The 50,887-nt window shown below is 40.3% G+C and overlaps 2 protein-coding genes across 2 annotated transcripts; both read right to left on the reverse strand.

Moving 5' to 3' along the window:
* Window positions 1-343: 343 nt before the first annotated feature.
* On the reverse strand, window positions 344-7,043 carry LOC133899534 (glucosidase 2 subunit beta-like). Its single transcript, XM_062340527.1, has 16 exons — window positions 6,812-7,043; window positions 6,603-6,716; window positions 6,268-6,363; window positions 5,834-6,073; window positions 5,540-5,718; window positions 4,883-4,957; window positions 4,696-4,788; window positions 3,288-3,648; window positions 3,101-3,205; window positions 2,914-3,015; window positions 2,309-2,366; window positions 2,128-2,196; window positions 1,117-1,204; window positions 979-1,040; window positions 843-894; window positions 344-758 (listed from the first exon to the last, which is right to left on the reverse strand). Exons 1-16 carry the CDS (start codon window positions 6,903-6,905, stop codon window positions 699-701), a joined length of 1,848 nt encoding a protein of 615 aa, XP_062196511.1. The 5' UTR covers window positions 6,906-7,043; the 3' UTR covers window positions 344-698.
* An 18,339-nt stretch (window positions 7,044-25,382) lies between these two features.
* On the reverse strand, window positions 25,383-26,363 carry LOC133909856 (uncharacterized). The gene is made up of 2 exons (XM_062352402.1): window positions 26,129-26,363; window positions 25,383-26,049 (listed from the first exon to the last, which is right to left on the reverse strand). The coding sequence occupies exons 1-2, from the start codon at window positions 26,205-26,207 to the stop codon at window positions 25,814-25,816; spliced, it is 315 nt and encodes a 104-aa protein (XP_062208386.1). The 5' UTR covers window positions 26,208-26,363; the 3' UTR covers window positions 25,383-25,813.
* Window positions 26,364-50,887: the final 24,524 nt, after the last annotated feature.

Raw genomic sequence — 50,887 nt, forward strand, 5'->3', positions numbered from 1 at the left:
CCATCACGCCGCGGGCGTGCTCAGATCAGCTTTTTCGCTTCCAAACCCCCACCCACCCAATCACTGCCCGCCACTACCACCACCGGCGCCACCACTCCCCCGGGCCCCGACCACCCATGGCCATGAGTTCTAATAGGAGAACAGAGAAGAGGTGAGGGGAATCGGACCACTAAACAGGCTAAAAATGGAAACATCCCACCTAGAAACGGGATTTCAACGATACAGACATGAGGCCTAAACCATTTTCGGCCCCATTTTCGAATTAATTTTCTCATTTTCATCCCATTTTCAGGTAAGATCTAAAAATCCCAAAACAGTCAAAAAAATATAAAAAAACAGATCGGAACGGGACAAGTCCCTTTTCATCTCTAACAACAGTCTAGCATCTTTACCTAAATAGCTAGATAAATTGTCAAACAAAAAAGAAGAGCTCAGTTGCAGCTGCCTCTACCAACAAATCTGGATGAGGCGGAATATTGCAACATCCTACCATTCAGATCCCCAAAAAAAAAAAAAAAAAAAAAAACCTAGCCAAGTTAACGTTGCCTAGGTGGCGATCTGAACCATTTAAGAACTCCAGCTTTGTCCTTTTCTGTTCATAACTTCATACGCCTTCTCAACCTCTCTTATGGTTATGAACTAACTGTGAGGGTTATGCTTCCTGATGATATTTTATTATGCCATCAGACCAGAATAGTCTAGAGCTCATCATGGTCGGGCTGGTTTGAAGACATGGCATCAAGTTTGTTTTGTAGCTCCTGTAACATCAGGCACAAGTCCATAAGGTTCAAATCTCTTTAGAAAAAAAAGAAAAACGAGTTTGTTAAAGAACGAGAAAGAACCTTCAGCTTCTCTTCAGAGCAAAGTGCGGGAGTTGACAACACAGCGGCATACCTGAAATAGTAACAAGGAATATAAGATGGCGTGGTACGCATTTCTAGTAAAGATGGAAATTATATATCATAGAGATCTACATACTCGCATCTGCTCGGCTCATCGACATCATTAAGCTCATTACTCAACCCACATCTAAGCCTAATCTGCACAAGAATGTAAATAGTAAAAAGCGTTAGAATTTACGACCTGCAAACAGAAAGGAAATGTGAATTAAGGTACCTTTAGGCTTCGGTCAGGACCATTCCAGCATCTGTCCCCGTTCGAAAATCGCATTACTCTATAGGTTTCTTCAAATTTGTCCCAGCGCCTGATGGCAGAAAATTCATTTTATGGCAAAAATATATGAAAAAAAGGTGATCAAGCAAATCATTCTGCAGCTCCTCTATAATCCAGCATCTAAATACTCTAGAAACTTACATTTAAAGCTAAACACCAGTAAACAGGAGCAACATATGCTATATAGACACCAAAAAAGGGGGAAAACGAACGCTCTCCTGATGTTAACTATTCCCCAAATGGGTTTCCCTAAAGAACAGTATCTCTATAATTCAGTATTTAGATATTCTAGAAACTGGCTGACATTCAGAGCTAAAGTAAAAAAGAGCAACATGTTTAGACAGTTAGACACAACTAGCTATTCCTGAAAGGGCATTCCCTAAAGAACATTTCTGCATTAACAATTTGAATGGACATAATCATGTATGATAGCACCATAAAAAGTCATAAATCTGCAAAGGACCCATAAACCTACATAGTAGGACAACTATTTGTTGCATTTCTAGATGATCAATGACCAATGACTATGATCAAACTCACCCATTTTAAGGTAAAGAACAGTTCAAGCCTTTGAGTTCTATGCAATTAACAAACTATTGCACTGAAAATGCAAGTACAATAGTGCACTAGCAATGAACAAAAGTGTGTGCTCTCCAGAACATAATCATTGATGTATGCGGTTCATTTTTCCTAAAGAACAGCACTACCCTTCATTTGAAGGTATTTTAACCATTGACAAGGACACCCTGCTAGGAAGCCAATAGCATTGGAGAATAAAAATGTTTGCACATGGATAGCCATAACATATCACTATGAGTCTTTTCAGTTAAAAAGTATGTTCATCCATTTTTAGAAAGAACACAACAAAATAGCTACATAACGAAGTTTAATTAATGGGTTACGGATAGAAACACTAAGAATTTAGCAGATCTGATAGGAGTATAACAAACATACCCCAGGTTAGTGGAACTGTGTCCTTCAGCTTGTGAAGCTTTCTTGTATGGGCAGACCTTGTAAAGATACCTATCCATAACGATCACAATTCACAAATAAAAACAAAAAAAGAGATAATAAGATAAATCATAGGAAGTTCCAAAACAGAAAGAGCGAAACATGAGAGATTGGGTATACATACTTGCCCTCCTTGGTCTCAAAGCACTGATCGTAAAAGTAATAGAACTCCTTCTCGTTACCTAACAAGAATGTTTCAATAAATTTCAATTCCATAGACATCTATACTCTATAGAGGAAATGTATTAATTACACTAATAAAAAAGATGAAGCCAACATATAGAACAGCTACTAACTCGTAGTACTGGACAATATATTGTTCTGCAGAACTGAGGGTTCATAGGTAAATATGTGCTGAAGGTATTTGGGTATTACAATGGAAAATTCTGTAACTTGAGGTCTCTCAGTTCATAAAAAAGCCAAAAAATATATTCGATAGAAATTTAGAGAGGGATGTTCATTATTTCTATCTTCAAGGCACTTCCCTGCAAAAAGCTTCTCTAAGAGTTGCTTTTAGCCGTTTTGAGTTTTGATGACAACTTTTCCACCAGAACTTCAACAAATGTGCCAGTCTACTCAGAAACATGATAGTAGGGTTGCTTTTGCTAAAGGAACACCACTCTTGACAATCAGAAGCAACTTTTGGGGCAAGAACAAACTAAAACAATTCATTATGCAGCTGCCTGGAGCACCCAATCACATAGTGAGAAAGCTTCAAATGACACTTACCAAAATCGTGTTTTAGCTTCTCGGTTAGTGTGGATATCTTAGACTGAATTTTTGAAAGCTTTGAGCTCGCATCATCATACTCCTTTCGAACACCAGAAGCCTCTAAAAAAGTATATGTGCAAGTGTTATAGCATCCCCTCATGATCATGAAGGATCAGCCGATCAGAAACCAGCATATACAAATTACCTGATAAATCCACAGGGGTCTTGAAAAAGTTGAATTTTTGGAAAACATTTTGTACAGTTTGCTGAATCTTGTCCAGCCATGATGATTGTCCTGATGCAGTTACATCTGAAACAACAAAACATTATATATAAACCAAAACCATATCAAAAAGACAGGAATAGTAGTAGGGTTATATAAAACACCCTACCTGAATGGTGATCACCTTCCCGATCATCATCAGATTTATAAGATTCAACATGTTCGTCATGAATCTCATGATCATCAACATATTCATCTTCTGATTCATTGTCATACTCTTCATCATCAAATTTGTGCCTGTCATCCTCAACTTCTGAACGATAACCAGCATAATTTTCTTCTGCAGGTTCTGGTATTTCTAATTCATCTTCAAGTGCTTCTTCCGCAGGTTCCGGTATTTCATACTCATCATCATGCCCCTGCTTATCCTCTTTACTAACCTCATTTGCATTTTCTCCAGTCCAACGAGAAGCTACCAGACGACCTAACTCCTCCCTTGATAAACCCTCAGGATTGTCAGAACTAGGATCCTGCAATTTACCAACACGATGCTTCATACCTTGTGGTGGAATCCCAAAACAACAATAAACCTTATAGCTCAAGTGCATCCTACTGTGTATTTTAAAAAGTTTTTTTGTTACTATGTCTTAACCTGTATCTTGCTAGTATAAGTAATAGGAATAATGTCACTATGAAGTTTAACTCCTTGACCGAGTGCAACTGTAGAACAATGATGATGCGCAAAGACTTAGAATTGCTGGCACAGATATAGCTTCACAAATATCAGTATCTAGCGAACACATAACGACACATTTGGAGAGCTAATCAACTGGACTGACCAACAGAACGCATTCTATTGACTGATTGATCATTTGGTGTGGCAATTTCTGTAAAATGATTTTGATGGCCATTCTAGGCCGAATTTTGCTAAGACTTGAGGCCCATTTCAGTTGATGCATCTTGATCACTGAACCCTCAGATGCAACAGACTAGTTATTCCTGATTCCACTCAATCACTAGCTTGCTGCATGAGACAGCAGAAAACCACCCAAGTAGAAACCAGGCTTAGGGCTGAGATTGGATTGCGGTGGGCTTCTACAATATCGACAGGCTTTGTTTGTTCGCCTACTGTCCCAAAAGAAAATTCAAAGGTTGTATGGAAGACTCATTTTTTTGTCCCATATTCAACTCGCTTAGCGCCTTTGCTGCACCAACTGGTTCCATTTATTACATGGACTGTTATGATACCCTTAGACTTGAAATCATCATGATTTCCTAGAAAGAATCGCTACAAAGAATAGCTAAACGTCATTTTAGACATAGACTGGTTGCAGCAACTTGTCACTAAGTAGATTGATTACAATGACTACATATCATGAAAAGGATGCATATGAGTCCATGAGAATGTTGGTATATGAGTTATAAGATATAGGAAATGCACTGTGTTTTTTTATACAGGTTCAACTCCTAGAAGGGTGAAGGCTACCAAACTGATCTCTATTGTTGCTCTTAAGACTGAAACATCGATTAAACAAGGGCAATGACATGAGCGATCTGCATAGTGGTTAACACACAACCTGCTCTTTGGTAGGTGCTGCAGACTCCTTCGGCGGTGATCCATCTACAGTTCCAACTTCAATGCTATTATCATCTTGGCTTCCAGAACCATGCTGACATATAAGCCCAATACATATAATTGGTCAATTTCCAAAGACATGCTAGCAATTAGACTTTTGTTCTTGTAATACCAAATCTCAACTATACCTGCTCAACAGATGTCTCACTTTCCGGTGCATGATTATCATGGTTGGTGGCATGTCCATCATGTTGTTCAGTAACCTATGTTCAACATATTTAACAAAGTAATATAAAATATCTATTATATTGCAGTTGAACTAAACAAGCTGCCCAGTAAACACCTACATCTGAGTATTACAATTTACTACAATATCTGTTCGCCAATATTAACCATGTCTATGTTCCGTAGTTACAGGGCATCCTTGTGAACCATGATTCCACAAAATGCTTCTGAGCAGGTTTAGTGGAACCTCCAGTCTCCAGGGCACATGGGGAGCTTCAAAATGACCCAGCACTTTAAGGTGTTATCATTGTAGTGGAATGCTGGATGACCAGGGAAATTATAAAAACTACAACAAGCATTGATTTCTTCATTACTATGTGAATGCTTTAATAACTTAATGCATTACACTCCTTCGAAGAATGGTTCAACTCTCCCAAGTATAATAAGTACAATACAAAATTCATATCAGACATGCTCGACACGCTAACACCCAACTTAAGGCAATTTCAGATATTTATTATCACAGATAAGGATGATGTATTCTTCAAACTAAGATAAAAGTACTTAAGAAATGAAAAGATCGATAGGAAGTCATCGAAAATGTAGAATGAAATGCCAACCTTGCTTTCATCTTCTTGGACATGCCCATCAGTTTCCTTAGAATCTACTCCCTGAGAAGCATCTGGTGCTTTCTTCTCATCAGCGGCTTGCTTTTCAGCTTCATCTTTTAGTCTCTTTTCTTCCTTCTCTTTTCTTAAGCGCACTTCTTCCTCTGCCTTCTCTATTAATCTCTTTTGCTCTGCATAAACGGAAAGCCATACGTCAACGTCATAACTATCCATAAAACGTTAGTGTTTGTCTGACACATCACTCTTTGGCAAATGACTCAAGACCAGTAGTTACAAAGAGTGCACCTTTGAGCTTGTCAACAAGCCCTTGGAGTAATTTCTCTTCACCCTTCAATTTTGCTAACTCCGCTTCATCTTTAGCTAATGCCTCTTTTGCCCTTTCAACTTCCTGTTTCCGAATAATGGCACCACTTTTGTAGGTAGCCACTTTCTTCTTCAAATTCTCCCTTGCCGCCTTGCCAGCCTCCCAGCAAGTATTCTTACAGGTGACATTGCTATCGTATTCATCACTCCCATCACAGCAATCTAGAAGGCAGGAAAGAACACATACAGAGAATTAGAATACCGCAGTGGGATTTTACCAAAACATTGCAGCATGCATTACAACAGCTCCAACGAGTTTCTCGGTCTCTACTCTCTAGCCTTGTATGTGCATTTTTACTTCAAACAAAACAACTAAGCAATAAAACGACAAATGCCTGCAATTATGATCCTCTTACCGCAAATACCGTCATTCACTCGAGATGAGAAGATCGTGATTGGAGTATGGCCTGCATTCTTGCAGTAGAATTTCCCCTCCGGGCACGCCGATGTCCCTGCATGCATAATTTCAACTGTTTAATTGCTCTCCACAATTCCAACACTAGCTCATAAAACCAGTGACCTAACAGAGAAAAAGATCACAGCTTTAGCATAATCACTTCTACATCCTAGATCCTTAAACTCCCACAATTTAAACTAACGACAAGAACCCCCACAGTTATCCCAGTGAAATCAAACCCATGAAAAAAAGGACTTCTTTTGAGGCAAGAAGAAGAGGAGGAGAAGACGGTACCAGGCTCGTCGGTACCGTCGGGGCAGTCGCAGAAGTCATCGTTGAGCTTGTCCCTGGTGAACCTGCCCGATCCGTCCCTGCACTTGATCACGCCGCCCCTGTAGTACGCCTCGTCTACACCACCAACAGCGCTGAATCAAAAAACCGCATCTAGCGAACGCAACAGGGAGAGGAGAAGAGAGCAGGCGTGGACAGATCCGGTGGGGAACCTTGCGGGGGGATGCCGAGGGTGTCGAGGGGTGGCATGGACGCCGCCGCCGCCGCCGCCCAGAGGACGAAGGCGGCGAGGAGGAGGAGCCTCATGGCTACGCGGTCAGGAGGAGCAGATCGGCGGCGGCTCGCGAAAGGTTCGTGTTCAGGCCAGGCCGCCTCCGCCTCCCAGGGAAACGGGAAGGAGTAGGAGGAGCGTGCCCGAGGCCCCGAGTCGAGTTACGGTACACCGTCCGTAGAATACAAGAAGTGCATGCTCCATACGTATTCGGGTATGTATTTTTGGAGTATAGCCTGGTTCGATTAAACGTCCTAATTCGAATATGAATATGGCTGACCTCATTGATGAATTCAAGTCGACCATCAACACTAGAGGATGTATTGAAGTAAAAAAACACTGGAGGATGTTTTTCTAGCATTACCGTGTTCTGAATTGCTACTTTCGCCATAAATATTAGATACTTTGTGATGCGCGTTCGGTAATATGATAAGTTGATTAGTGAAGTTTTGATGTTGATGATCAAAAACTTCGAACAGATCAAATCGAGAACACTCGTAACCACTGCATCACTACTCCGTGGTTATCAACCGTGTCAAGATGCGATTGATCTCGCCAATAAGACTTTTTCTGTAAATGAATCGAGAACATAAGTAAGAACAGGTAGATGCAATTCAATATTACTAATTACCAATAAAGTACTCGAGTTAGGGTTCTACAAACCAAACAAGCGGCGATATTGTATAAAATAGAATAATCTAAGTAAAATTGAGCCTAAACTACGATGGCTACTGTGTATATATAGGGGGACATGAGGAGTTCGATCTAGGATTATGCAGCCATGGAAAGAGACGTACATAACCTGGACTCCGACCCTGACACGATTATAAGACCCAACTAGATCTAAAACGATGGCGCAACACCTTATTCTTTCGACTCTGACTACACTATAAGGAATATTTAGTCAACCTCATTTCCATTGGAAATGGCTTATCGTAAGGTTTTCAGAATGTCCAAGATTGCCTAAAATGAACTTCGTATGAGAGAGTTATATCCGTTTTACTGACATGTTATCCTGAGACTCGATCACGACTAGAGCTCAGCCTCGAGTTCGAGTAGACTTGACCTTCGGGGGTGACGTCCGAGTAAGGTTGCGGTGCTTCTTCCACGTTTCTAAGCAATTAAATATTATAAGAATTTAGTAGTAATTCATCTAAGGAAGCATCAACAACAATGAACGAGTTTACCTAGTGGTCTAATTGTCGTGCACGTGCTCTTGTAATTGGATTTTGTATGATTTGAAAATTATTGACGGCATTGATTGTATCCGAAGGAGCCATAGGCTCATCATCCTCCCCCTTTTGAATTGGAGTCATCATCGATTCAAGCTCTTCTTCTTCTCCTAAATAGTACTTTAAATTTTAAATGTTAAATGTGTGACTAACACTAAAATTTACATGTAGATCCAATTTATATGCATTATCATTGATTTTCTCAATTATCTTAAATAGTCCATCAGGTCTAGACATCAATTTTGACTTCATTAGTTCTGAAAACCTATCATTCCTCAAATGCAACCAAACTAAATCATATGGTTTAAATTTTATTTCCTTCTTACCTTTACTTCCAGCAATCCTATATTTTTCAGTCATACTCTCTATATATTTTTTAATTATTTCAAGCAACTTAAGAATAATTCACCACGTTTCTTAGCATCTAAACTAAGTCTTTCAAAAGTAAGCAAAAATAGTAAATCAATAAAAGTACGGTGATTAAAATTATACACTACCTGAAACGGACTTACTTTGATTGTGCGGTGTACCGACCCATTGTAAGCAAACTCAATATACGGTAAACACTCTTCCCACATTCTCAAATTTTTCTTTAGAACACCCCGTAACATGGTCGATAAGGTACGGTTGACGACCTCTATACGGAACGGATTGTCTCCATTGCCCTCAGCCTGTCGATCGGCCCGGGTGACCATCGGTTTGGGAATGACACGTAGTAGAAAACAATAGCTTTGTTTCCAGTTTATTCCAAAGTGATCTTCAAAAGTGACCCAAAAACTTTGTATCACGATCTGAGACGATAGTATTAGGTATTCCATGTAGTCGAACGATTTCACTGAAAAATAAATCAGCTATGTTTGTAACATCATCGCTCTTGTGACAAGTTAAAAATATGTCATTTTAGAAAAATGATCCACAATTACAAATATGCTATCCCCCCTCTTTGTCTCTCCCCCTCTTTGTCATAGGCAATCATAAAATAAAATTCATAGAAATATCATCTCAAGGTGCACTAGGAACAGGAAGAGGCATATAAAGACCATGCGGATTTAAGCGAGACTTAGCTTTATTGCAAGAGATGCAACATGACACGTAGCGCTTGACGTCACGTCTCATCTTTGGCCAAAAGAAATGAGCGGCCATCACATCTTCAGTCTTCTTTGCTCTAAAATGTGCCATCAATCCTACTCCATGTGCTTCCTGCAACAACAAAAGACAAACGAAGCTAGCTGAAATGCATAGCTTGTTAGCACGATAGAGGAATCCGTTATTCAGCACATGTTTATTCCATATTTTTCTTTCTTTACAATATTCAATAACTTTTTTAAAATCAAAATCAGCAGCATATAATTTTTTAATAGTATCTAAACCAAAAATCTTATGATCAAGTTGAGATAACATGATATAACGTCTAGAAAACGAATCAGCAATCACATTGTCCTTTCCTTTCTTATGTTTTATGACATATGGAAAAGACTCAATAAATTCTACCCATTTAGCATGTCTTCTATTCAGTTTAGCTTGACTTCTAATATGTTTCAACGATTCATAATCAGAATGTATAACAAATTATTTGGACCATAGATAATATTGCCAAGTTTCAAGCACACGAACTAAAGCGTACAATTCTTTATCATAAGTAGAGTAATTTAAACTTGACCCACTTAATTTCTCGCTGAAATAAACAACATGTTTACATTCTTAAATTAACACACCTCCAATTTCAATCCCACTAGCATCACATTCTAGTTCAAAGGTCTTACCAAAATCAGAGAGTTGGAGCAATAGAGCATATGTAAGCTTCTCTTTCAACAATTTGAATGCTTGTTCTTGTGCAGGCCCCTATTTAAAAACTACTCAATTCTTTGACAACTCGTTTAATGGAGCAGCAATGGTGCTGAAATCCTGCACAAAATGTCGATAGAAACCTACAAGATCATGAAAGCTTCGCACTTATGTAACAATCTTAGGAGTTGACCAGCTCTTTATGGCTTCAATTTTTGTTTCATCCACCTCTATTCCCTGTGGAGTAACAACATAGCCAATAAAAAAGATTCGATCCATGCAAAAGGTGCACTTTTCGAGGTTATCAAACAGACGTGCATCTCTCAAAGCGTGAAAAACAGCACGTAAGTGATCAAAGTGTAGTTCATCTGACTTGCTGTAAATCAAGATATCATCAAAGTAAACCACCACAAATCTCCTAATAAAAGCACGTAAAACTTCGTTCATCAATCGTATGAAAGTATTAGGTACATTAGTTAACTCAAAAGGTATTACTAACCACTTATACAAACCAAACTTAGTTTTAAATGCAGTCTTTCATTCATCTCTAAGTTTCATTCTAATATGGTCGTATCCACTTCACAAGTCAATTTTAGTGAAAATTATAGAATCACTCAACTCGTCAAGCATATCATTTAACCTAGGGATAGGGTGATGATATCTTATAGTAATATTATTGATGGCTCTACAATCAACACACATACGCCAACTACTGTCTTTCTTAGGAACCAAAAGAACGGGAACAACACAAGGACTAATACTTTCTCGTGCATACCCGCGGTCCAAAAGATCTTGGACTTATCACTGAATTTCCTTAGTCTCTTCCGGGTTGGTCCTATATGCAGCACGGTTTGGCAAAATTGCTTCTGAAATCAAATCAATTTGATATTCAATCCCTTGAATAAGTGGTAATCTCGGGGTACCTCAGCCGAAAATACATCCACAAACTAAAGCATATTTGCATATCAAAGCATAACATGATAGCTCATTATCAGAAATTTTAGTAATGTCAGATTTAGTAGCAAACATAACACACCCTTTTAGTCTAATTTCATCGGACTTGGAAGTTGTTGTTGTTTTCTCCTTTTTGGGTGGAAAAACTTTTTCCACTACTTGCTGATTTTCAGATTCATTCTCAAACTATTTTCTCTTATTTTTAGCTATCTTTTATTCACATTTCACAGTTTCAGCAGAGTTTAAAGGTAGAAAAGTTATTTTCTTTCTTTTTATGCATAAGAGTGTACTTATTACTTTTACCATGATGTGTTGCATCAGTATCAAACTCCCATGGTCATCCTAACAAAAGTGAACATGCTTGCATGGGTAATCAACACAATCATGGTATTAACCAATAGAAAAATGCACCCTAGCTGTTTGCATTACCTTCACCTTATCACTGTTGTTGAACAATCATCACCGATTGATGATGATGTGGAACTCAATTTGGATACTGAGCCTTTGACATAGGAGGTTCTAGAAGGTGCAAAAGTCTCTCATGGTGACATGATGGAATCACTAATTGTTGCTAATGTTTGAGACATGGTTCCTAATGATTTAGTTGGAGTTAGCATCAGAGCCGACTGGGTGGACATAGGTGTTTTCGATGACAACAAGACGTACGAGGACGAGAGAGTTATTCACTCAGATGATGACTGACCGGTGGCGCAGTTGTCCGCTAGAGAGATTGCTACCTTAAGGAAGCTAGTTAAAGGACGTGATCCCCTTGTGCCTAATTTCAGGGACCTTAGTAAGGCGTATAGAGCAGTGGCTGATGCGGAGTACGAAAGGAATTGTGCCTCACTTGTTGATTCAGCCAATATCATTAGTAAGGGGATGATCTTCCCAACTATGGAAGCGTTGAAGCTATGTATGCAGGAATATGCAGTTTTGCACCACCGACCCTATCGTGTTGTTCACTCGCACGAGAAAAGGCGGTACGTAATCAAATGCAGAAATGTTGTCAGTGGACCGTACGGGCGTGCAAGACTAGAATGGATCAATGGAAGATTACTAGCGTTGTGTAGCCTCACACTTGTGGTACCACTAAGCCTGAGATAAAGCACTAACAATTGACATCGAAGTTCATTGCCAACCGGTTAGTCAATACGATCAAGCATATGCCTACGATGCCTGTGTGCGCCTTCATTGAGATGGTTGCAATTATTTGGAACTATTGCATTAAGTATGGCAAAGCGTGTCGCTAGAAGTAGCGTGCCCTGAAGATGTGCTATGGGGATTGGGCTTAAGTATACGAGCGTTTCCTGGCCATGTTGCATGCAATGAAAGCGAGGAATCCTAGGATGCATTTCGAGTATGTGCTAAAACCAAGTACCGTGCGGAAGGGTGATGAGAGGCAGATATTCTTCAGGGCATTTTGGATGTTTGGACAATGCATAGAAGCTTTCAAGTATTATCGGGACGTCTTCTCCATGATGGGACTTTTCCAACAGGGAAGTATGAGGGCATGCTACTTATTGCTATTAGGGTATATGCAGATCATTAGTTGGTTCATCTGGCAATCGATCTAGTTGAGAAAGGGAGAACTTCTAGTTGGGGGTGGTTCCTGATGCTTGCCAGGAGAGTGGTTGTGGGACCTTCCCATGTAGTTTGTATAATATTTGATATGCATGTTGGCATTTTGAATACGATCAGAGAGGACATAGGGGGCATGGACAAGTGCATCATCTATGGTGCACGAGACACTTGGCACAAAATTTTATAGGGCATGATAACATTAGAGGTAATTTCAAGCTATTCGAGGAGGTGTGTCGACAAATGGAGCCACACCTATTCGAAGAAGCTAATGTAGAAGACAAATGAGCAGGGGAAATAATTCCTTAATGGTTTGATGCCTAGTGAAAAAATGTGCACGATACGGAGGCCGACGCCACGGGTTCATGATAAGCAACATGGTCGAGATCTTCAATAGTTTGCTTAAGGGTGTCCGTTCGTTGTTTGTTACCGCAATTGCCTCGTACACTTTCTACAAGTGTGCCATGTGGTTCGTAGACTGGATCCATCATGCTAAGGCTCTAACGGTGAGAAACAAGATGTGGGCACCAGGGGTTGCTAGCGACCTTGCCAAGGCAAAGAAGAGCGTGAATGCTCAAAAGATGAGTTGTTTTGATATGAACACATCGATATATGAGGTTATTGAGGGAAGGAGAATGACTGTAGGAGGAGAGCATCGCGGTGCACAAAAGCACAAGGTGGTTATCACCATGAATACTTGCACATGTGGTGTACTGACCTTATTGCCTATGCCATGTTCCCCACATGATCATAGCTTGTCGAGATTGTGGTGTTGATGTGGAGGCGTCGGTTTGAATGGCGCGCTACTACAGTGTAGGGTTGTTATTGTGTATTTGAACTCCTCAATTTGAACTGTTTCTTGACGAAGATCAATGGGAACCATATTTTTGTCCTTGGTACATGACGGATAAAGCCCTACTGTGAAAGAAGAAAGGTCCGAGGAAGAGGGTCCAAAATGAGATGGGTGGGGACGTACTTCCTAATAAATATGTCCCCAAGTAATTGAAATACAACGCCACATTTTGGCACGATGTACCTTCCCCGACGACCAAACCTTCTATGCCGAATAGATCAGTGGTGTCGTTCTATGGTGAAATGACGCCAGACATTGTGGCACCGCCTTGAAGAAGAACAACATCACACGTAATGGCACCGTGGTCTATTCCAGGCTGAGGCTGCCATCCCACATGTATTTCATTTAATTTACTACACAACCATTTTTATTCGGACTATGATAGTTAACTATGTTTCATCAAGACCAATTCATAGTTCTCATCATGGCATTCGACCATAAATAAATGGTTCGAGGATAATACACACTTGTTTCACATCAAGTTACATCATTAAGTTACACGAATTGAAATAATACATCGAGTGTGAAATAACACTTAACAAATCATATTTGACCAGAAGTTTCATCTAATAGCATGTACATGCTAGTCCTTGTCGCTATCAACTAGCACCTTATCATCACCATCATCGGGTATAGGCTTGAAAACGGAGCGGATAATTTCCGCTATGTATACGGAAATTTGGATACAAAAGGTCCTATCCAGATACGGATACGGATAATTTTTGATCGGATACGGATAATTCTGGATTGGATACGGATATGGATATTTCTTATCTGGATAAGGATACAGATACAGATATTTCTTATATGGATAAGGAAAATGCTATTTGGGTCAGATAAGGATACGAGTATAGATATCCGGTCATTTTTAAAAATGGATGATATCTGTTTTCACCCGGCCCATCACCAACAGCCCACCAGTCCACCACGACCCACTTAGACCTTAACCCTAACCTTATCCCATACAACATATAGGTTGTCAGTTGCCTTGTCTCTGTCCGTCACTCGCCCACTACGCTGCCTTATCCACGCGCTGTTGCCACCTCGTTCATCGCCCACCTCCCCTTTCGCCGCCGGTTACCCACTGCGTCGCCCCGTTCGTGCGCTGCCGCCACCTCGTCCACCGTCGGGCTCTCACCGCTCTACCCTGTCCGCGCACCGTCGCCACCTCATTCATCGCTGGACACCCACTGTGCCGCCCCGTCCACGCGCTACCGCCAACCCATCCGCCATTGGGCGCCAACCCATCCGCCACCGGGCGCCCACCACGCCGCCCTGTCCGCTTGTCGTCGCCACCTTGTCTGAGTCACTGTAAATTTGTGTGCCTCTCTATCCACTAGATTGTTGGTTATTTGCTGCTGATCTAAAATACCTTTGATTGTTTCACTAAGGCCATGGAAGCTAGCAACATTGCAAGCACAACGGCGACATCCCCAGCTTTACCTCTGATTGTTTCACCACAATAACCCTCGGACACTCCTCCTCCTATTACAGAACTTCAAGCTGCAGGTGCCACTAATGGTGGGGAGGCAACATGCAAGTATGGATTTGATGAGAGATGCTGAGAACAAGGCACCTCTTTGCAAGAGAAGCAAGAAATGCACATCTGATATCTGGAACCACTTCATACAGTTTGATAAGAAGAAGACAACAGAAGATGGCACTGAGATTGTGGAAAAATAGGCCAAATGCAAACAGTGCACTTACCAGTCTCGGCATGAGAGCCATAGAGGCACATCCGTTTTCAAATCTCACTTGAATAGCAAACATTGAATCTTGACTAGGCAGCAAAAACTCAATTTGAAGAAGGAAGAGGTTAACAGCTCCATTGCTTCGGTTGAGACTTATAGGTATGAAGAGGCTGCTAGTTTGAAGAAATTTTATTTTGCAATTACTATGCATGAATATACCTTTAATATAGTCGAACATGAGTACTTTGTGGATTTTAAGTCTTTGCGCTCTACTTTTCCGATTAAAAGTCACATTATGGTGAGGAAAGATATATTAAACATCTTTGTAGAGGAAAAGAAAAAATTGTATGAGTATTTAAAATGATCAATTGTCAGCTTAGTACAACCATGGATATGTGGACATCCAACCAAAACAAAGGCTATATGTGTATCACAGTGCATTAGATAGATGACAATTGGTGCATGCAAAAGAGAATTGTTAAGTTCATGCATGTAGGAGGTCATCATGATGAAAAGAAGTTGTGCTCAGGATTTTATGATAGCATGATTAACTGGAATCTTGATAGGAGATTTTTTGCAGTTACTTTGGACAATGCCTCAGCAAATGATAAATGTGTTCATGGGGTAGTAACCAAGCTTAGTAAGATATCTCTCTTAATCTGTGATGTGCTCTTTTTTCATGTGAGATGTTTCAATCACATTTTAAATCTTGTTGCTCAAGATGGTTTGAAACAAATTGCATCAGTTATTTCTAATATCAAAAATACAATTACAATTGTGAAGAATTCTCCATTACAATTTAAGGAGTTTAAGAAGTGTGCATCAGAATTTGACTTGGATATCTTAAAGGGTCTCACCTTGGATGTTCCAACTAGGTGAAACTCCATGTATCTCATGTTAAGGAGTGCTATTTGTTATCAAGAAGCTTTTGGTAGGCTTTTCCTTAGGCAAGAAAAGAAGTATGAGAAATATAAACCAACTAAGGCAAATTGGCCTAGTGCACATCAATTTATGCATGCTTAAAGCCATTTTGTGATGCTACTGAGATCTTCTCTGGAACTTCATATCCAACTGCAAATCTGTTCTTCAAAAAGTTTTGTCAAATTAAGCTTGCAATTGTAGAATGGTGTGTCAATTCTAATGGAGTAATTAAGGCTGTGGCAGTTTCCATGCAAATTAAATATAATAAGTATCAGGAGAAGTCCAACATGGCACTATCTGTAGCAAGCTTTCTAGATCCTAGATACAAGATAAAGTTGGTAGAATATTTTGCAGAAAAGATCTACCCCACAAATGCTACACAAGAGTTTGATAAGTTTATTAGTGTTGTAAACCAATTGTTCAAGCTTATGCCTCCACTTCAAATGCAACTTCAACGAGAACAGCTAGTGCTACCGTGCAATCTCAACTAGATGTTCTGGATGAGTTAGATGATGATAATGATATCGATATTGAGAACTTCTTGCATAACAGTAGTGAGTCAAGCAAGGGTACCAAATCTGAGTTGGAAGTGTATATGGAGCAACCGTTAGTGAAGTGGACCGCAAAAGACCGAACATTTGACATTTTGTCATGGTGGAAGCTCAAACAAGCTAAACTCCCTATTCTCTCCTGACTTGCTCATGATGTATTAGCTATTCAAGTGTTGATGGTTGCTTCGGAGTTAGCATTCAGTGATGGTGGACGGGTTGTTGACCCATTTCGCACCCGTCTAGACCCTGAGATTGTGCAAGCTTTAATTTGTACTAAAGATTGGACTGCAACATCTGGAAAAGGTAACATATTAGTTTTGCTTGAATGGTTTGTCTATTATGTGAGAGAATATCTATAGCTAATTAATCTTTTACTAATTCTCAGGTGGAACCATTGCATCTGTGATGACCGAGTTGGACATGGAGGGTCTTGAGCGGCGTTTCGCAAGCTTGATGGAAACATTTTGCTTTTTTCTTATCTAACTATAATACCCAATCATACAGAAACTTATCTAGGATATACATATTTCAATATGTATTGCTTTGAGATCTTGCTTTTAAGTTATAAGTTTTGCACCTGTATGACTGCATCTGTATGTTATGCACGACAATCCTGCCCTTTTGCTTCACAAAGATAAAAGGAAAGAACCTTAAACAAAAGGAATGTTTTGGGTAGCTTTGCAGAAATGTGTTGCTTGCTTTCAGTTATTTTCTAGGAATCCTTGTCTTTGCAGATTGTAGGGCCGCTAAAAGAGAATACAATTGCGGATGATATGGGGGAGGAGGAGGACATGATGGAGTCGGACAATGAAATAGAGGAATGATATCGATTGTGGAGCAGCAAGTCAACAACTATCTAAATTAGGAAATGTAATGGACTATGTATTTTATGAGCTTGTGATGAACTATGTATTTTATGACTTGATGAACTATGTACTATGTATTTTATGAGCTTGTGATGGAGCAATTTATGTTGTCAACTTGTGACAAACTATGGGTTTCTATTATGTGTGAAGTTACACTATATTGTTATTTTTGTTGTTTTTATATGCATAATTTATTTTCTTTATGTGTGAAGTTATACTACATTGTTATTTTTGTTGTTTTTGTACACACAATTTAAGGGGTCTTTATCATTTAACAGATATCTGGATTTGTATCTGTATTCGATTCGTATCTGCACCGTATTTGATTCCAATATTATCTGTATTTGTTTCCATATTCATTTTCGTTTCCGATTAAAAATAAGGATAAGGATACTGTATGACCATTATCCATCCGTATCCGAGCCGTTTTCACCCCTAATCGGGTACAACTATAGTCAGATTTACAACAAGTCACTTCATCATCTCCAGTTGCACCTCTTTAGCCACCTCCTCTTGAGCTTTACATCTCCTATCATACCAATCCATAGCCTCTTTGTATGACTTGAACTTCAGTTTTTGGCCTTCTCTTTCCGTCACTCATTGCTCATTCCCTTTACACGGCGGTGGTTATTTGTCACGATTCTTCCTCCACCACAGCATCGCTTCCTTCATACCTAATTTATCCCCTCTAATAATCTGACTTCAAACATCACACAATGGAGATGGCACATTATACCTACTCCTTATCTCGTTCTCAATATTTTGAGTTCTCCTCTTCTTAGCTAAAGGTTCGAGCCCGTGTATACACTCCAATAGTTCACATCAACCTTTGTAGGCTCCCAATTGCACCTCCATGTCTTCTGCAACATAGTTTCTACAAGTTAGACTTTCAAATAACCAACACAAATGATTCCACAATTCGGTAACTCACCCAGTCATCACCGACCATGTTACCACAAAAGTATCTATATCCAAGGTCATATGGAACTACACCCTTCTGACTCGGGATCCCACACTAACACTTTATCGGTGGGTTATCGTCGCATGGCATCTTGTCATATGACATGTATTCTACTACTTCTTCCTCCTCCGACCAATACGACTCCAGACCATATATGAACTCTTAGAAGTTGCAAACAACCCAACCATCCTGCAACCATGTCCAAATTAACATACAAATAGTACAAAATCATCATTATGATTCACATGTTTCACAACTTACATGGTCCTATCTTGAGTAACGGAATAAATGAGTATATGTCAAACCCACAAGCGGACACTACGGTTGTGCACGGACACCACAATGGAACAAGGGGGTTACTCACACGCCTAGCACTAGCTTCCTCCTTCTCCTCCTCTGTCATTTTTGGTGGGTTAGGTGGAGGCGGCACCCAGTGCTTGAACTAACGGTACAGAGTTATGTGATGATACAGGTCATACATATCTGGGCCATCAATCCACTGGAAGAAGAAGCATCTCATGTCATCCTGTCAAATTGTGAAAAATATATTAACAACCATATAGTTTCATTATTACTATAAAAAGGTTACTATGTACTTACCTGATTGTCCGCACAAGTGTAGTAAGCACTCCACATTCGCAGTTCAGAATGGGAATAATGGGAGGCACCATGGCATCGCAATCTTTGACGGTAGGATAGTGTTTATTATCCCTTGGCCTAGGCACTCTACAACTCAATGACATCTTAACCCTGTAGATTCCACCCTGAATTGTTAAGATGTAATTGATATGCATAAATCTAACTAAATGAAAATCTACATATATAAGTGCACCAAGGTCCATTGAGTAAATACTTGATAGACATATGTTAAACTACCTTAAGCACTACATATATAATTTTCCATAACTCGCATCGCTAATAAGCAAAGATGACCTACCAACCAAACATTGCAACAAACCCTAGATTCTAGAGGTACCTCCCAATCTCATCACAATTTTGTATTGCAAATAATTAGTGGATGGGAGGGGGATTACCTTGCCAATCCTTTTCCCCCAAAAAAGAAGGCTTCAATCCATTCGGATTTGATGGATTTTAGGGTGGGAAGGAGAGGAAGGAGAGAGGGGTGGCGCCAGCGCTGAAGAGAGGTTCAAAGTCGAATGGGGAAAGTGAGGGAAGAGGACAGAGGTAAAGAAGCAGGCCCGGTTATGTATTCTGGTAACACAGTGCCAAGTTATCTGGCGTTGTTCCTTTAACAATTGCGCCAAGGCCTTTGGCACATACTAGGCCATGTCATCCAGGCACTTCCAGCGCTCATCCGACGTGGCATAGCACGATGCCAAGGTAGTGGCGTCATGAAAAAGATCTATTTCTGGACATCTTTTCGCAGAGGTTCCATTTGTAAAAACTATTTTTGAAAAGGGCCAAAAAAATAAAAATTCCACAATCCAAATCTGTTACTCGTAGCCAATGTTTGTTTTGAACACATCCATTGACGGGAATTTCAAATAAAATACCCATGAAGCAGCTTAAACCCCAAAGGTGTCCTACGAATTAGATTCCTGATTCTGGACGTGACTCGAGATTGTTTCTAAAAAGACAAGTAGCTCGCGTCATGGCATGTACATACATGAATGGAGTACTAGGTTCCCAAAACAACATGCCGGGTGCTTCATTGGGCTCAGGAGTGAAATCAGGTTTGGGCGATAGGGGACGAAGAGAGTCAAATTTGAATTGTTTTTAGAATAATAAAATATATGTGTTGAGATGAGTTTATTTTTCATGATCAATTTAAAATATTTTTATTCTTATTCATATACAAATTCACCCACAATAGTAAATATATGACCTTTCATATAATAGATGATGATATATATCCATTCAACGTCCTAATATTGTATTTGCTAGTTTCATATGGGCCTACCATAAAAGTTGCTAAAAAATCTCTATAGCAGAAAATAACTATAGCTCAAATCAATAAAGAGTAGAGTAATGTAACATGAATCATGATCATTAAGGACAAACACTTTAAACCTAGTGAAGTTTTGCAAGAAAAAACATTTCGTTACGAGCATTCACAATAACTATAAATAGTAAATACATTATGTTAAAAAAGACATATAATACTCAAAACATAAATAATAGATAAAATTAGTTTATATGCCAATGAGCTCTTAAGTTCTTTGGCTTTTATATGCTGCTCCGCTAGAAAACATGAAGTTTGTGTTGGTTCTGCCACTACTACAGAACACCACATATGCAGTGTCCCATCAGTGTCAGTTCAACAGTAACTGCTACTAAAGACGGATCAGTGCCGGTTCTTAAGCTCCCACACGCGAACAACGATTGAGGAGCTAAGAATCAGCATTGATACTTGCTATAGTATAAAAGCCCACCTTCTTCCCTAACTCGACCAGAAGAAAGCTGTCGCGAACCCAAGCAAACAACATCGGCTGCCATTTTTTTGCCGTCTTGCGGTTGGAGGATTTAAGATTTGTAGGAGTTAACTGCTCTAAGGTTAGTGAGATGATCTATATTTTATTTTTAAATAGATTTACTTGGTAGATTGCTCTAGGGTTGATGGTTGGTGCTTGTTCCATGGTTATGAGATCTAATTTAGGAAAGAATTGCAACTTTCTCATTGTTAGATGTATAAAGATGATCTACGTGTCTATCTTGAGTTTTTGGACTCTGTAAGTGTCGAATGTGTATAATTCACAATATATATTTCTATACCATTGGATTGAATGTCTTAACTCATTCCTTGTGTAGAATGGAGGTACAAAGATGCAGGACAGACGACATCTAGCATGTGGGATACATCGACCCACATCATGTAAACTCGACAATGATCGAATCCGATCCCAAAAAAAACTGAGAACTATGCATTGAAGTGTATTCTGAAGCTACAATTGAAGAAGTACATATTTTTACCCTACCACTTTGAATATGTGTTTCCCTCCATGAATGATCTACTCTTTTTGAGTAATACATCATTAGAAATTAGGATCAACTAACCTATAGTGACCTATGTGCAGTTATCACTGGATCTTCCTTGTCATCCAGTCAGACATTAGCAAGATCTACGACTCAAAAAATAATCCAAAAAAACCTATCAACCCGTCATGGACTTGCTACAAAGGTAAAACCCAATCATTTCATTATTGCTCTTGTAATATTTGATTTGATTGAATCTAAGTCTACTTACGGTAATAATCACACACATACAGAGTATACCTACGATACATCAAGAAGAGTATTAGACACTGGCTATTCACAAAAGAATGGATAGTTCGACATGACTTTCCTTGTAGGAAGCAAGGTCCAGACAATAATTTGTTGGGTTTTTATATAATAGAATTCATGCGCGGATTCAACGGAGACGCGTTGCTCCAGGTGGCCAATGCTGAGGTAGGCGGCATACATATTGATGACTAACTTTCAGGTCCAATACGTGTTCATAAGGATTTATTTATTCAATTCTTAAAATTGTAGCTCCTCAAGCTGTCCAGATATCGTCTCATGCCTATTAAAATCAACGTACTTAAAGAACAACTTATCGGGTTCATTAATAACCAAATCATCAATCCAACCGGCGAGTACCATGAAATTGGCTCCCCTCTCTCATTACCTTCATCCAACCAGAAAGGGGAGAGTTCAGACCCTTCGATTAACAAGAAACCTTAAACTCTTTATCATTATTGTAATGAAACTTGACATGTATGTGGTGTATATATACTGTGACAATGGGCACGATATTAGCAGCAACCGCTAGAATTTAAAAAGAGCGGGAAACCTATTAGTGCCAGTTGGTAATACCAATCAGAACTAATAGGTGTACTATTAGTACCGGTTGAATCCAAGAATCGGCACTGATAGTGATTTTCAGTACCGGTTCCATACCCGACACTAATAGTCAGTATTTATCAGTGCCGATTAATTAGTGGAAGTTCAAAACATGTCATTGATGGCGATTTTGAACCACCACTGATGAGAGTTTCTGCAGTAGTGTACCAATATCAATAGCATGTCTGATTCCGTGATAAAAAGAATTGTTGCCAAGAAAGAGTATAATGACATGAGTCAGAAACCGAGTGCATAGGTGGACTAGCTGACAACCAAAGTTTACACGCATGGGAACCACTTCATGGTGTGGTGATGGAGGGTACGACTCCATCCATCAGGGTTTAAATCCCAGTGCTCATAATTTATGCACACGCGGGCATTTTCAATAATACCATCCATAGATGTGTGATAGGGATGCACTCATGTATGTGTAAATATGGTGTGCTTGCGTAGAATACAAGAGGTGCGGTCAGGCCCCTTCTCCGCCTCTGATTGGGCTCAAGCATCTGACGAAGACATATTGTCCTTCTGAAGTCCTTGGTGTAGAATTGTTGGTTACTTAAAAACATATCTTATGTGTATTGCTCCTTTTTTTTACAACGTAATAATATAGCTTGTGCACATTGCTCATAGATAAATTGAGAAGTTATTATTTTGAGTAAAAGACACAATGTTCTTCTTCATCTCCATCGTGATCTTCCCCTTCTTCTAGACCTGTGAAAAAGTTACAGGTGATAGTGGGTGCAATCCGAACAAAAAAAAACATGGTAGTGGTTGTGTAGCGAATATGGTTCTTTTAGGGCTTGCATGTGATTTTGATGATTAATGATAATATAATCAATAAGACTAATATGTTTGTCAAGTATATGATTTAGTAGGTCTCATGGATGTAACAAGGAGAAGTCACCGAAGTCGGGACAATGAGAGAAATGAATTGGACTTGTCTTATAATTTTTTATGTGATCAAATACAATGAATTTTTGTACAATCTTGTAGATCTCTTCACAAGCTTTTCATAGAGTCTAAGTTCGTCAAAATCGAAGTTCGGAGCGAAAAGTTATGACTAAAATACATATTGTTGTTTCTGCTGAAATTATACACATCAGATAGTCCGGTGCTCACAACGAAAAAGCTCCAGCATTCACAAAGAAAAATACTCTGGTGTTCACAAAAAGTCTGTAGCGCAGTCTAATACACACTGGATATTCCGGCATTCACAAAATAAACACATCAGACTATTTTTTTCAGAGAGGATGCAAATGGCTCGGTTGGCATCGTATGCACGCCAGATGTTCCGACGTTCAAAGAGGACTTTCCGGCATTCATAAGAAAAAAAGTGGAGTTCTGACGTCTAGTTCGTAGAGAGTACACGTTGAATGTTTCGGTGCTTGTAATGTTGCACATGCCGAACCATCCGATGAGTACAACAAATTATGACCTTTGGGGCAACAACTAGTTCACAAGGTTAAGACTATAAATACCCATCCACTTGATCATTTGATGGTGTTGGAGTTCAGAGAAACTCACATATATTTGAGAAGACATCAAAGCCACCAAAATACTTAAAGTGATCATTCAAAATAGTTAAGCATATTATTAGAGAATGATTAGTCTTAATAGGCCTACAGAGAGTTGTGTCTAGGTGTCTTAATAGGCCTACGGAGAGTTGTGTCTAGGCGTTGTGTCTACAGAGGGGATTAAGAGGTGATCCTAGCTTGTACTAAGTGGTACGTTGATACTTTGGAGTCTTGGTGACTCGCAGATATCTTGGATTTTAGTGGCTCAAGTTTGTCGACCCTCTGACTTAGTATGGAGTGGCGATAAGACTCTTGTACAGGGACACGACCCTTGCCTTGTTGGCTCAAACTTCGAAGTAAAGATGGCGGCAAGTAACCAGAAGAGAGGCTTGTGGTGAGGCTTTGTCTTGGTAGCTTAGTCGCTCAAACTACTTGAGATCTAGGTGGCTTAAGGGTCATGACCGGGTGCCGTCCAGGAGCTATAGCCTAAATGTCTACTCTAACATAGACTACAGATGACATTTATGTCATCAATATCACGAGATAAAAATCTCTTATGCCGAGTTTGCTCTCTCTACCGTCTTTTACGTTTCTGTATTTATTTTTTACAGTCTACCTTTACATATTTATTTTTATAAGTAGTTTTCTAGATTTGACTATATGTTATAAACTTTTGAATGTAGAGTTGACACACTAAATAAACTTGCATATAGAAATTAATACAGATTTATCTTATAATTTTTTTTAAATCCATTAATTTTAAATATCCTAATTTATGTTATCTTAAGATGTCATAGATCCCTTCGGCCTGCATAACCAATTAGCCGTTTGGTGGCCAACCCACGACGCTCTCCCTTATTTGCACTTGCAGCCAATGCACAAGGAGTACAAATGACCGGACTAAGCATGCAGCTGACGTAAGAATTACAAAGGCAGCCCATTTGTTCTATCTGAATACTTTGCTTTCGACGTAGAGATGGCCCGAGAAGTGCCCAGAGCTCTAGATCCAGAGCATGGGCCTATTTGGTTTGTTGCACATATTAATCTTACAAAAACTTGGTAACGTCAGAACGCGGGCAAAAGAATAACGTTTGGATGGTTACCATACCACTTCCAAAATATAAGGAGAAAAAAATGATGTTTTGATTGTAACTATACCAAAACTCGTCAACAATGTAAGTATAGCATGTGAAGCTAACATGTCATTAAATATTTTCAGAGTCAAAATATCGCCGAGTGGATCTTATTTCAATGACCAAACTGCAAGGAATGTAATGGTATAAACGGATCATAATATTTATGAATATTATGGTTTAAATTAAAGTTTGTTAACTTGAAAATTTCAAAATACATGCAATCAGTAGGATGCTGCCACCACATCACTTTCACCGTCGGCTGCCCAGTCAGAACGCAGGAGAAGGAGATGTCCGCCCGCGACTCAGCCCTCAATTGCTAGTTCCCTGTAGCTTTGGCTTGCCAAATTTTCTTTGGCAAAAATCGATGAAACTAATAGATAGAGGAAGAAGACGACTCCTGAACTGTTATATTGTGATCTAACACTGTGAGATGTCGAGTGTAACAAATGCTATTTTCACTCACCTATCATAGCATCTTCCTATTTTTTCCGTAACGAATTCTATCCCGCGTTCCATTAACAGAATTATTGCAAAGTTCAGCGCAGGTACAAACTATCATGATAGTGTGTGTCTGTCTATCTCTCTCTATATAAAAAACTAACGAAGAAGATAGAGGATAGATGAGGAAATAATTAAAAGCTAGATTTACTCATTAAATTTTTTGGATGCATATTGTTGAGTATTTTTTTAACAGTGAGATCTATTTTCACGGTTTTATTGGAGGCTGGGTCGTGCGAGGCCATAGGCTAGAACCCTCGATCGGTTCGGTCCCTCCCTGGGACTTTGCCACCGGCCTGTGAGCCCGTTCGCATGTTGAGTGATGACACATGCAACATGATTTGTTGCTTATTTCTAAGCAAACAAGAGTTACAAAGATGCATATATATGTTTATGCTAGGTTGCCTGTTCCACAGACAAATTAAATTAAAATCATGTTTGTATATGCTGTTCATGCCTAGTTATTATGCAAAATTATGGGATGATTAAACATGAGGTTATACATTGCACGGGAAGATCGATCAATCTCGATCGTCGCCATCCGGCACGCACGAATCTCAGTGCGGGTTCCGTGGGTCGTGGCGGCTGTTGGCCCCGGACTCACGGTAGTCCTGCGTCTGCAGGTCCACCCTCCTCGCCGCCGTCTCAATCTCCTCGTCGGCTAGCTGCGGCTCCCCTCCCACCGCCGCCTCCTCCGCCGTCGTCGGCAGCGCCTGCTGCCCGCGGAAGACATCTACGTCGTCGGTCGCCTCCCTCGGCAGCAGAGCCCTCCTGTTGCCGGCCGCCACCGCTGCTGCAAGGAGGAAACAGAAGGCACGATATCAGCAGCGTGGCCTCCGGCGAGCCGAACAGCTCGATCAAGCCGTACAAACCTTGGACGAGGAAGAGGCAGGAGAGGACGGCCAGCAGCAACAGGATAGCGGGAACGGACACCTTCCTCGTCGTCGCCATGGCCTGTGAATCTAGCTAGGGATCAACTAAGAAGCTAGCTTGATTAACTATTAGTTTCTCTTTGTAGATCTACAGAGAGAAGAAAGCACGCAGCTAACTTTGTTTCTCGACAAGCTTGCACATGTACGTACGTATGTGCTTAGCCAGTTCGTGACAGACGGGTCGTCGTTATATAGCGCCAGCTGCAGGATTAAGAAGAGCTAAGGCAAACTGTGTGAGCTGACCTAATCTATTAGTACTAAGTGCATTAGTGATCAGAAGTCACATCAATGGAGGTCAAACGAGCACATTATGTGTTGCTTAGGAATTACCGGTAGAAAGAGGGAAGGCCAGGCATGCAAAAGCTTTGGCTGCTGGTGGTAGTTCTTTTGGCGCGGAAAAAGGTGGTCGCGGCCATCAGCAAAGCACCGGAAACAGGCGGGATCACGGCCACCACGTACGTACGAGCGTAGGCGTGCAGGTACGCAACTGCAGCTTCGCACTGGCATCCACTACGCACTGTTGCGCCATGATCGGGTGCGAGATCGAATGCCCTAAATTATTCGCCCGATCGCCAGCGGCCACGGATTCGGTCGGATTCGATCGCCGCGATGGAGGTGTTAGACATAATCCTCACCTAAACATCGCGATTGCTAGCTCTAGCCAGGATGCATGAAGTACCCCATAATTACGGAAGCATGATGAACTCATCGGAACCGGATGACATTTAATCGGGATGTAGATGTTCGAGTCGATATAGATGATCGCCGGGTTGATGGTGATGTTGATGCAGTTCGGTGTAGCGCTTAGGAGCCAAAGTAGTGGACGCCTAAGTGATGAAGGGATCGGTGCAGTCGCGGTGGCAGCCTTCGATCTGTTATCAACATCTGATCATACAAGGGTTTAGATATGTTAGGGTTAGGCAAAGCTACACGAGAACTCGTTGTCGTGGGCGCTGGCTTCTCCTCTTATATTATGACACTGTACGGATTAAAATCTTAACCAATTGTTAATTGCGTTTCCGATTGAGATGTGTGATAGGGACATACTCTCCTATTCTCTCGGTCTTTTCCCGTTAGCAAACGTTAGGTGCCGAGATAAATCCAGCACGAGAAAATATCACACGTCTTCGACATAGATCCACCGACCGGTTGATCTTTACTGGTGATTTTTATGTAGCGAGGGATCTCGTTTTTGTGATCCTAACTTTGACACATAGGTCAGGCATTGTGCCCAATCGAAGAACTACGATTACCCAAGCTATGTTATCAGCACGCTGGCAAGGTTGGCTAGCTAGAGATCTTGGAAAAATACCAGACATTTCTGGCATGCATGTTGTCAGATAGAACGAGATGGGCTCGAGTAGTCAACGATCTATTCTAAATATAAACTTCGTTTTCAATTTTTTCTTCTAAACATAGACTTTTTTAAAATAGATTAAGTCTCCTTTTACTTAGTCGAATTCAGTGCTGATGTGGCACAGATATATGCAGTGCCTATGAAATGACTGTATATGTGGGTACTATCATAGAATCATTGAAAAGATATGGTATATTATAGATGATTTTTAGGATCCGTCACATAAAATATCTTTAGACTGTTGCTAAGATAAATATTTAGGTGTGAATGAATTCACAGATAATTTTTATAAAGCCATCTATTTCTATCATACAGATACAGATAGTTTTTAAAAAATCCATATGTAATATTATCACAGACATTTTTTTAAGGCTCGTCGGTGTCTATACGGTAGACACGGACGAATTTTATAAACATTAGTATGTATTTAAAGACCCGAGAATGTTTTAAAATTTGATCGCTTGTCACCTACTCATTTCTCCAGGCTCTTTTGGTTTCACACACACAACATGCTCGTATTCCCTCAAAATGGCGAGGAGTTTTTTCTTCCTTACTCGTCATATCTTGTGTTCCACTGCACTCATAAAGAGTCATCCTCACTCGTCATCAATGCCGAAGAAGCGAGATCTCAGCCAGGACCGAATCCCTTTGACTGTTCCGATGTGAGTATCATTGCTTCGATCTGTGTAACTGATGACACCTTGTTTCCATCGTAGATTTGCAATATCACAGTTCACGACAACCAGAAGGTGGCAGGATAGGATTGTCCCTATGACAGCTTCGACGGTACAGATGCTTTGCATCGACTTTGGTCGGATGGACTTCGTTTTCTTCACTGCTGTGAAGGCCCCCTCTGTCGATAATGTGTATGATGTTAACCACATTCTCCATTTTGTTCTTCCAAATGAAAATTTCTCCATTGTTATTCATCACAGCGGAGATATTTTCATCAACTGTAAGACATGCCTGAACACCCATTTCTTGCTGAATCATGACTGGTGGTTTGGTGGCAACGTAGTCTAGTTCTGACTCATGCATGAGCTAGTCAATGTGCAGCTAGATCCAGATGACTGCGAGCTGCTCATTGAAGATGATATTTGAGTTGACGTTGTGCTAAAATGCAGCATGCCAAGATGATGTCTATCATCTCATCTTTTTGAAAGATGGTGTTGATTGACCCAACTTTATTGGTTACTTTTTCGTCTTTTTTAAAGTTGTAGGTTTATGTGTTCTGAACAATGTGTGATCTTTTTAATCTCTGTGATATGTAAATATTTGTGTTTTATATTTTGAACAATATGTGACCGTGTTCTGAACAATATGTTTGATTTGTAAATCATAAAATATGTATTTGTATGATCCTTTCTCTCTATAAGCAAATTTACTTCGCAGGCAGGAAGCAAAATTGCTTAAAGGAGAAAGGTGACACATAAGTTTTTTTTCAAAAAACTCCATATGTGACAATTAACACATACATATTTGAATAAAAAATCATATGTGACTCTTACTACGTACAGACAATTGTCCAAAAAATCCGCCTGTGTGTAAATGTATCGCAAATGGTTCTAAAATCGTCTGCGATAATATCGATATCACATACACTTTTACAGAGGCGGAACCTATAACCGTCTGTGATAGAGTTTAAAATTCATCTGTAATTACCCGTTCTGAGGTATTAGTGGTTTCGTTAGCTTTGTCTCGTGCAAGTTTTTATAAGCACCTAATGTATAGGTGTGCTAATTTTCAGTTGCCTGGAAACTTGTCTTCATTTATTCAAGTTTGAAACCAACAGATCTTGGCTATATACCTGCCTAGCTCTTTTTACAAAGAACTTCGTCTGTACGGTCAACTTAATACACATATTAGGGAAATGAAGTCTCTCAAAGACATTAATTAGGCATAGACATTGCTACTAAAAAAATCTTATTATTGTCTGTTCATAACTAGCGATATGTAAATAACAGTGATACTCAGTAAGCATAGAGTATCACTATCGATTAAAAACCGATAGTGATATATCTATCGCTGTTGATTATATTATGAGTTGACAGTGATAATCTCATTATTATATCTACTATGGCTGGTTCATATCATGCATTTGATGGCCGAGCACCAAGCAGAATTGCTAAGCTCAGGCTTGGACATGGCGATGGAAGGCTCAGTAATACAATGCCAGATCACCATTCTTAGTTTACATAAAAGTTGGCAGTAATAATTATTATTATCACTGCTGAGCGGTGTTATGAACCGATAATGATAATTTAAGCTATCACTACTAGTTCACTTTACAAACTAATATTGATGTATGATATTCGGTTTAGGAAGTGAACCGATAATGATAACTTAAGTTATTACTGCTAGTTCAATTATTTGAGATGCACCGTGTTTAAACTGACAATGATATTTTTATTGCTATCAGTTTTTTATCTACTGATAGTGATATCTAGACGTCTATTGGATTTTCATTAGTAGTGCAAGGAAAATCCAGATCCCGGTAGTAGAGCGTAAATACAGATGTCTTTCTGCTTGCGCTGTTTATCACGATCGATAGATATCGGTTTTATCAGTGGTATGCAAGGTGTTCAACCAATCTTTAGTAAAGTACCTTTAGAAATCATGCAAGTACAACCTATCTGGTAAGTCGAACCGCATCTACAGAGCTTGGCAACACGGCAACCACCATCCCCACAAATCCGTAGGAACGCAGCAATAAGAATTCATGGAGCGTAGAACTCTCGTCAGATCGCACGCACTTAATTATGAGTTAATTAGTTAATCATCGATCCCTTGGGACAGGAAGATCACACACATGTATATGCATGCATGACATCACATGATGATGGCAAGTGTCGCCTCCACCAACAGTCCGAGTCCAGCATATATATGAGAGCGATGGATGATTTGGCGCCGCACCTCCTTTGCTTTTCGATCTCAGTCACACCCACCGGTCGATATGGTAGTGCATGCGCTGATCACTCCTAGCTCGTTTGACAACGCAATAGTCCACCCCACAATGGCCAACTAAGCTCTAGCTAGGCGTCTACAGGCCACCAAGACCGAAGGGCGGATTAGGACTAATTCTTATCTATCGAAGCAATTTATAGGAACTTGTGGTAGTGTAAGAAGAGAAGGTATGGCATGACGAGGAATAGGAGTCACACAACCATGAAATAATGGTCGCATCGTCGAGTAGTAGGAGCTTATTTGGTAGACCTCTAGATTATGATTCATCATGGAAGTGATTCAGATTATCCTTCCAAAGAGTTTCTCTAGCGAATCAGATTTAGTTGTAAAATCATTTGACTGGCTAGCTAGATTCAGATTTCTTAACGAGAGGACAAGTTGATCGTCTTCTTTTTTCGATGTCATGTTCATCCTAGTTTTTTGTAGTACTTTTTTCCATTCTATCCTTTCTCTTCACAAGTCTTAGTTCTTAGAAAATCAAGTAAACCACTGCCCAGGATTTCTTTCTAGGTCTTGCCCCATCCTACAATGTTTCACAGACCAGAAACAACCGGAACGCAAATGAGAAATCGAATGGATCGAAGAAATATGTTAAAGTGGCACTCTTGTTACCCTTGTTTGCACACACTTTTAGCATACATATAACATAAAATTTAGTACCCCCCCCCCCCCCGTTTACCGTACAATCTCGTCCGTTCGTGCTTCATGCAGCCCTCTCCGTGACGATTTCACCTTCAACAAGGTTAGGGTGCAATGTTAACGCAAGTCCCAACCTTGGATGGGGAGGCACCACCGGAAACTCAGGTAGTCCCAACAGCAACACATTTTCCTAACGTGCCCGTAACTAGGAAAATTCGGATTTCTAGTAGTGAGGTGGCACTAGGGTGGGGCTGGCATCCGGCAGTGGCACAGTGAATAAACCGACAATATATGTCACCACCTATTGAAAAAAAATTCATCTTGATAAAACACATAAGAAACAAACACGTGAATTGATCTCTGATAGATAGAGATATAATCACTCACACTAACCACTCAAGCTAAGACTTTATGGGCCTAAAAGCAACTTTGTTCTAAAAAATGCAAGCAGGCACGCAAATAACCATAGGATAAACCGATCAAAACTCTACAATGGCAGATCCAAATTGAAAGAGATGATGGTGTATATGATTAGTGGACGTGAGGTCCACATGCACCAGCCCAAGAATGTTGTGCGAGCTGTGGCTGTGGGTGGAAGGCAACTTCGTTTCCAAAAAAAAGAAACGAAAAGAAAAAGAAAAGGTTCTTGTAAACCGTAAAGCCACGAAGCACTCAGCAGTTGGACAAGATACTCTGCACAGTACGCCATTGCACACCAAATCTTTCACCAGTGGATCGAAATGGGGGCTCTCGTGAGGTCAGACTCGAGCAGGTAGTGGTGTACCGTGAGGCCATGATCTCAGTCCCTGTGCACAAGGTGGCTGATGTGCACAAGGTGCACCTCACGAGTGCCTGCACTCTGCACAACCTCTGAATTGGAGAAGAAAAACTTCTGTTCAAGTGCGACCTGAATGATACCGGCCATATTGGCGGAGAAGTGGTGCTGCATAGGACGACCAGAAGGAGCTTCCAGAGGATCATGCATTATTGCACGGACTCTCAACATCTCAAGGTTCTGGATGGTCTTCCTTCTGAATTTGTTTTCTAGACTTTGATGTTAACAACGCTACGGTTCCAGCAAATATTTTGTAGACTTTGATGTTGGTAGGATCCAGATCGTAGCGGTATAAAGTCATGGAATCTTAGCAAAGTTGTATTAGTAGGTAAGCACCAGAATCTACTATTTTCTTCTTCTTGAGGTTGAATTACTGGTTGAGTTGGTCCCACGAGTTTTTGAAAAAAAAGAAGAGAAGGATTAACCTATGTTAGGCTTAGGCCCAAATAAACATGATGCCATGGACCTGCTTGTTCTAAAAGAAAGCCTGCCTTAAAGCCCTTGCACTACAGTAGTAGTGCTGCCTTTACCAGATTTTTTTTTTATATTTTTTCTTTAATAATTTCAAGAATACACATCTGTTCCAAAAAAATCCATACCTAACCTACCGTTGCCCGTTCAACAGGCTAGAACAATGAACGGGTGAGACCTTCGTGGATGTGATGTCGCGCGGTCCCACCCAAAAGGTATCGCCTGTTGAGTGGGTGAGATCTTTTGGCTATTTAGCTAGCCGCGCTAGCCCTACCGACGTCAGCACTCATTTTCTCCCACATCCGAGCCAAGAGAAGAGGAGAGGGGAGGGGAGAGGGGAAAATTGCGGCGAAGCCCTACCGGAGAGAAGAGGTATATTTTTTTCCCCAGATTATTTTATAAACCTGGTAGGATAGCCAGTAGTGTTAGATATTGACATAGATATGATACGAGATCTAGAATTTTTTTACAAACTTGGTAGGATAGTCACTAGATTTATGTTAGAACGTAGATCTAGCTTTTGAATTAGGGTTAGATATAGTTTAGTAATTAGATACTGTTTAAACATATATCTTAGCAATTAGATATAGTATTTAGACATATGTTAGGTATTAGATATAGGTTTTAGATATAATGTAGTCGTAACTGAATTTTTTATTGTAGATGTAGTTTTACATATTTATTTTTGTTCGTTTGCAATAATGTTAGAGTTTTTATTGATGGTTACTAGGTATATCGGATATGTGGTAATTTAGGATTTTTTATGGGGATAGTGAAATATTATATGGTCCGGAAGGGGTAGTATTGTCCATATTTCGGTCAATGGACGAGGGTATATCAAGACCTATGCACAAAAGTGTCGGACACTTATATGCGTGGTTGATGTGGGGTTTCAAAATAGACCCCGAGGTTCAAGAGATGACCATTAGCATTGTGGGCAACCATATCCGAGAAGGTATGTACTGGGAGGTGTTCCTGCTCTGGGAAGATAATGTGTGGAAGAGATATCTGCAGGATGTTATGCACAGAGGTTGGCCTCCGATGTTGCTTGTACAATGGAAGAATAAGGAGACAGCTGGGGAGATGCAGGGTGTGGAGTACGCGGAGGAGGAGGGTGATGAGGAAGACAATGAGGAGGATGTCGATCCGGATGGTGCACGTTCATCGGATTATCCGACTGAACCGACCAGTGAGACAGATGAGGGGGAGCGAATTCCTTCTCTAATTGAACAGATGCAGCGGGATGATCTTCAGGCTGATGAGTCTCCTGAGTATGACATCTCGGATGATGAGGACGACGCTCCGGTTCCCGCAGACTGGAACAATCCAAACTTCAACAACCTTGTGGTGAATGAGGGGAATCAAGTGGCCTGGGAGTATACGCAGAATGAGGTGACCCAAGGTGCTAGGTATCCTACCAGTCATGCCATGATTCAATGGTCAACATCGCTACGACAACAGTTTTATATTATGAAGTCAAGCAAGAAGGAATATGATGTGAAGTACGCCAATGAGGGTTGCCAGTGGAGGGTGCACGGCTTTAAGGGGAAATGGGTTGACTATTGGGAGGTGTCGATTGTTGTTAAGCACACTTGTATGATGGACGAACTTGAGCCCAGCCACAGGAACATCACCTCAGCCTTTGTCGCCAATGTGATGTATGCCCAGATTGTAAACAACTTGAATTGCGAACCCGGATCAATAATCAGCCAAATCGAGGAGGATTACAAGTATACTATCAACTACAACAAGGCATGGAGGGTGAAGAGGAAGGCAATTGAGATGAGGTTCGGGTCCTATGAAGCGTCATATGACAATCTGCCACATTTGCTGCAGACTATTGTTCGAAGGAACCTGTGGACGTATTACGACATTGATAAGTACTCATTGCTATCCAAACATGGCAAGTACATCCTGAAGCGATGTTTTTTCACATTAGGGGCATGTATTGAAGCTTTCAAGCATTGTCGGCCTATCCTGTGCATTGACGGTACTTTCCTTACCGGTAAGTTCACAGGACAGATCCTGATTGCTATTAGGGTTTATGGGAATAATCAAATTCTGCCTTTGGCCTTTGCATTTGTGGAGAGTGAGAACACCAACAGTTGGTACTGGTTCCTGTACTATGTGAACACAAAAAATATACCTCTTCTCTTTGGCAGGGCTTCACTGTAATTTTTCCCTCTCCCCTCCCCTCTCCTCTCTTCTCCTCTCCTCTCCTCTCCTCTTGGCTCGGGTGTGGGAGGAAATGAGTGTTGACGTCGGTAGGGCCGGCGCGGTCGGGCTAAATAGCCAAAAGATCTCGCCCACTCAACGGGCGATAGCTTTTGGATGGGACCGCGCGGCGCCGCACCCACGAAGGTCTCGCCCGTTCAGCGGGTGAGAACTTCATCTCGCCCAGTGAACGGGCGAGATCTACCTCTCTCCGATTAATTAAATCGCATAAAAGCCACAGATGCCTGGGCCCATAACATCTCGCCCGTTGAACGGGTGACAGTAGGTTAGATATGAGTTTTTTAAACAGACGTGTATTCTTGAAATTATTAAAGAAAAAATATATTAAAAAAATTCGCCTTTACCATATGGAGCTGTAGAATGGCTTACACGTACGGGAGGTTGTTGGACTTGCTTTGCTTAGTTTATTGATGCACGGTCCAGCCCAGCATCCTGAACGGAAAACACAGGCGCCTTAGCTTGTGGCCCAGCCAAAATTTACCCAGTTGTTTGGGCTGTGGCCAGACTCAGGGATCTCCCTTCAGAAAACTCTGCATGGCTTAGTTTGGCTGCCCCAAAACAACTGACGACCATTTCTTTTTGTGGAAACTTAGTAGAGGTACTGCAAAGTTGAAAGGAGAAGAAAGACTTTGGCACAAGCTTTTCCATAGGCCCAGCTTTACTTTCGTCAACTTCTTTCCCCACATACGATGCATATCAAGGCCGAAGTACAACATAAATGTAGATGCATGCCCCTTTTTCAATGGAAAAACACTTTCCATAAAGAAAGAAAGAAATGATTGAGGGACACCACAACTTCCAAAAGGATGAGAGTGAAGCAGGAAAATATTAAGGGCATGGCCACGAGGTAACTTATATTTTGGTACCGCGGAAATTCCAAAATCAGACGAATTTTATTTTCATAAACCACCTTTCAAGTTTTTAGGGTATTTGTCAAAGAAAACCTACAACAGGTTCCAAACCAGTCTAACACCTACAAGTTTTTCCCCTAGCTTAACGGGAAAACACACGCGCGTTTTTTTCAACCTAAAACATTAATTTCTAGAAAATGTAAACGAAGAGGAGGTAGCATATCATACATGCAGGTTATTTTGTCTTTCACTAGTCTGATCCTTTGCCTTTAAGCTGTCCTCCATACACAGCCGATGACCACTCACTTGCTGATCTTTCTCTGCATTTTGGCGCACGTTACAACAACAGCCAAGCTTTTCCCTCCTTTTAGAAAATTAAACGGTAAAGCTACATCATTTCATGTAATTTTCTTGTGGCTAGGGCTTCAAGCTTCGGGCCCATGGTGGGCAAATCCACTAGTAACTCCACTGGCGGCGCAATTGTGTGGAAGATCTCTTTAGGCTCTTGCATGCATGTGGATACAGAAAAAGATGTGACTGTATACGCACAAAATTCAAAATTAGATAACATATGCGACCGTATTTGTTGAAATAAATAATATATCATCGTATTTACAATTTAGCATCCGTATTCGGCACCTTATTTACTGAAAATCGACTTTCGATACATTGTACGCCGAAAAAACGCGGGCTCCGCCATATTCGGTACACGAGGTGCAAAATATGGTATATTCAGCACCTCATATATCGAAAATCAGGTGTGATGTGACGAATATGGGTTACAATACCGTATTCGGTACCTCGTGTGCTGAATATGGCTAGACCCACGTTTTTTAGCGTACGGTGTACCAAAAGTCAGTTTCTGATAAATAAGGTACTGAATATGAATGCTAAAATTATAAATATGATGATATGTTATCTATTTTGATAAATACTATCGTATATGTTATTTAATTTTGGATTTTAGCCGGCTGTACACTCATAAGAGTAGATGTAGATTCAATTTGTGATGTCATCACTGATGAGGTGATGATTGATGACTGATTGTGTTGGCGACAAAGACTTGCAAGCAAAATCTATTGTACGATGATGCTATATGCAACAAATGCTATTTTAGGAGCTTTTTCACTTTTGATCTACAAACCTAGAATTGGCTTCACATTTTTTTAGACATAAGAAGTATAATTTCTAACCATTTTATAAATATGAGAACCCATATCAAATCTAAAACTTAAATATAGATGAATAGATTTCACCACAAGTATCCTAACCAAATACCATGATTGAAAGATTTCTAGGGTCTTCGGTAGTCAAGCCCACTGTTATAAGGCATCGGGTTCTGCGCTTTTTCAATCTTGGCTGTCCATTGCCAGATCCAGCAGCCATCTGCTGCTACAAAAGTTTTTGAAACATCGAAAGTATTTTTTTTTTTTGCAGTGCTTGACTGATTCTTGGACCTCAGATTTGGATCCCATGGCTGACTGTAATTTTTTTTTTTGAAAAAGAAGCTTTATTAACTCTTGTTGTTATATCAAGCTGATAAACCGCATAAGAGTTTATCCTCGGCCTATGCATTACTGAGTTGCACACAATCACACACAAAGGAACACAAAAGGACCCATAATATCACATGAGACCCAAAAAATGGAAAGACTGATAAGAAGAAACACATCTCCTCTTTAGAATTTATTATGATTATGTTTGGATGCGAAGCTTAAACTGTTATCTAAATAAAGTAAAAAACTCCTTGGCCACTCGCTCCAGTCTCGTACACGCCATAGTAACCATCAAGAGATGCTCTTGCCGATGTAATATAGACCATGAATAGAGCTAGTTTGTATAAGTAAAAATAAACTATAAATGAGGCACACATATCTTCTTGTTAAAGACAATATCGTTCCTACATAGCCATAGCGTCCAACAAAATATAGCCGCTGCTACCATTATATAGCCTTTGATATTTTTACTAAGACATTGAAGCTAGTTCCCAAGCATGTTTTGGATACTTCGTGGTTGGTAAAAATCTGAAGCAACCTAGATTATTAGCCATGCAGAGCATACGAAATGGCAATCAAAGAAGGGGTGCTTAATTGTCTCAAGTTTGTAACAAAACAACACTTTTGATCTCCAAGCCATTACCTTTTCCTTAGGTTATCCTTTGTTAAAATAACCTATTTGTGCAAATACCGAAGGAATATTTTGATTTTTAACGGTAGCTCTAATTTCTACATTTTACTCTTATTGATCGGTTCATCACCTTGCACCTGGGCCCTATACAAAGAGCTAACTATAATTTTTTCAGTCTGGTTTAAACTCCATTTGAACTCATCTCGCCCCCCCCCTCCCCCGACAAAGTGAGGTTCGTTAGATGCGCTGTCAATTCATTCCATGCTACTAGTTTTGGGCCATTAAGATCCCGTCTAAACAAAATATTTATGAGAAATGACTCCATCGTTGTAACACCCTGAGATTTAGCATATAAAAATATAGCAAAATTCACTCCAAATTAAAACCTTTTGTGATTAATTAAGGTAACTAAAATCAAAGATTTATGTATATGAACACACACACACACACACACACACACACACACACACACACACACACACACACACACACACACACACACACACACACACACACACACATATATATATATATATATATATATATATATATATATACACACTTGTATGTATATATTCATATATGTTAATTTGGCTAAGTATTCCGAAATGCACTAAATAAATTTCTAAACTTCTCCGTACATTAAATTGATTCATGTGAATTGGTTTATTGTTTTATGGTTCTTTGAGTAGAGATTTGAAATTGAATGTCTCTCAATTTCAAATATGTTCTTAGATTCTATTCAGCTCAAAAGCAATTCAAATTATTCAAGTTATATGCAATTCAATTTCAAGTTTGAATCTCGTATTTCAAATCATCGCTCCAGCATAATGTCCATTTCAGATTCAAATCCAATTTGATTTATCTGAATCCATTTCAATTCAAACTATTCATTGAACCATCATTCATCTCAATCGAAATTCAAATACATCAAATTTGAATTGTTACAAATCCATTCCATTTTAATACAATTCAAATACATCAATACACATCTCTCACTCTCTCATCTCTCTCACCCTCTCCCTGATCTTTCTCACCGAGTAAACACAAAGCAGCCTAAAGTCCTCTAACTCTCTCTCCTCTCCTCTGATCTTTTGCTCGGGCAGCATAAGTCCTCTCATAGCCATCACTCTCCTCTCACTCTGTGATCACTGACCAAGGAAGCCCATGCCCTGCTCCCTCCTCCCCATACCTCTCTCCGATCACCGACCAAAAGCATTGGCCACCTCTCCCAACTCTGATCTTTCACGAGTAGGCAAAGCTCATCTTCTCCTCCTTCCTTTCCTTCACCTGCAAGCCTCCCCCATGCCATATATGCAACCACATAGCAGCAACAGCTCCCCTCTGCTTCTCTCTTCCTCACACACAAGCATCCACAACCGAGTTCACACACGCCATACACACAGCCACAACACACGCACAACAGGTAGCACACCTTCACTCCTCTTCGAGCCCCTGCAAGCACACTAAGTAGTGCCGCCAGCCGCCCTACTACTCCTCTGCACTACTCGATCATGCGCGTCGCGCCCGTGCATCCTAGCATCACCGTGTGTATGTCGTGCCATTCCCTCAGCTGAACCGTCCTAATCTCCGTCCTGTCGTTGCCTCACCATGTGTCACGCTGTGCATAGCCGCGTAGCCCTGCCAACTGACGCCGCCCATGTGCGCGTGCTATGCTGACACCACACACGACGTCGTCGTGCCGCGCTCCGCTCCCCGCTGCCACCGTGGGCCGCCTCGAGCACAGCCGGCCAGTGTCATCACCTGCGTCGCCGCACCATCCCGGTGAGCACCGCTGCTCCCTTCACCCTCTTTACTCTTCCCTACCGAACCACCAAGCCCCGTGCCACCGCTCGGTCGCGCCCGCCTCCGGCTGCCGTCGTGTTGTCACCACATGCACCGCCGACTCGTGCCTCTATCTCGGTGCACTGAGCCGCCCGACCTCCTCCGGTGCGTCACGTTGCGTCGCACATGCCGCCTGACTATCTCACCACGCGCTACTGCCAGCTCCCATAGCTGCCGCGCTCCCTTCATCTTGCGTCGCCGGCCACCATCCCCACCGGTTCCCATCTCCTTGTCCGGATGCCCTCCAGCCGGCCTCCATCTCCCGGTAGCTTCCTCCCCCTCTCTCACTCCGGTGCACCTGCCTCTCTCCTCTTGGCTCCCCTCTCGTCTCTCCTGGCCGCCGCTTCGATCTTTCTCTCCCCCTCCAGTCTCCCTTCCTCTCTGTGAGCCTCACGCGCACGCCTGGAGACCCAGTCGGCCTTATCCATTTGAGCCACCCCCTTCCCTAACTGTCAATGGGCCCCACCAGACCGGCCACCAGTCCACGGCTCCGGTCCATTGTGGACCAGCCATGGACACCCCCCTCGGTCCACCAACCATGGACCACGTTCACCAAACAGCCACCCACTGGTCCACCAAATCTAGTTCATCGTAGACCCACTCACAAATATCCCCTTGGTCCATAGTTTCATGGATCGAGTCCATAGAATAGTTCCCTTTTCTATTTTTCCAGGATTTTCCTTTCCGGTAAATATTCTGAGCACCATATCTCCTCCATTTCAACTCTGATCTTGGCGATTCTTTTGCCGATATTCATCTAAAATCATAATCTATCTCCCAACCAAATCTTGTGATTTTTGGAACTTGTTTAATTTCTCGTCCGGTATTTATTTTTGTGTCGGATCATTTAACCTAGAGTTAGGTTTCGCCTTTTATTAAATAGAGTTGAGTCAGTTAGTTCAATGATTATGTTTAGGTTACAATTATAATATAATTACATATGTTAATCTTCTTAAGTGTATGTTTAATCCTTATGTTAATTAAAGAGTAGTTTTAGAATTAGGATAAATTAAAGAGCTAATCTTTTAATTAAATGTTTTAGAATAGATTGTTATTTCATGTTATAGTTTATGAATTAATCATGGTTTACTTAATGTAATAAGATTAATCAGTGTAATTTCTAGATAATAAATACATGTCTTTAGAATATAATTGAATAATTTAATGTTGGTAATAATTAATTGAATATCCTAGTAAATTTTAATTAATTAGTTTTAAAGAATAGTTTAGCCTAATTAATTAATTACATGTATGCTTTTAACATAGCTATGGTATCTAGCTTAATTAGAGAGGCAATTAGGTAACACTAGGTAATTAAGATTAATTAATTGATAAACTTAGTTAGTGCTATAGATTAGAATATTAATCTTGGGCACTTATAGTTTTAACCACCTGAGTTATACTTACGTAGATATGTATACATGCTCACATACATATAGACGTAAGTATCACACATACGTTTATGTATCGATACACGTGCACTCACCTACACGTAGGAATCTTAACTGGCGCTTTCTGTCAGTCATGCTAATAAACGCTCACCCAGTTGATCATGTTTGTTTAGGCTTTCTCTTAGTTTAATAAAATAGCTAGATTAACAACTTAGCCTAGTTTTTCTAGATGATTCTACTAAGCTCGATACATCAGTTTCGCTTAGCTTAGAGTTGCCGATCGTCCTTTCGCTAGGTTAGATTTCATCATTTTCCCATCGTTCTTTTCTTCACTTTGATGTTCCTTGGGTTTTGCTCTGGTGTTCAGTCGTTGTGCGCTTTTCATCATTAATCTGCGTAGGCTCGAAGTCAAGGATCTAAGCAAGAACGTGAGAAAGGAACTGAAGGCGAGGCCTGATGATGAAGAACCCCAGATGACTCAAGCAACAAGACCAATCTTGAATTGACCTTCATGAAGGCAAGTCCTATCTCCTTGATCATATTAAACCTATATTTTCAATTAATCTACATGATCAACTTAAAAATGGACTTATATCGCATGTATTATGTATTGCGTTTTTACAAACTGCTTGTAGTAGTTAATCCTACCAACACTTGCTATGCCATAAATGTTATCATCAAAGATACATATCACCCTAGGATTACCCGTTGTTATCTATATTAATAATAGACGACGTCTTGATATCTAGCATGCTTAGGATTGAATACTTCTCCTCAGAGATGTCACTTTTAAAAACACATCCCCTCGGAGATAAGATTTACTGTTATCAATGATAACTCATATACCATGAATCCTTGATGGTTCCGTGATGATTGTGAAATCCTTGATGTCGTGTGAGATATGGTGGGTGATGTGTAAAAATAGGTAAAAACTGTTTGCCTGTGGCAGGTGGAGTAGTACTCTGGATGAGGATGCTCCCGGGGGCTTGAGTTACCTATGTGGTATTCATTGTTGGAAGATACCTGCCCTGGCCATTTAAAAACCGAGTCACTACGTCGTCATGCTTAGCCACCCCGTGCAACCATGCGTCCTGAATATGCAAGACTTGACCTCTCCTTCACCAGACTGAGTTGGGCATCATACTAGGAGGCTGAGAGCAGTGAGCAGTCAAGTGGCCATCTGTCCCTCTATTTGGAGGTTGCTAGTACCGGCTTAGGCTTAAAAAGGGATTGTCCTTCAGTACATGGACTCTGGTACTTAGGGGTAAATCTTGTAGAAAAGCTCAGCAGGAAAGGTGTTTAGAGGGTCTCGGTATGATTTGCTCCTCCGCTTGCAATGGTTAGAGATTGAGCATATCACGTGGGTAAAGCTATATAACCTCTACCGAGTGTAAACCTACCCGAATAGCCATGTCCACGGTCATGGACATGCGACAACAGTAACTGTTTTGACTAGACTTTGGATGTGTCTTGATGAGTGAGTGTGTGGACTAGATATCCGTGTGATGAGGTTCCTGGCTCGATCTACCAGAAGCTGTGTGGTACTAGAGGTACACCAGAGGTAATGATAAGGGACTGCGGAGCGAGGTGTAGCCCTTCCTAGGACCGAAAACCCCCGGATATAACTCGTTACTGTTTGCTAGATCTAAAACTGTTTGAAAAGCTTTGTTACCAGGTTACCTTGTTTTAAACTGTTTCAAAAGCTTTGTTACTACGTTACCTTGTTAAACCATTTCAAAAGCTTTGTTACCAACTTATCCTGTTTAAACCGTTTCAAAAGCTTGTTACCTTGTTACCTTATTTTAAACCGCTTCAAAAGCTTTGTTACTAGGTTACCTTGTTTAAATTGTTTTGAAAGCTTGTTACCTTGTTTTAAATTATTTTAAAAGTTTTGTTACCAGGTTACCTTTATTTCAAAAGGTTAACAATAAAGAATATAACTAGATAGCTGTATAATATCTGCTTTACGCTTAAAACTATATCGTAAAGTCTTATCCTTAAAATATCCATTATGCATCTTTCAACCCTTTAAAGTAGTATAGGACTTGTTGAGTAACTTTCGTACTCAGTCTTGCTATTTTCAGATTGTTGAGATGGAGATCAACCTCAACACAGATGAAGTTGAACAGAAGAAGTCTAAGATCACGTCCGGACCTGAGTTGCCTGTGGCATTGGGTTGCATCGTTGTTCACTCCACTCCACTATAGGCTCTTCTGCCCTGCTGGTCTGTTGTGGATCCTTGTCCACCAGACCATCTTTTGTACCTTTTAGGTAATTATTTTATTCTATGTATGTATTGATATCATTATGTTGAATTCTATACGTATCAGCTACTTGATCCAGGGACTGATACAGGAGGTAAGGGGAACCCGAGGTCAGGGTCCTGAGAATCACCTTGACTACTGAGTCTTGTCTGTGTTGCACTATGTTACATAGAGAGGGAAATTGGCACCTCAGTGGCAAATTGCCTAGCCATGTGTCCTCCCAAAAATCTAATCTTAGAGCCATCATTGATATTAAAAGTACCATATTTGAATATGATACTCTTCACATTCATTTTTCCGACTCAGAATTGTGAGTCATCTAGTTTTCCTTCTACTTGAGAAAGAGGTTTTAGCCCCATATATTTCAATTCTTCCCACATCCCATCCTCAGTTAATAGCTTATACAACCACTTGCATAGGAGAGAGGTATTTTGGATGTCAATGTACTTAGTCCCTAATCCACTCAAATCCATGGTGTTGAGAAAATGGCCCCATTAGGTAATCATTGTGATTTTTTATGATTAATAATAACATAGTCAATGAGACTAATATGTTTATCAAGAATATATATTAGCAGGTCTTATGGATGCACTACATGAAGAAGCCACCGTAGCCGGGACAAAGTTTTATTGAATTGGAGAAGTCCCAGGAGAAATGAACTCACCGGATGGTCCGAAACTCTGGGTGCTGAACTCACCGGAGCATATTTGGCAAAAGGGAGAGAGGCCTGAAGACCTCACTGGATGGTTCGGTGATAAGAGAAGATACACGCCGGATCATTTGTCCAGAGAAGGTTGCAGCCATTGAAGTTGAAGATCAAAGCACCGGATGATCTGGTGATCAAAGTGTTGCACACACCGGATAATGAACAGTGCAAAGAGGCAAAACGAAGTTCAACGCATCAAATGGTCCGTGATGAAGGTTGTGCACATCGGAGCATTATTTCTAGAGAGGGTTGCATTGGCTCGGTTGGCTGAAGTCAACTCACCGGATAGTCCGGTGATGAAGTGATGTGCACCGGATGCTTACACCAGAGCAATTTACACAGAGAAAAAGGAAAGACTCGGATGGCTCATGATAACTCACCGGATAGTCTGGTGATAGAGATGAAGTATACACCGGAGTGTTCGGTGCTCACATGCCGGATGGTCCGATGTTAGCATTATTGTTCTTACCAGATCACCCGGTGTTAACAACTTTTCTGAGTCATTGGGTTAACAGCTAGTGCGCGGGTTTGAGGCTATAAATAACCCTCCACTTAGTCATTTGAAGTTGTGGTATGCTGCTGGAATCCAAAGAAGATTATATACACTTGAGAAGATATCCAAGCCACTAAAGTGCTTAAAGTGATTATCCAAGGCGATTAAGCACAAGAGTAATGAGTGATTGGTGTTTATAGGCCTAAAGAGAGTGTTGCTAGGTGATTGCTGCCTAGAGAGTGGATCAAGGAGTGTTCCAATCTTGTACCAAGTGGTGCGCCGGCACCTTGGAGTTTTGGTGACTCGCCGACAAGCTTGTTGACTCTCTGACTTGGTGTGGAGTGATGGCAAGATATTTGTGCAGGGACGCGGAGACTCTTGCCTTGGTGGCTCAAGCTCTGAAGTGATGGCGACAAGGAACCGGAAGAGAGGCTAGTGGTGATACCTTACCTTGATGGCTCATCCGGGTGGATGCCTTATCTTTATATTTGATGCCTCAAGAGCCGTGACTGGGTGCTGACCGGGAGCATATCCTTTGTGGAGCTCCAACGTAGACTAGTGGTGACATTCATGCCATCGATACCATTAGAAAAAATCCCTTGTGTTGAGTTTTCTCTTTCTACCTTATTTACGTTTCCGCATTTACATTCTTGCAATTTACCTTCTTAGATAGATTACAAGTGTTTTGATTGGTAGAGTAGATACACTAGATAAACCTAAAGCACATCTAGATATAATTTGATATAGGTTTATCTTGTGTTATTTTTAGAGTCGTAATTCACCCCCTCTTAGGACGTCACCGATCCCTTCAATATGTATCAGAGCAAGGACTCACATCTAGCTCTACAATTTGTGTTAGAGATTCATACAGTTCACAAGGTTTCACCATTTCAAGTGGTATTTGAGCCTTAGTCTCATTATGATCGGTTAAGCTTCACCACCTAGTGAGTTATGACGTTTGGGGTTGAGATGGATTCCCATAGTGCTCTATTTTTCGATGGCATAAGTTTCTCCCCGGTGAAAAATTCTAATGACTTGTTGTTTTCAAGTCCGAGGGTTAGATGTTTGGAGAGTCACCGAGAATGGGATGAGACCTCGCATCACCAACAAGGAGAGACAATTAGATACATTGGCCAAGAGTATCATTTTATCATCTATATGTGTTGATGCATTTAATCGTGTTTATTCTCTCACCAATGCACATGATATTTGGGTTAGTCTTATTGAAATACATGAAGGCACAAAGGATGTGAGAAATGAGTAATATCATGTGCTTGTTACTAAGCTCAATGGCATCAAGCAACTACCCCATGAAAATGCTAATGATATGTATTCTCGTTTGAATATTCTTGTTAATGAGATCAACAAATTAGGTTTGACGCCAATTGAAGATGATCAAGTGGTGAGAAGAATACTTCAAGCTCTTCTTCCGAAGTACAAGTTGATAGTGTCCCTCATCTACGATAACAATGACATTAAAAAGATGACTCCAAGTCAAGTGCTCGGCAAGATCACCGCTCATGAGATGATAATGAATATAGGGGTGGAAACTTCTTCCTCATATGACACCAAGAACCTTGCTCTCACAAGCATGCAAACTCAATGCCAACATATGAAGGCAAGAATGAGGAGATAAGAGCAAGAGTCAAGCTCAAGCGAAGATGATGGTCATCAAGATGAAGAGAGCTATGAAGAGGATGATCAAAGCACATCAAGTGGTGAAGAAATTGATCCTCAGTTGTCCAAGCTCTTCTCAAAGATAGAGAAGAATATGAGGAGTATCAATGTTAAGATTGATCATCCTATCTCCATTGAAGATTTGGTCAACACAATTGATCATATTAAGAAAGAGAAGAAGACCAAGATCAAGAATACTGAGACAAGAGGAAGAGCCAAGGTATTTGCTAGCATAGAAAGATGAGTGCGTGATGATGAAGATACAAGCTCAAGTGATGAGAGCACCACCATCCATTCCTCCAAGAGGAGCTCTTTCTCAAGGTCGTCATCACACAAGTCGTCATCACGCAAGTCATCTCACAAGTGCCTTGTGACCAAAGGTATGGATAGAGATGTAAGTAGTGATGAATTTGATGATGATTCTTCTTCCTATGATGAACTCCTTCATTTGATCAATGAGAAACAAAGGGTCCTTAAGAAACAACCAAAAGAGGTTAAGAAATTCAATGCACTTAATGATATTTATGCTACCTTTGTTTCTAATTATGAACAATTATTATGCAAATTCAATTTGCTAAACAATGAGTATGAAGAGTTTAAAGCTAAATTTGAGTGCATTGAATCTCAAACTAAGGTCGCTTTGAAGCAATCTACATCTCTATTTAATTTCAAGCCTAAGGTAGATGTTTCTATTTCTTACAATGATTTAATTGATATATCATGCTCACCCCTTTGTAATGAGAAATACATTGAGAATGTTTTTATAGAATCATCTGACAATCTCATTGCACAAGAGAATGATGAGTTTAAGAAAGAAGTGGAGAAGCTAAAGAAGAACTTTTCTAGTTTAAACGGTAAAGGACATGTCCAACCTCCTCAAGATAACTGTGCTTCCATGGTGAAGAAGCTTGCGGAGGGGTCCACCGTGACATATATGATTCAAATGCCATCAAGAATACCACAAATCCTTCCAATATAAATAAGTGAAGAAGAAGACCAAGGAGAGGAAGAAGATAACGAACCTCTCCAATAAGACCTCTAACCTCTACACCAAGCCTAACTACAAAATCAAAACCAAGAGCAACCACTACAAGATCAAAAAAAAAAGGAAAATAGTAAGGTGGTTGCACATATGGTTGGAGGAAAGGATTGGAAGTGGAACTAACCCATTTGGGTGCCCAAGAAATTCATCATCAATATGAAGGGGTCCTGATCGGTTTGGGTTCCAAAGAAGACATGAAGCACAAGTCGGCTTTGGGATTTGGAGGCTTAGCTTACAGAATGAAGTGGAGATTAAAGCAAAGAAGCCAATTATATAAGATGGGCGCATTGATGAAGATCATGTTCATCACATACCCAAATCCCATCCAAAGGTAAAAGAGATAAATGGTAGCTACACTTATGTTCATGCGTTTTATTTTTCATCTAGCTCATTTGTCTTGTCTAGGATTGCATATGCTTATTTCAATTTATTGCAATGCCTAGTTTAGGTTTTCATATGGTATGTTGCTTGTGTTTGTCTCTAACCCATGAGCAACCTACATGGTTTATTAGTTGTAGGTTCATTTCTTAGTACTAATTTTTACAATTGGTATCTTTCATGTGTCATGATCTAATCTATAGGATAAATCATCATTGTTATCAATAACAAGTGAATATATATCTCACAAGTATTCAACACTTGTATGTACGCATTTAGAGGGAGTATGTCCTATAGATTATGATTTCGAGACTAATATGTGTTTCTAGTGATATCTTTTATAGTCTCATGGAGCAATCAACATATCCCTAGAGGTACCCAATGCTTAAATTCTTTAATTGATATCATTGTCAAATCTTTTCTTTATTTAAGCTACCTCCATGCATAATATAGCTTAAATTTCCTATCTTGATATATTGTCTAGTTGTGTATATTTTTTTTTCTCATCATATATATGCACACATATAGAGGGAGTTTAGACTATATTATGTGAGTTTCATAAATTATGATCTATGTACTTTCATAGACTACAATTGGTATTATTCATCTGTAGTGATATCGATACAATTGGTATCCTTTTATTGGATCATGATTTGTGAAGCTCTCTCCCATGTGATCTAATATTTTTCTCTTGAGTTTATCATGTGTTTATAGTCTTTTTTGGGAGATTGTTGACAAAGAGGGAGAAGTTTGACGACTAAAGCAAAATGAAAGTAAGATGAATAATGTGAGGAGATTGTAGAAACAAGCAAAATATCTAGGAATACCGAAGTTGACAAAGGGAGAGAAGAAAATATGCTAGGCGCCTAGATTGACAAAAGAGAAGCTCTTACATAGGTCATTCAAGGGAGATAGTGACAATGGAGAAATGGAGAGCCATAACAAAGGGGGACTAAGTGGTAAGAACATGCATCTAAGTAATGTGGTAAGACTTTGTGCTCACTTATGATCTTTACTTTTGATATCATTTATTATTTACCACTTGCTTTGGTTGTGTTGTCATCAATCACCAAAAAGGAGGAGATTGTAGCAAAAATAGCCCCTATTAGGTCATGATTGTGATTTTAGTGATTAATGACAACATAGTCAATGGGACTAACATGTTTGTCAAGAATATATATTATTAGGTCTCATGGATGCAATATATGAAGAAGTCACCGCAGCCGGGACAAAGTTTTATTGAATTGGAGAAGTCCTAGGAAAAATAAAGTCACCAGATGGTCCGGTACTCTGGGTGTTAAACTCACTGGAGCATATTTGGCAAAAGGGAGAGAGGCCTGAAGACCTCACCGGAAGATCTAGTGATTAGAGAAGATACACACCGTAGTATTTTATCCAGAGAAGGTTGCAGCCATTGAAATTGAAGATCATGGTCCGGTGATCAAAGTATTACACACACTGGACAATGAACAATGCAAAGAGACAGAATGAAGTTTAAAACATCAGATGGTTCGATGATGAAGGTTGTGCACACCGGAGCATTATTTCCAAAGAGGGTTGCATTGGCTTGATTGGCTGAAGTCAACTCATCGGATAGTCCGGTGATAGAGATGAAGTATACACTAGAGTATTTGGTGTTCACAGAGACTTGAGTAGGGTTCCAACGGCTAGTTTGTGAGAGTGTACTCACCGGATGATCTGGTATTGTTACTATTATTCTCACTGGATCATCCAGTGTTAACAACTTTTCTGAGCTGTTAGGTTAATGACTAGTGCGCGGGTTTGAGGCTATAAATACCCCTTCACTCAGTCATTTGAAGCTGTGGCATGCTGCTGAAGTCCAGAGAAGTTCATGTACACCTGAGAAGATATCCAATCCACCAAAGTGCTTAGAGTGATTATCCAAGGTGATTAAGCACAAGATTAGTAAGTGATTAGTGCTTATAGGCCTAGAGAGAGTGTTGCTAGGTGATTGCTGCTTAGAAAGTGGATCACGGAGTGATCAAACCTTGTACCAAGTGGAACATCGACACCTTGGAGTGTTGGTGACTCGCCGACAAGCTTGTTGACCCTCCGACTTCGTGTGGAGCGGCAGCAAGGAGTTTGTGCGGGGATGCAGATACTCTTTACTTAGTGGCTCAAGCTCTGAAGTGATCACGGTGGCAAGGAATCGAAAGAGAGGCTAGTGGTGAGACCTTACTTTGGTGGCTTGATGGCTCATCCGGGTGGAGGTCTTATCTTTGTGACTTGGTGGCTCAAGAGCTATGACCAGGTGCCGATCGGGAGCATATCCTTTGTGGAGCTCCAATGTGGACTAGGGGTGGTATTTATGTCATCGATACCATAGGAAAAATCTCTTGTACCGAGTTTGCTCTCTCTACCTTATTTACGTTTCCGCATTTATATTATTGCATTTTACCTTCTTAGATAGGTTGCAAGTGCTTTTATCGGTAGAGTAGACACACTAGATAAACCTAGAGCACATATAGATAAAATTTGATATAGGTTTATCTTGTATTATTTTTGGAGCCAAAATAGTTCTAAGTGTCCTAATTCACCACCTCTTAGGACGTCACCGATCCATTCACTTGGGCTTACACAGGACTTTTAATGTTGCCAAGCGGTATTCCTTTTTTTTTACCATCACTTTGCCAATAGAATCTTGATAAAAAATAATCAATGTTTTTAAGACTCCGTGAGGGATTTGATAGAAAAACATCATATATGTGGGTAGTCTACTAAAAACTAAGTTAATAAGTACTAATCTACCTCCTGTAGATAGGTACTTGGCTTGCCAGCTACTCAGTCTTTTTTCGATTAGTCCCTCAACTCCTTTCTAGTCAATGTTTCTTAGTTTTTGGTAGTGAATCGGCAGGGATGAAAATGATCAGAAATGATCTAAAAATGTTTTAAATCACTTTCACTTTCATATTTGTTCTCGGAAAATCAAAATCGAAAACGATAATGTCATAAACAATTACAATATCGGAGATATCAGAAACTTTAGAAACAAAGCTATTGGAACACAAACATGTCGATTACGGTCGGGAACCGATAGTTTAGATCGGAAACACCACCCCGTAGAATATGACTCAAATATCAAGTGTCCACACAATCATCCAAATACGATTAAGTCTTAACTCGACCATACAACGACATAACTAATAATTCGTCCATACAATGAAACTATTCTTAACTTGAGTACTCAAATAAGTCTTAACTTGACCATATAAAATACAATATATTCACACTAGATAATTTATAATTCATTCAGTATATTTGTACCACAATGCAAACTATTTCATAAGTACCACAAAATGTACTACAACATAAAAATTACAAAGAACCCATCTAGTATATATATAAAAAATATATAAAATGACTAGGGTGTAACTAACCATCTTACTATTTTAAGACCTCTTGC

Source organism: Phragmites australis, chromosome 2, assembly GCF_958298935.1.
Source record: "Phragmites australis chromosome 2, lpPhrAust1.1, whole genome shotgun sequence".
NCBI classification, from domain to species: domain Eukaryota; kingdom Viridiplantae; phylum Streptophyta; class Magnoliopsida; order Poales; family Poaceae; genus Phragmites; species Phragmites australis.

Excerpts from the sequence above, each read along its gene's own strand:
- LOC133899534 (XM_062340527.1), bottom strand. The coding sequence starts at position 6,905 with ATGAGGCTCCTCCTCCTCGCCGCCTTCGTCCTCTGGGCGGCGGCGGCG. Across the intron at positions 6,717-6,811 it reads CCTCGGCATCCCCCCGCAAG|ACGAGGCGTACTACAGGGGC; the intron begins GTTCCCCACCGG and ends TTGGTGGTGTAG. Across the intron at positions 1,041-1,116 it reads GTCCTGACCGAAGCCTAAAG|ATTAGGCTTAGATGTGGGTT; the intron begins GTACCTTAATTC and ends ATTCTTGTGCAG.
- LOC133909856 (XM_062352402.1), bottom strand. The coding sequence starts at position 26,207 with ATGGCGACGACGAGGAAGGTGTCCGTTCCCGCTATCCTGTTGCTGCTG. Across the intron at positions 26,050-26,128 it reads CTGCCTCTTCCTCGTCCAAG|CAGCGGTGGCGGCCGGCAAC; the intron begins GTTTGTACGGCT and ends TCCTCCTTGCAG.